The following is a 72089-nucleotide window of genomic DNA, read 5'->3' as shown; positions in this document are numbered from 1 at the left end:
GTTTAAAAATGCTACGGAACTCTTCCATTGTTCTCGGAATTCTGCTGAAGTTTAAAAATGCTACGGAACTCTTCCATTGTTCTTCGGAATTCTGCTGAAGTTTAAAAATGCTACGGAACTTTTCCATTGTTCTTTGGAATTTGGATGAATTTTAAAAATGCTACGGAACTCTTCCATTGTTCTTCGGAATTCTGCTGAAGTTTAAAAATGCTACGGAACTCTTCCATTGTTCGTGGAATTCTGGTGAAGTTTAAAAATGCTACGGAACTCTTCCATTGTTCTCAGAATTCTTCTGAAGTTTATAAATTCTATGGTACTCTTCCATTGTTCTTGGGAATTCTGCTGAAGTTTAAAAATGTTACGGATCATTTCCATTGTTCTTCGGAATTCTGCTGAAGTTTAAAAATGCTACGGAACTCTTCCATTGTTTTTCGGAATTCTGCTGAAGTTTAAAAATGCTACGGAACTCTTCGATTGTTCTTCGGAATTCTGCTGAAGTTTAAAAATGCTACGGAACTCTTCCATTGTTTTGCAGAATTCTGCTGAAGTTTAAAAATGCTACGGAACTCTTCCATTGTTCTTCGGAAATCTGCTGAAGTTTAAAAATGCTACGGAACACTTTCTTTGTTCTTCGGAATTCTGCTGAAGTTTAAAAATGCTACGGAACTCTTCCATTGTTATTCTTAATTCTACTGAAGTTTAAAAATGCTACGGAACTCTTCCATTGTTCTTCGGAATTCTGCTGAAGTTTAAAAATGCTACGGAACTCTTCCATTGTTCTTCGGAAATCTGCTGAAGTTTAAAAATGCTACGGAACTTTTCCATTGTTCTTTGGAATTCTGATGAATTTTAAAAATGCTACGGAACTCTTCCATTGTTCTTCGGAATTCTGCTGAAGATTAAAAATGCTACGGAACTCTTCCATTGTTCTTTGGAATTCTGCAGAAGTTAAAAAATGCTACGGAACTCTTCCATTGTTCTCAGAATTCTTCTGAAGTTTATAAATTCTATGGTACTCTTCCATTTTTCTTGGGAATTCTGCTGAAGTTTAAAAATGTTACGGATCATTTCCATTGTTCTTCAGAATTCTGATGAAGTTTAAAAATGCTATGGAACACTTCCATTGTTCTTCGGAATTCTGCTGAAGTTTAAAAATGCTACGGAACTCTTCCATTGTTCTTTGGAATTCCGCTGAAGTTTAGAAAAGCTACGGAACTTTTCCATTGTTCTTCGGAATTCTGATGAAGTTTAAAAATGCTACGGAACTCTTCCATTGTTCTTTGGAATTCTGCTGAAGTTTAAAAATGCTACGGAACTCTTCCATTGTTATCGGAATTCTGTTGAAGTTTAAAAATGCTACGGAACTCTTCCATTGTTCTCGTAATTCTGGTGAAGTTTAAAAATGCTACGGAACTCTTCCATTGTTCTCGGAATTCTGCTGAAGTTTAAAAATGCTACGGAACTTTTCCATTGTTCTTCGGAATTCTGATGAAGTTTAAAAATGCTACGGAACTCTTCCATTGTTCTTCGGAATTCTGCTGAAGTTTAAAAATGCTACGGAACTCTTCCATTGTTCTCGGAATTCTGTTGAAGTTTAAAAATGCTACGGAACTCTTCCATTGTTCTCGTAATTCTGGTGAAGTTTAAAAATGCTACGGAACTCTTCCATTGTTCTTCGGAATTCTGCTGAAGTTTAAAAATGCTACGGAACTCTTCCATTGTTCTCGTAATTCTGGTGAAGTTTAAAAATGCTACGGAACTCTTCCATTGTTCTCGGAATTCTGCTGAAGTTTAAAAATGCTACGGAACTCTTCCATTGTTCTTCGGAATTCTGCTGAAGTTTAAAAATGCTACGGAACTTTTCCATTGTTCTTTGGAATTTGGATGAATTTTAAAAATGCTACGGAACTCTTCCATTGTTCTTCGGAATTCTGCTGAAGTTTAAAAATGCTACGGAACTCTTCCATTGTTCGTGGAATTCTGGTGAAGTTTAAAAATGCTACGGAACTCTTCCATTGTTCTCAGAATTCTTCTGAAGTTTATAAATTCTATGGTACTCTTCCATTGTTCTTGGGAATTCTGCTGAAGTTTAAAAATGTTACGGATCATTTCCATTGTTCTTCGGAATTCTGCTGAAGTTTAAAAATGCTACTGAACTCTTCCATTGTTTTTCGGAATTCTGCTGAAGTTTAAAAATGCTACGGAACTCTTCGATTGTTCTTCGGAATTCTGCTGAAGATTAAAAATGCTACGGAACTCTTACATTGTTTTGCAGAATTCTGCTGAAGTTTAAAAATGCTACGGAACTCTTCCATTGTTCTTCGGAAATCTGCTGAAGTTTAAAAATGCTACGGAACACTTTCTTTGTTCTTCGGAATTCTGCTGAAGTTTAAAAATGCTACGGAACTTTTCCATTGTTATTCTTAATTCTACTGAAGTTTAAAAATGCTACGGAACTCTTCCATTGTTCTTCGGAATTCTGCTGAAGTTTAAAAATGCTACGGAACTCTTCCATTGTTCTTCGGAAATCTGCTGAAGTTTAAAAATGCTACGGAACACTTTCTTTGTTCTTCGGAATTCTGGTGAAGTTTAAAAATGCTACGGAACTCTTCCATTGTTATTCTTAATTCTACTGAAGTTTAAAAATGCTACGGAACTCTTCCATTGTTCTTCGGAATTCTGCTGAAGTTTAAAAATGCTACGGAACACTTCCATTGTTCTCGGAATTCTGGTGAAGTTTAAAAATGCTACGGAACTCTTCCATTGTTCTCGGAATTCTGGTGAAGCTTAAAAATGGTACGGAACTCTTCCATTGTTCTCGGAATTCTGGTGAAGTTTAAAACTGCTGCGGAACTCTTCCATTGTTCTCGGATTTCTGCTGAAGTTTAAAAATGCTACGGAACTCTTCCATTGTTCTTGGAATTCTGTTGAAGTTTAAAATGCTACGGAACTCTTCCATTGTTCTCAGAATTCTGCTGAAGTTTATAAATGCTACGGTACTCTTCCATTGTTCTTGGGTATTCTGCTGAAGTTTAAAAATGTTACGGATCACTTCCATTGTTCTTCAGAATTCTGATGAAGTTTAAAAATGCTATGGAACACTTCCATTGTTCTTCGCAATTCTGCTGAAGTTTAAAAATGCTATGGAACTCTTCCATTGTTCTTCAGAATTCTGCTGAAGTTTAAAAATGCTACGGAACTCTTCCATTGTTCTGGGAATTCTGGTGAAGTTTAAAAATGGTACGGAACTCTTCCATTGTTCTCGGAATTCTGGTGAAGTTTAAAAATGGTACGGAACTCTTCCATTGTTCTCGGAATTCTGGTGAAGTTTAAAACTGCTGCGGAACTCTTCCATTGTTCTCGGATTTCTGCTGAAGTTTAAAAATGCTACGGAACTCTTCCATTGTTCTTGGAATTCTGTTGAAGTTTAAAATGCTACGGAACTCTTCCATTGTTCTCAGAATTCTGCTGAAGTTTATAAATGCTACGCTACTCTTCCATTGTTCTTGGGTATTCTGCTGAAGTTTAAAAATGTTACGGATCACTTCCATTGTTCTTCAGAATTCTGATGAAGTTTAAAAATGCTATGGAACACTTCCATTGTTCTTCGGAATTCTGCTGAAGTTTAAAAATGCTACGGAACTCTTCCATTGTTCTTCGGAATTCTGCTGAAGTTTAAAAATACTACGGAACTTTTCCATTGTTCTTCGGAATTCTGATGAAGTTTAAAAATGCTACGGAACTCTTCCATTGTTCTTCGGAATTCTGCTGAAGTTTAAAAATGCTACGGAACTCTTCCATTGTTCTCGGAATTCTGTTGAAGTTTAAAAATGCTACGGAACTCTTCCATTGTTCTCGTAATTCTGGTGAAGTTTAAAAATGCTACGGAACTCTTCCATTGTTCTTCGGAATTCTGCTGAAGTTTAAAAATGCTACGGAACTCTTCCATTGTTCTCGGAATTCTGTTGAAGTTTAAAAATGCTACGGAACTCTTCCATTGTTCTCGGAATTCTGGTGAAGCTTAAAAATGGTACGGAACTCTTCCATTGTTCTCGGAATTCTGGTGAAGTTTAAAACTGCTGCGGAACTCTTCCATTGTTCTCGGATTTCTGCTGAAGTTTAAAAATGCTACGGAACTCTTCCATTGTTCTTGGAATTCTGTTGAAGTTTAAAATGCTACGGAACTTTTCCATTGTTCTCAGAATTCTGCTGAAGTTTATAATTGCTACGGTACTCTTCCATTGTTCTTGGGTATTCTGCTGAAGTTTAAAAATGTTACGGATCACTTCCATTGTTCTTCAGAGTTCTGATGAAGTTTAAAAATGCTATGGAACACTTCCATTGTTCTTCACAATTCTGCTGAAGTTTAAAAATGCTACGGAACTCTTCCATTGTTCTTCAGAATTCTGTTGAAGTTTAAAAATGCTACGGAACTCTTCCATTGTTCTCGTAATTCTGGTGAAGTTTAAAAATGCTACGGAACTCTTCCATTGTTCTTCGGAATTCTGCTGAAGTTTAAAAATGCTACGGAACTCTTCCATTGTTCTCGTAATTCTGGTGAAGTTTAAAAATGCTACGGAACTCTTCCATTGTTCTCGGAATTCTGCTGAAGTTTAAAAATGCTACGGAACTCTTCCATTGTTCTTCGGAATTCTGCTGAAGTTTAAAAATGCTACGGAACTTTTCCATTGTTCTTTGGAATTTGGATGAATTTTAAAAATGCTACGGAACTCTTCCATTGTTCTTCGGAATTCTGCTGAAGTTTAAAAATGCTACGGAACTCTTCCATTGTTCGTGGAATTCTGGTGAAGTTTAAAAATGCTACGGAACTCTTCCATTGTTCTCAGAATTCTTCTGAAGTTTATAAATTCTATGGTACTCTTCCATTGTTCTTGGGAATTCTGCTGAAGTTTAAAAATGTTACGGATCATTTCCATTGTTCTTCGGAATTCTGCTGAAGTTTAAAAATGCTACTGAACTCTTCCATTGTTTTTCGGAATTCTGCTGAAGTTTAAAAATGCTACGGAACTCTTCGATTGTTCTTCGGAATTCTGCTGAAGATTAAAAATGCTACGGAACTCTTACATTGTTTTGCAGAATTCTGCTGAAGTTTAAAAATGCTACGGAACTCTTCCATTGTTCTTCGGAAATCTGCTGAAGTTTAAAAATGCTACGGAACACTTTCTTTGTTCTTCGGAATTCTGCTGAAGTTTAAAAATGCTACGGAACTTTTCCATTGTTATTCTTAATTCTACTGAAGTTTAAAAATGCTACGGAACTCTTCCATTGTTCTTCGGAATTCTGCTGAAGTTTAAAAATGCTTCGGAACTCTTCCATTGTTCTTCGGAAATCTGCTGAAGTTTAAAAATGCTACGGAACACTTTCTTTGTTCTTCGGAATTCTGGTGAAGTTTAAAAATGCTACGGAACTCTTCCATTGTTATTCTTAATTCTACTGAAGTTTAAAAATGCTACGGAACTCTTCCATTGTTCTTCGGAATTCTGCTGAAGTTTAAAAATGCTACGGAACACTTCCATTGTTCTCGGAATTCTGGTGAAGTTTAAAAATGCTACGGAACTCTTCCATTGTTCTCGGAATTCTGGTGAAGCTTAAAAATGGTACGGAACTCTTCCATTGTTCTCGGAATTCTGGTGAAGTTTAAAACTGCTGCGGAACTCTTCCATTGTTCTCGGATTTCTGCTGAAGTTTAAAAATGCTACGGAACTCTTCCATTGTTCTTGGAATTCTGTTGAAGTTTAAAATGCTACGGAACTCTTCCATTGTTCTCAGAATTCTGCTGAAGTTTATAAATGCTACGGTACTCTTCCATTGTTCTTGGGTATTCTGCTGAAGTTTAAAAATGTTACGGATCACTTCCATTGTTCTTCAGAATTCTGATGAAGTTTAAAAATGCTATGGAACACTTCCATTGTTCTTCGCAATTCTGCTGAAGTTTAAAAATGCTATGGAACTCTTCCATTGTTCTTCAGAATTCTGCTGAAGTTTAAAAATGCTACGGAACTCTTCCATTGTTCTGGGAATTCTGGTGAAGTTTAAAAATGGTACGGAACTCTTCCATTGTTCTCGGAATTCTGGTGAAGTTTAAAAATGGTGCGGAACTCTTCCATTGTTCTCGGAATTATGGTGAAGTTTAAAACTGCTGCGGAACTCTTCCATTGTTCTCGGACTTCTGCTGAAGTTTAAAAATGCTACGGAACTCTTCCATTGTTCTTGGAATTCTGTTGAAGTTTAAAATGCTACGGAACTCTTCCATTGTTCTCAGAATTCTGCTGAAGTTTATAAATGCTACGCTACTCTTCCATTGTTCTTGGGTATTCTGCTGAAGTTTAAAAATGTTACGGATCACTTCCATTGTTCTTCAGAATTCTGATGAAGTTTAAAAATGCTATGGAACACTTCCATTGTTCTTCGGAATTCTGCTGAAGTTTAAAAATGCTACGGAACTCTTCCATTGTTCTTCGGAATTCTGCTGAAGTTTAAAAATACTACGGAACTTTTCCATTGTTCTTCGGAATTCTGATGAAGTTTAAAAATGCTACGGAACCCTTCCATTGTTCTTCGGAATTCTGCTGAAGTTTAAAAATGCTACGGAACTCTTCCATTGTTCTCGGAATTCTGTTGAAGTTTAAAAATGCTACGGAACTCTTCCATTGTTCTCGTAATTCTGGTGAAGTTTAAAAATGCTACGGAACTCTTCCATTGTTCTTCGGAATTCTGCTGAAGTTTAAAAATGCTACGGAACTCTTCCATTGTTCTCGGAATTCTGTTGAAGTTTAAAAATGCTACGGAACTCTTCCATTGTTCTCGGAATTCTGGTGAAGCTTAAAAATGGTACGGAACTCTTCCATTGTTCTCGGAATTCTGGTGAAGTTTAAAACTGCTGCGGAACTCTTCCATTGTTCTCGGATTTCTGCTGAAGTTTAAAAATGCTACGGAACTCTTCCATTGTTCTTGGAATTCTGTTGAAGTTTAAAATGCTACGGAACTTTTCCATTGTTCTCAGAATTCTGCTGAAGTTTATAAATGCTACGGTACTCTTCCATTGTTCTTGGGTATTCTGCTGAAGTTTAAAAATGTTACGGATCACTTCCATTGTTCTTCAGAGTTCTGATGAAGTTTAAAAATGCTATGGAACACTTCCATTGTTCTTCACAATTCTGCTGAAGTTTAAAAATGCTACGGAACTCTTCCATTGTTCTTCAGAATTCTGCTGAAGTTTAAAAATGCTACGGAACTCTTCCATTGTTCTGGGAATTCTGGTGAAGTTTAAAAATGGTACGGAACTCTTCCATTGTTCTCGGAATTCTGGTGAAGTTTAAAAATGGTACGGAACTCTTCCATTGTTCTCGGAATTCTGGTGAAGTTTAAAACTGCTGCGGAACTCTTCCATTGTTCTCGGATTTCTGCTGAAGTTTAAAAATGCTACGGAACTCTTCCATTGTTCTTGGAATTCTGTTGAAGTTTAAAATGCTACGGAACTCTTCCATTGTTCTCAGAATTCTGCTGAAGTTTATAAATGCTACGGTACTCTTCCATTGTTCTTGGGTATTCTGCTGAAGTTTAAAAATGTTACGGATCACTTCCATTGTTCTTCAGAATTCTGATGAAGTTTAAAAATGCTATGGAACACTTCCATTGTTCTTGGAATTCTGCTGAAGTTTAAAAATGCTACGGAACTCTTCCATTGTTCTTCGGAATTCTGCTGAAGTTTAAAAATGCTACGGAACTTTTCCATTGTTCTTCGGAATTCTGATGAAGTTTAAAAATGCTACGGAACTCTTCCATTGTTCTTCGGAATTCTGCTGAAGTTTAAAAATGCTACGGAACTCTTCCATTGTTCTCGGAATTCTGTTGAAGTTTAAAAATGCTACGGAACTCTTCCATTGTTCTCGTAATTCTGGTGAAGTTTAAAAATGCTACGGAACTCTTCCATTGTTCTTCGGAATTCTGCTGAAGTTTAAAAATGCTACGGAACTCTTCCATTGTTCTCGGAATTCTGTTGAAGTTTAAAAATGCTACGGAACTCTTCCATTGTTCTCGGAATTCTGGTGAAGCTTAAAAATGGTACGGAACTCTTCCATTGTTCTCGGAATTCTGGTGAAGTTTAAAACTGCTGCGGAACTCTTCCATTGTTCTCGGATTTCTGCTGAAGTTTAAAAATGCTACGGAACTCTTCCATTGTTCTTGGAATTCTGTTGAAGTTTAAAATGCTACGGAACTCTTCCATTGTTCTCAGAATTCTGCTGAAGTTTATAAATGCTACGGTACTCTTCCATTGTTCTTGGGTATTCTGCTGAAGTTTAAAAATGTTACGGATCACTTCCATTGTTCTTCAGAATTCTGATGAAGTTTAAAAATGCTATGGAACACTTCCATTGTTCTTCGCAATTCTGCTGAAGTTTAAAAATGCTACGGAACTCTTCCATTGTTCTTCAGAATTCTGCTGAAGTTTAAAAATGCTACTGAACTCTTCCATTGTTCTGGGAATTCTGGTGAAGTTTAAAAATGGTACGGAACTCTTCCATTGTTCTCGGAATTCTGGTGAAGTTTAAAAATGGTACAGAACTCTTCCATTGTTCTCGGAATTCTGGTGAAGTTTAAAACTGCTGCGGAACTCTTCCATTGTTCTCGGATTTCTGCTGAAGTTTAAAAATGCTGCGGAACTCTTCCATTGTTCGTGGAATTCTGTTGAAGTTTAAAATGCTACGGAACTCTTCCATTGTTCTCAGAATTCTGCTGAAGTTTATAAATGCTACAGTACTCTTCCATTGTTCTTGGGTATTCTGCTGAAGTTTAAAAATGTTACGGATCACTTCCATTGTTCTTCAGAATTCTGATGAAGTTTAAAAATGCTATGGAACACTTCCATTGTTCTTCGGAATTCTGCTGAAGTTTAAAAATGCTACGGAACTCTTCCATTGTTCTTCGGAATTCTGCTGAAGTTTAAAAATGATACGGAACTTTTCCATTGTTCTTCGGAATTCTGATGAAGTTTAAAAATGCTACGGAACTCTTCCATTGTTCTTCGGAATTCTGCTGAAGTTTAAAAATGCTACGGAACTCTTCCATTGTTCTCGGAATTCTGTTGAAGTTTAAAAATGCTACAGAACTTTTCCATTGTTCTCGTAATTCTGGTGAAGTTTAAAAATGCTACGGAACTCTTCCATTGTTCTCGGAATTCTGTTGAAGTTTAAAAATGCTACGGAACTTTTCCATTGTTCTTCGGAATTCTGATGAAGTTTAAAAATGCTACGGAACTCTTCCATTGTTCTTCGGAATTCTGCTGAAGTTTAAAAATGCTACGGAACTCTTCCACTGTTCTCGGAATTCTGTTGAAGTTTAAAAATGCTACGGAACTCTTCCATTGTTCTAGTAATTCTGGTGAAGTTTAAAAATGCTACGGAACTCTTCCATTGTTCTCGGAATTCTGCTGAAGTTTAAAAATGCTACGGAACTCTTCCATTGTTCTTCGGAATTCTGCTGAAGTTTAAAAATGCTACGGAACTTTTCCATTGTTCTTTGGAATTCTGATGAATTTTAAAAATGCTACGGAACTCTTCCATTGTTCTTCGGAATTCTGCTGAAGTTTAAAAATGCTACGGAACTCTTCCATTGTTCTTCGGAATTCTGCAGAAGTTAAAAAATGCTACGGAACTCTTCCATTGTTCGTGGAATTCTTGTGAAGTTTAAAAATGCTACGGAACTCTTCCATTGTTCTCAGAATTCTTCTGAAGTTTATAAATTCTATGGTACTCTTCCATTGTTCTTGGGAATTCTGCTGAAGTTTAAAAATGTTACGGATCATTTCCATTGTTCTTCGGAATTCTGCTGAAGTTTAAAAATGCTACGGAACTCCTCCATTGTTCTTCGGAATTCTGCTGAAGTTTAAAAATGCTACGGAACTCTACGATTTTTCTTCGGAATTCTGCTGAAGTTTAAAAATGCTACGGAACTCTTCCATTGCTTTGCAGAATTCTGCTGAAGTTTAAAAATGCTACGGAACACTTCCATTGTTATTCTTAATTCTACTGAAGTTTAAAAAGGCTACGGAACTCTTCCATTGTTCTTCGGAATTCTGCTGAAGTTTAAAAATGCTACGGAACTCTTCCATTGTTCTTCTGAGTTCTGCTGAAGTTTAAAAATGCTACGGAACTCTTCCATTGTTCTTCGGAATTCTGATGAAGTTTAAAACTGCAACGGAACTCTTCCATTGTTCTTCGGAATTCTGCTGAAGTTTAAAAATGCTACGGAACTCTTCCATTGTTCTTCGGAAAAATGCTGAAGTTTAAAAATGCTACGGAACTCTTACATTGTTCTTCTGAATTCTGCTGAAGTTTAAAAATGCTACGGAACTCTTCCATTGTTCTTCGGAATTCTGATGAAGCCTAAAACTGCAACGCAACTCTTCCATTGTTCTTCGGAATTCTGCTGAAGTTTAAAAATGCTACGGAACTCTTCCATTGTTCTTCGGAATTCTGCTGAAGTTTAAAAATGCTACGGAACTTTTCCATTGTTCTTTGGAATTCTGATGAATTTTAAAAATGCTACGGAACTCTTCCATTGTTCTTCGGAATTCTGATGAAGTTTAAAACTGCAACGGAACTCTTCCATTGTTCTTCGGAATTCTGCTGAAGTTTAAAAATGCTACGGAACTCTTCCATTGTTCTTCGGAAAAATGCTGAAGTTTAAAAATGCTACGGAACTCTTACATTGTTCTTCTGAATTCTGCTGAAGTTTAAAAATGCTACGGAACTCTTCCATTGTTCTTCGGAATTCTGATGAAGCCTAAAACTGCAACGCAACTCTTCCATTGTTCTTCGGAATTCTGCTGAAGTTTAAAAATGCTACGGAACTCTTCCATTGTTCTTCGGAATTCTGCTGAAGTTTAAAAATGCTACGGAACTTTTCCATTGTTCTTTGGAATTCTGATGAATTTTAAAAATGCTACGGAACTCTTCCATTGTTCTTCGGAATTCTGCTGAAGTTTAAAAATGCTACGGAACTCTTCCATTGTTCTTCGGAATTCTGCAGAAGTTAAAAAATGCTACGGAACTCTTCCATTGTTCTCAGAATTCTTCTGAAGTTTATAAATTCTATGGTACTCTTCCATTGTTCTTGGGAATTCTGCTGAAGTTTAAAAATGTTACGGATCATTTCCATTGTTCTTCAGAATTCTGATGAAGTTTAAAAATGCTATGGAACACTTCCATTGTTCTTCGGAATTCTGCTGAAGTTTAAAAATGCTACGGAACTCTTCCATTGTTCTTCGGAATTCTGATGAAGTTTAAAAATGCTACGGAACTTTTCCATTGTTCTTCGGAATTCTGATGAAGTTTAAAAATGCTATGGAACTCTTACATTGTTCTTCTGAATTCTGCTGAAGTTTAAAAATGCTACGGAACTCTTCCATTGTTCTTCGGAATTCTGATGAAGCCTAAAACTGCAACGGAACTCTTCCATTGTTCTTCGGAATTCTGCTGAAGTTTAAAAATGCTTCGGAACTCTTCTATTGTTCTTCGGAATTCTGCTGAAGTTTAAAAATGCTACGGAACTCTTCCATTGTTCTCGGAATTCTGCTGAAGTTTAAAAATGCTACGGAACTCTTCCATTGTTCTCGGAATTCTGGTGAAGTTTAAAAATGCTACGGAACTCTTTCATTGTTCTCGGAATTCTGGTGAAGTTTAAAAATGGTACGGAACTCTTCTATTGTTCTCGGAATTCTGGTGAAGTTTAAAACTGCTGCGGAACTCTTCCATTGTTCTTGGATTTCTGCTGAAGTTTAAAAATGCTACGGAACTCTTCCATTGTTCTTGGAATTCTGCGGAAGTTTATAAATGCTACGGTACTCTTCCATTGTTCTTGGGTATTCTGCTGAAGTTTAAAAATGTTACGGATCACTTCCATTGTTCTTCAGAATTCTGATGAAGTTTAAAAATGCTATGGAACACTTCCATTGTTCTTCGGAATTCTGCTGAAGTTTAAAAATGCTACGGAACTCTTCCATTGTTCTTCGGAATTCTGCTGAAGTTTAAAAATGCTACGGAACTTTTCCATTGTTCTTCGGAATTTTGATGAAGTTTAAAAATGCTACGGAACTCTTCCATTGTTCTTCGGAATTCTGCTGAAGTTTAAAAATGCTACGGAACTCTTCCATTGTTCTCGGAATTCTGTTGAAGTTTAAAAATGCTACGGAACTCTTCCATTGTTCTCGTAATTCTGGTGAAGTTTAAAAATGCTACGGAACTCTTCCATTGTTCTCGGAATTCTGCTGAAGTTTAAAAATGCTACGGAACTCTTCCATTGTTCTTCGGAATTCTGCTGAAGTTTAAAAATGCTACGGAACTTTTCCATTGTTCTTTGGAATTCTGATGAATTTTAAAAATGCTACGGAACTCTTCCATTGTTCTTCGGAATTCTGCAGAAGTTAAAAAATGCTACGGAACTCTTCCATTGTTCTCAGAATTCTTCTGAAGTTTATAAATTCTATGGTACTCCTCCATTGTTCTTCGGAATTCTGCTGAAGTTTAAAAATGCTACGGAACTCTACGATTTTTCTTCGGAATTCTGCTGAAGTTTAAAAATGCTACGGAACTCTTCCATTGCTTTGCAGAATTCTGCTGAAGTTTAAAAATGCTACGGAACACTTCCATTGTTATTCTTAATTCTACTGAAGTTTAAAAAGGCTACGGAACTCTTCCATTGTTCTTCGGAATTCTGCTGAAGTTTAAAAATGCTACGGAACTCTTCCATTGTTCTTCTGAGTTCTGCTGAAGTTTAAAAATGCTACGGAACTCTTCCATTGTTCTTCGGAATTCTGATGAAGTTTAAAACTGCAACGGAACTCTTCCATTGTTCTTCGGAATTCTGCTGAAGTTTAAAAATGCTACGGAACTCTTCCATTGTTCTTCGGAAAAATGCTGAAGTTTAAAAATGCTACGGAACTCTTACATTGTTCTTCTGAATTCTGCTGAAGTTTAAAAATGCTACGGAACTCTTCCATTGTTCTTCGGAATTCTGATGAAGCCTAAAACTGCAACGCAACTCTTCCATTGTTCTTCGGAATTCTGCTGAAGTTTAAAAATGCTACGGAACTCTTCCATTGTTCTTCGGAATTCTGCTGAAGTTTAAAAATGCTACGGAACTTTTCCATTGTTCTTTGGAATTCTGATGAATTTTAAAAATGCTACGGAACTCTTCCATTGTTCTTCGGAATTCTGATGAAGTTTAAAACTGCAACGGAACTCTTCCATTGTTCTTCGGAATTCTGCTGAAGTTTAAAAATGCTACGGAACTCTTCCATTGTTCTTCGGAAAAATGCTGAAGTTTAAAAATGCTACGGAACTCTTACATTGTTCTTCTGAATTCTGCTGAAGTTTAAAAATGCTACGGAACTCTTCCATTGTTCTTCGGAATTCTGATGAAGCCTAAAACTGCAACGCAACTCTTCCATTGTTCTTCGGAATTCTGCTGAAGTTTAAAAATGCTACGGAACTCTTCCATTGTTCTTCGGAATTCTGCTGAAGTTTAAAAATGCTACGGAACTTTTCCATTGTTCTTTGGAATTCTGATGAATTTTAAAAATGCTACGGAACTCTTCCATTGTTCTTCGGAATTCTGCTGAAGTTTAAAAATGCTACGGAACTCTTCCATTGTTCTTCGGAATTCTGCAGAAGTTAAAAAATGCTACGGAACTCTTCCATTGTTCTCAGAATTCTTCTGAAGTTTATAAATTCTATGGTACTCTTCCATTGTTCTTGGGAATTCTGCTGAAGTTTAAAAATGTTACGGATCATTTCCATTGTTCTTCAGAATTCTGATGAAGTTTAAAAATGCTATGGAACACTTCCATTGTTCTTCGGAATTCTGCTGAAGTTTAAAAATGCTACGGAACTCTTCCATTGTTCTTCGGAATTCTGATGAAGTTTAAAAATGCTACGGAACTTTTCCATTGTTCTTCGGAATTCTGATGAAGTTTAAAAATGCTATGGAACTCTTACATTGTTCTTCTGAATTCTGCTGAAGTTTAAAAATGCTACGGAACTCTTCCATTGTTCTTCGGAATTCTGATGAAGCCTAAAACTGCAACGGAACTCTTCCATTGTTCTTCGGAATTCTGCTGAAGTTTAAAAATGCTTCGGAACTCTTCTATTGTTCTTCGGAATTCTGCTGAAGTTTAAAAATGCTACGGAACTCTTCCATTGTTCTCGGAATTCTGCTGAAGTTTAAAAATGCTACGGAACTCTTCCATTGTTCTCGGAATTCTGGTGAAGTTTAAAAATGCTACGGAACTCTTTCATTGTTCTCGGAATTCTGGTGAAGTTTAAAAATGGTACGGAACTCTTCTATTGTTCTCGGAATTCTGGTGAAGTTTAAAACTGCTGCGGAACTCTTCCATTGTTCTCGGATTTCTGCTGAAGTTTAAAAATGCTACGGAACTCTTCCATTGTTCTTGGAATTCTGCGGAAGTTTATAAATGCTACGGTACTCTTCCATTGTTCTTGGGTATTCTGCTGAAGTTTAAAAATGTTACGGATCACTTCCATTGTTCTTCAGAATTCTGATGAAGTTTAAAAATGCTATGGAACACTTCCATTGTTCTTCGGAATTCTGCTGAAGTTTAAAAATGCTACGGAACTCTTCCATTGTTCTTCGGAATTCTGCTGAAGTTTAAAAATGCTACGGAACTTTTCCATTGTTCTTCGGAATTTTGATGAAGTTTAAAAATGCTACGGAACTCTTCCATTGTTCTTCGGAATTCTGCTGAAGTTTAAAAATGCTACGGAACTCTTCCATTGTTCTCGGAATTCTGTTGAAGTTTAAAAATGCTACGGAACTCTTCCATTGTTCTCGTAATTCTGGTGAAGTTTAAAAATGCTACGGAACTCTTCCATTGTTCTCGGAATTCTGCTGAAGTTTAAAAATGCTACGGAACTCTTCCATTGTTCTTCGGAATTCTGCTGAAGTTTAAAAATGCTACGGAACTTTTCCATTGTTCTTTGGAATTCTGATGAATTTTAAAAATGCTACGGAACTCTTCCATTGTTCTTCGGAATTCTGCAGAAGTTAAAAAATGCTACGGAACTCTTCCATTGTTCTCAGAATTCTTCTGAAGTTTATAAATTCTATGGTACTCTTCCATTGTTCTTGGGAATTCTGCTGAAGTTTAAAAATGTTACGGATCATTTCCATTGTTCTTCAGACATCTGATGAAGTTTAAAAATGCTATGGAACACTTCCATTGTTCTTCGGAATTCTGCTGAAGTTTAAAAATGCTACGGAACTCTTCCATTGTTCTTTGGAATTCTGCTGAAGTTTAAAAATGCTACGGAACTTTTCCATTGTTCTTCGGAATTCTGATGAAGTTTAAAAATGCTACGGAACTCTTACATTGTTCTTCTGAATTCTGCTGAAGTTTAAAAATGCTACGGAACTCTTCCATTTTTTTTCGGAATTCTGATGAAGCCTAAAACTGCACCGGAACTCTTCCATTGTTCTTCGGAATTCTGCTGAAGTTTAAAAATGCTTCGGAACTCTTCCATTGTTCTTCGGAATTCTGCTGAAGTTTAAAAATGCTACGGAACTCTTCCATTGTTCTCAGAATTCTGCTGAAGTTTAAAAATGCTACGGAACTCTTCCATTGTTCTCGGAATTCTGGTGAAGTTTAAAAATGCTACGGAACTCTTCCATTGTTCTCGGAATTCTGCTGAAGTTTAAAAATGCTACGGAACTCTTCCATTGTTCTTCGGAATTCTGCTGAAGTTTAAAAATGCTACGGAACTCTTCCATTGTTCTTCGGAATTCTGCTGAAGTTTAAAAATGCTATGGAACTCTTCCATTGTTCTCGGAATTCTGCTGAAGTATAAAAATGTTACGGAACTTTTCCATTGTTCTTCGGAATTCTGACGAAGTTTAAATAGGCTACGGAACTCTTCCATTGTTCTTCAGAATTCTGCTGAAGTTTAAAAATGCTACGGAACTCTTCCATTGTTCTTCGGAATTCTGCAGAAGTTTAAAAATGCTACGGATCTCTTCGATTGTTCTTCGGAATTCTGCTGAAGTTTAAAAATGCTACGGAACTCTTCCATTGTTCTTCGGAAATCTGCTGAAGTTTAGAAATGCTACGGAACACTTTCTTTGTTCTTCGGAATTCTGCTGAAGTTTAAAAATGCTACGGTACTCTTCCATTGTTCACGGAATTCTGGTGAAGTTTAAAAATGCTACGGAACTCTTCCATTGTTATTCTTAATTCTACTGAAGTTTAAAAATGCTACGGAACTCTTCCATTGTTCTTCAGAATTCTGCTGAAGTTTAAAAATGCTACGGAACTCTTCCATTGTTCTTCGGAATTCTGCTGAAGTTTAAAAATGCTACGGAACACTTCCATTGTTCTTCGGAATTCTGATGAAGTTTAAAAATGCTACGGAACTCTTCCATTGTTCTTCGGAATTCTGCTGAAGTTTAAAAATGCTACGGAACTCTTCCATTGTTCTCGGAATTCTGTTGAAGTTTAAAAATGCTACGGAACTCTTCCATTGTTCTCGTAATTCTAGTGAAGCTTAAAAATGGTACGGAACTCTTCCATTGTTCTCGGAATTCTGGTGAAGTTTAAAACTGCTGCGGAACTCTTCCATTGTTCTCGGATTTCTGCTGAAGTTTAAAAATGCTACGGAACTCTTCCATTGTTCTTGGAATTCTGTTGAAGTTTAAAATGCTACGGAACTCTTCCATTGTTCTCAGAATTCTGCTGAAGTTTATAAATGCTACGGTACTCTTCCATTGTTCTTGGGTATTCTGCTGAAGTTTAAAAATGTTACGGATCACTTCCATTGTTCTTCAGAATTCTGATGAAGTTTAAAAATGCTATGGAACACTTCCATTGTTCTTCACAATTCTGCTGAAGTTTAAAAATGCTACGGAACTCTTCCATTGTTCTTCAGAATTCTGCTGAAGTTTAAAAATGCTACGGAACTCCTCCATTGTTCTTCGGAATTCTGCTGAAGTTTAAAAATGCTACGGAACTCTTCGATTTTTCTTCGGAATTCTGCTGAAGTTTAAAAATGCTACGGAACTCTTCCATTGCTTTGCAGAATTCTGCTGAAGTTTAAAAATGCTACGGAACTCTTCCATTGTTATTCTTAATTCTACTGAAGTTTAAAAATGCTACGGAACTCTTCCATTGTTCTTCGGAATTCTGCTGAAGTTTAAAAATGCTACGGAACTCTTCCATTGTTCTTCTGAGTTCTGCTGAAGTTTAAAAATGCTACGGAACTCTTCCATTGTTCTTCGGAATTCTGATGAAGTTTAAAACTGCAACGGAACTCTTCTATTGTTCTTCGGAATTCTGCTGAAGTTTAAAAATGCTACGGAACTCTTCCATTGTTCTTCGGAATTCTGCTGAAGTTTAAAAATGCTACGGAACTCTTACATTGTTCTTCTGAATTCTGCTGAAGTTTAAAAATGCTACGGAACTCTTCCATTGTTCTTCGGAATTCTGATGAAGCCTAAAACTGCAACGCAACTCTTCCATTGTTCTTCGGAATTCTGCTGAAGTTTAAAAATGCTACGGAACTCTTCCATTGTTCTTCGGAATTCTGCTGAAGTTTAAAAATGCTACGGAACTTTTCCATTGTTCTTTGGAATTCTGATGAATTTTAAAAATGCTACGGAACTCTTCCATTGTTCTTCGGAATTCTGCTGAAGTTTAAAAATGCTACGGAACTCTTCCATTGTTCTTCGGAATTCTGCAGAAGTTAAAAAATGCTACGGAACTCTTCCATTGTTCTCAGAATTCTTCTGAAGTTTATAAATTCTATGGTACTCTTCCATTGTTCTTGGGAATTCTGCTGAAGTTTAAAAATGTTACGGATCATTTCCATTGTTCTTCAGAATTCTGATGAAGTTTAAAAATGCTATGGAACACTTCCATTGTTCTTCGGAATTCTGCTGAAGTTTAAAAATGCTACGGAACTCTTCCATTGTTCTTCGGAATTCTGATGAAGTTTAAAAATGCTACGGAACTTTTCCATTGTTCTTCGGAATTCTGATGAAGTTTAAAAATGCTATGGAACTCTTACATTGTTCTTCTGAATTCTGCTGAAGTTTAAAAATGCTACGGAACTCTTCCATTGTTCTTCGGAATTTTGATGAAGCCTAAAACTGCAACGGAACTCTTCCATTGTTCTTCGGAATTCTGCTGAAGTTTAAAAATGCTTCGGAACTCTTCTATTGTTCTTCGGAATTCTGCTGAAGCTTAAAAATGCTACGGAACTCTTCCATTGTTCTCGGAATTCTGCTGAAGTTTAAAAATGCTACGGAACTCTTCCATTGTTCTCGGAATTCTGGTGAAGTTTAAAAATGGTACGGAACTCTTCCATTGTTCTCGGAATTCTGGTGAAGTTTAAAAATGGTACGGAACTCTTCCATTGTTCTCGGAATTCTGGTGAAGTTTAAAACTGCTGCGGAACTCTTCCATTGTTCTCGGATTTCTGCTGAAGTTTAAAAATGCTGCGGAACTCTTCCATTGTTCGTGGAATTCTGTTGAAGTTTAAAATGCTACGGAACTCTTCCATTGTTCTCAGAATTCTGCTGAAGTTTATAAATGCTACGGTACTCTTCCATTGTTCTTTGGTATTCTGCTGAAGTTTAAAAATGTTACGGATCACTTCCATTGTTCTTCAGAATTCTGATGAAGTTTAAAAATGCTATGGAACACTTCCATTGTTCTTCGGAATTCTGCTGAAGTTTAAAAATGCTACGGAACTCTTCCATTGTTCTTCGGAATTCTGCTGAAGTTTAAAAATGATACGGAACTTTTCCATTGTTCTTCGGAATTCTGATGAAGTTTAAAAATGCTACGGAACTCTTCCATTGTTCTTCGGAATTCTGCTGAAGTTTAAAAATGCTACGGAACTCTTCCATTGTTCTCGGAATTCTGTTGAAGTTTAAAAATGCTACAGAACTCTTCCATTGTTCTCGTAATTCTGGTGAAGTTTAAAAATACTACGGAACTCTTCCATTGTTCTCGGAATTCTGGTGAAGTTTAAAAATGCTACGGAACTTTTCCATTGTTCTTCGGAATTCTGATGAAGTTTAAAAATGCTACGGAACTCTTCCATTGTTCTTCGGAATTCTGCTGAAGTTTAAAAATGCTACGGAACTCTTCCATTGTTCTCGGAATTCTGTTGAAGTTTAAAAATGCTACGGAACTCTTCCATTGTTCTAGTAATTCTGGTGAAGTTTAAAAATGCTACGGAACTCTTCCATTGTTCTCGGAATTCTGCTGAAGTTTAAAAATGCTACGGAACTCTTCCATTGTTCTTCGGAATTCTGCTGAAGTTTAAAAATGCTACGGAACTTTTCCATTGTTCTTTGGAATTCTGATGAATTTTAAAAATGCTACGGAACTCTTCCATTGTTCTTCGGAATTCTGCTGAAGTTTAAAAATGCTACGGAACTCTTCCATTGTTCTTCGGAATTCTGCAGAAGTTAAAAAATGCTACGGAACTCTTCCATTGTTCGTGGAATTCTTGTGAAGTTTAAAAATGCTACGGAACTCTTCCATTGTTCTCAGAATTCTTCTGAAGTTTATAAATTCTATGGTACTCTTCCATTGTTCTTGGGAATTCTGCTGAAGTTTAAAAATGTTACGGATCATTTCCATTGTTCTTCGGAATTCTGCTGAAGTTTAAAAATGCTACGGAACTCCTCCATTGTTCTTCGGAATTCTGCTGAAGTTTAAAAATGCTACGGAACTCTTCGATTTTTCTTCGGAATTCTGCTGAAGTTTAAAAATGCTACGGAACTCTTCCATTGCTTTGCAGAATTCTGCTGAAGTTTAAAAATGCTACGGAACTCTTCCATTGTTATTCTTAATTCTACTGAAGTTTAAAAATGCTACGGAACTCTTCCATTGTTCTTCGGAATTCTGCTGAAGTTTAAAAATGCTACGGAACTCTTCCATTGTTCTTCTGAGTTCTGCTGAAGTTTAAAAATGCTACGGAACTCTTCCATTGTTCTTCGGAATTCTGATGAAGTTTAAAACTGCAACGGAACTCTTCTATTGTTCTTCGGAATTCTGCTGAAGTTTAAAAATGCTACGGAACTCTTCCATTGTTCTTCGGAATTCTGCTGAAGTTTAAAAATGCTACGGAACTCTTACATTGTTCTTCTGAATTCTGCTGAAGTTTAAAAATGCTACGGAACTCTTCCATTGTTCTTCGGAATTCTGATGAAGCCTAAAACTGCAACGCAACTCTTCCATTGTTCTTCGGAATTCTGCTGAAGTTTAAAAATGCTACGGAACTCTTCCATTGTTCTTCGGAATTCTGCTGAAGTTTAAAAATGCTACGGAACTTTTCCATTGTTCTTTGGAATTCTGATGAATTTTAAAAATGCTACGGAACTCTTCCATTGTTCTTCGGAATTCTGCTGAAGTTTAAAAATGCTACGGAACTCTTCCATTGTTCTTCGGAATTCTGCAGAAGTTAAAAAATGCTACGGAACTCTTCCATTGTTCTCAGAATTCTTCTGAAGTTTATAAATTCTATGGTACTCTTCCATTGTTCTTGGGAATTCTGCTGAAGTTTAAAAATGTTACGGATCATTTCCATTGTTCTTCAGAATTCTGATGAAGTTTAAAAATGCTATGGAACACTTCCATTGTTCTTCGGAATTCTGCTGAAGTTTAAAAATGCTACGGAACTCTTCCATTGTTCTTCGGAATTCTGATGAAGTTTAAAAATGCTACGGAACTTTTCCATTGTTCTTCGGAATTCTGATGAAGTTTAAAAATGCTATGGAACTCTTACATTGTTCTTCTGAATTCTGCTGAAGTTTAAAAATGCTACGGAACTCTTCCATTGTTCTTCGGAATTCTGATGAAGCCTAAAACTGCAACGGAACTCTTCCATTGTTCTTCAGAATTCTGCTGAAGTTTAAAAATGCTTCGGAACTCTTCTATTGTTCTTCGGAATTCTGCTGAAGCTTAAAAATGCTACGGAACTCTTCCATTGTTCTCGGAATTCTGCTGAAGTTTAAAAATGCTACGGAACTCTTCCATTGTTCTCGGAATTCTGGTGAAGTTTAAAAATGCTACGGAACTCTTTCATTGTTCTCGGAATTCTGGTGAAGTTTAAAAATGGTACGGAACTCTTCTATTGTTCTCGGAATTCTGGTGAAGTTTAAAACTGCTGCGGAACTCTTCCATTGTTCTCGGATTTCTGCTGAAGTTTAAAAATGCTACGGAACTCTTCCATTGTTCTTCGGAATTCTGCTGAAGTTTAAAAATGCTTCGGAACTCTTCCATTGTTCTTCGGAATTCTGCTGAAGTTTAAAAATGCTACGGAACTCTTCCATTGTTCTCAGAATTCTGCTGAAGTTTAAAAATGCTACGGAACTCTTCCATTGTTCTCGGAATTCTGCTGAAGTTTAAAAATGCTACGGAACTCTTCCATTGTTCTCGGAATTCTGCTGAAGTTTAAAAATGCTACGGAACTCTTCCATTGTTCTTCGGAATTCTGCTGAAGTTTAAAAATGCTATGGAACTCTTCCATTGTTCTCGGAATTCTGCTGAAGTATAAAAATGTTACGGAACTTTTCCATTGTTCTTCGGAATTCTGACGAAGTTTAAAAAGGCTACGGAACTCTTCCATTGTTCTTCAGAATTCTGCTGAAGTTTAAAAATGCTACGGAACTCTTCCATTGTTCTTCGGAATTCTGCAGAAGTTTAAAAATGCTACGGATCTCTTCGATTGTTCTTCGGAATTCTGCTGAAGTTTAAAAATGCTACGGAACTCTTCCATTGCTTTGCAGAATTCTGCTGAAGTTTAAAAATGCTACGGAACTCTTCCATTGTTCTTCGGAAATCTGCTGAAGTTTAAAAATGCTACGGAACACTTTCTTTGTTCTTCGGAATTCTGCTGAAGTTTAAAAATGCTACGGTACTCTTCCATTGTTCACGGAATTCTGGTGAAGTTTAAAAATGCTACGGAACTCTTCCATTGTTATTCTTAATTCTACTGAAGTTTAAAAATGCTACGGAACTCTTCCATTGTTCTTCAGAATTCTGCTGAAGTTTAAAAATGCTACGGAACTCTTCCATTGTTCTTCGGAATTCTGCTGAAGTTTAAAAATGCTACGGAACACTTCCATTGTTCTCGGAATTCTGGTGAAGTTTAAAAATGCTACGGAACTCTTCCATTGTTCTCGGAATTCTGGTGAAGCTTAAAAATGGTACGGAACTCTTCCATTGTTCTCGGAATTCTGGTGAAGTTTAAAACTGCTGCGGAACTCTTCCATTGTTCTCGGATTTCTGCTGAAGTTTAAAAATGCTACGGAACTCTTCCATTGTTCTTGGAATTCTGTTGAAGTTTAAAATGCTACGGAACTCTTCCATTGTTCTCAGAATTCTGCTGAAGTTTATAAATGCTACGGTACTCTTCCATTGTTCTTGGGTATTCTGCTGAAGTTTAAAAATGTTACGGATCACTTCCATTGTTCTTCAGAATTCTGATGAAGTTTAAAAATGCTATGGAACACTTCCATTGTTCTTCGCAATTCTGCTGAAGTTTAAAAATGCTACGGAACTCTTCCATTGTTCTTCAGAATTCTGCTGAAGTTTAAAAATGCTACGGAACTCTTCCATTGTTCTGGGAATTCTGGTGAAGTTTAAAAATGGTACGGAACTCTTCCATTGTTCTCGGAATTCTGGTGAAGTTTAAAAATGGTACGGAACTCTTCCATTGTTCTCGGAATTCTGGTGAAGTTTAAAACTGCTGCGGAACTCTTCCATTGTTCTCGGATTTCTGCTGAAGTTTAAAAATGCTACGGAACTCTTCCATTGTTCTTGGAATTCTGTTGAAGTTTAAAATGCTACGGAACTCTTCCATTGTTCTCAGAATTCTGCTGAAGTTTATAAATGCTACGGTACTCTTCCATTGTTCTTGGGTATTCTGCTGAAGTTTAAAAATGTTACGGATCACTTCCATTGTTCTTCAGAATTCTGATGAAGTTTAAAAATGCTATGTAACACTTCCATTGTTCTTCGGAATTCTGCTGAAGTTTAAAAATGCTACGGAACTCTTCCATTGTTCTTCGGAATTCTGCTGAAGTTTAAAAATGCTACGGAACTTTTCCATTGTTCTTCAGAATTCTGATGAAGTTTAAAAATGCTACGGAACTCTTCCATTGTTCTTCGGAATTCTGCTGAAGTTTAAAAATGCTACGGAACTCTTCCATTGTTCTCGGAATTCTGTTGAAGTTTAAAAATGCTACGGAACTCTTCCATTGTTCTCGTAATTCTGGTGAAGTTTAAAAATGCTACGGAACTCTTCCATTGTTCTTCGGAATTCTGCTGAAGTTTAAAAATGCTACGGAACTCTTCCATTGTTCTCGGAATTCTGTTGAAGTTTAAAAATGCTACGGAACTCTTCCATTGTTCTCGGAATTCTGGTGAAGCTTAAAAATGGTACGGAACTCTTCCATTGTTCTCGGAATTCTGGTGAAGTTTAAAACTGCTGCGGAACTCTTCCATTGTTCTCGGATTTCTGCTGAAGTTTAAAAATGCTACGGAACTCTTCCATTGTTCTTGGAATTCTGTTGAAGTTTAAAATGCTACGGAACTTTTCCATTGTTCTCAGAATTCTGCTGAAGTTTATAAATGCTACGGTACTCTTCCATTGTTCTTGGGTATTCTGCTGAAGTTTAAAAATGTTACGGATCACTTCCATTGTTCTTCAGAATTCTGATGAAGTTTAAAAATGCTATGGAACACTTCCATTGTTCTTCACAATTCTGCTGAAGTTTAAAAATGCTACGGAACTCTTCCATTGTTCTTCAGAATTCTGCTGAAGTTTAAAAATGCTACGGAACTCTTCCATTGTTCTGGGAATTCTGGTGAAGTTTAAAAATGGTACGGAACTCTTCCATTGTTCTCGGAATTCTGGTGAAGTTTAAAAATGGTACGGAACTCTTCCATTGTTCTCGGAATTCTGGTGAAGTTTAAAACTGCTGCGGAACTCTTCCATTGTACTCGGATTTCTGCTGAAGTTTAAAAATGCTACGGAACTCTTCCATTGTTCTTGGAATTCTGTTGAAGTTTAAAATGCTACGGAACTCTTCCATTGTTCTCAGAATTCTGCTGAAGTTTATAAATGCTACGGTACTCTTCCATTGTTCTTGGGTATTCTGCTGAAGTTTAAAAATGTTACGGATCACTTCCATTGTTCTTCAGAATTCTGATGAAGTTTAAAAATGCTATGGAACACTTCCATTGTTCTTGGAATTCTGCTGAAGTTTAAAAATGCTACGGAACTCTTCCATTGTTCTTCGGAATTCTGCTGAAGTTTAAAAATGCTACGGAACTTTTCCATTGTTCTTCGGAATTCTGATGAAGTTTAAAAATGCTACGGAACTCTTCCATTGTTCTTCGGAATTCTGCTGAAGTTTAAAAATGCTACGGAACTCTTCCATTGTTCTCGGAATTCTGTTGAAGTTTAAAAATGCTACGGAACTCTTCCATTGTTCTCGTAATTCTGGTGAAGTTTAAAAATGCTACGGAACTCTTCCATTGTTCTTCGGAATTCTGCTGAAGTTTAAAAATGCTACGGAACTCTTCCATTGTTCTCGGAATTCTGTTGAAGTTTAAAAATGCTACGGAACTCTTCCATTGTTCTCGGAATTCTGGTGAAGCTTAAAAATGGTACGGAACTCTTCCATTGTTCTCGGAATTCTGGTGAAGTTTAAAACTGCTGCGGAACTCTTCCATTGTTCTCGGATTTCTGCTGAAGTTTAAAAATGCTACGGAACTCTTCCATTGTTCTTGGAATTCTGTTGAAGTTTAAAATGCTACGGAACTCTTCCATTGTTCTCAGAATTCTGCTGAAGTTTATAAATGCTACGGTACTCTTCCATTGTTCTTGGGTATTCTGCTGAAGTTTAAAAATGTTACGGATCACTTCCATTGTTCTTCAGAATTCTGATGAAGTTTAAAAATGCTATGGAACACTTCCATTGTTCTTCGCAATTCTGCTGAAGTTTAAAAATGCTACGGAACTCTTCCATTGTTCTTCAGAATTCTGCTGAAGTTTAAAAATGCTACGGAACTCTTCCATTGTTCTGGGAATTCTGGTGAAGTTTAAAAATGGTACGGAACTCTTCCATTGTTCTCGGAATTCTGGTGAAGTTTAAAAATGGTACGGAACTCTTCCATTGTTCTCGGAATTCTGGTGAAGTTTAAAACTGCTGCGGAACTCTTCCATTGTTCTCGGATTTCTGCTGAAGTTTAAAAATGCTGCGGAACTCTTCCATTGTTCGTGGAATTCTGTTGAAGTTTAAAATGCTACGGAACTCTTCCATTGTTCTCAGAATTCTGCTGAAGTTTATAAATGCTACGGTACTCTTCCATTGTTCTTTGGTATTCTGCTGAAGTTTAAAAATGTTACGGATCACTTCTATTGTTCTTCAGAATTCTGATGAAGTTTAAAAATGCTATGGAACACTTCCATTGTTCTTCGGAATTCTGCTGAAGTTTAAAAATGCTACGGAACTCTTCCATTGTTCTTCGGAATTCTGCTGAAGTTTAAAAATGATACGGAACTTTTCCATTGTTCTTCGGAATTCTGATGAAGTTTAAAAATGCTACGGAACTCTTCCATTGTTCTTCGGAATTCTGCTGAAGTTTAAAAATGCTACGGAACTCTTCCATTGTTCTCGGAATTCTGTTGAAGTTTAAAAATGCTACAGAACTCTTCCATTGTTCTCGTAATTCTGGTGAAGTTTAAAAATGCTACGGAACTCTTCCATTGTTCTCGGAATTCTGGTGAAGTTTAAAAATGCTACGGAACTTTTCCATTGTTCTTCGGAATTCTGATGAAGTTTAAAAATGCTACGGAACTCTTCCATTGTTCTTCGGAATTCTGCTGAAGTTTAAAAATGCTACGGAACTCTTCCATTGTTCTCGGAATTCTGTTGAAGTTTAAAAATGCTACGGAACTCTTCCATTGTTCTAGTAATTCTGGTGAAGTTTAAAAATGCTACGGAACTCTTCCATTGTTCTCGGAATTCTGCTGAAGTTTAAAAATGCTACGGAACTCTTCCATTGTTCTTCGGAATTCTGCTGAAGTTTAAAAATGCTACGGAACTTTTCCATTGTTCTTTGGAATTCTGATGAATTTTAAAAATGCTACGGAACTCTTCCATTGTTCTTCGGAATTCTACTGAAGTTTAAAAATGCTACGGAACTCTTCCATTGTTCTTCGGAATTCTGCAGAAGTTAAAAAATGCTACGGAACTCTTCCATTGTTCGTGGAATTCTTGTGAAGTTTAAAAATGCTACGGAACTCTTCCATTGTTCTCAGAATTCTTCTGAAGTTTATAAATTCTTTGGTACTCTTCCATTGTTCTTGGGAATTCTGCTGAAGTTTAAAAATGTTACGGATCATTTCCATTGTTCTTCGGAATTCTGCTGAAGTTTAAAAATGCTACGGAACTCCTCCATTGTTCTTCGGAATTCTGCTGAAGTTTAAAAATGCTACGGAACTCTTCGATTTTTCTTCGGAATTCTGCTGAAGTTTAAAAATGCTACGGAACTCTTCCATTGCTTTGCAGAATTCTGCTGAAGTTTAAAAATGCTACGGAACTCTTCCATTGTTATTCTTAATTCTACTGAAGTTTAAAAATGCTACGGAACTCTTCCATTGTTCTTCGGAATTCTGCTGAAGTTTAAAAATGCTACGGAACTCTTCCATTGTTCTTCTGAGTTCTGCTGAAGTTTAAAAATGCTACGGAACTCTTCCATTGTTCTTCGGAATTCTGATGAAGTTTAAAACTGCAACGGAACTCTTCCATTGTTCTTCGGAATTCTGCTGAAGTTTAAAAATGCTACGGAACTCTTCCATTGTTCTTCGGAATTCTGCTGAAGTTTAAAAATGCTACGGAACTCTTACATTGTTCTTCTGAATTCTGCTGAAGTTTAAAAATGCTACGGAACTCTTCCATTGTTCTTCGGAATTCTCATGAAGCCTAAAACTGCAACGCAACTCTTCCATTGTTCTTCGGAATTCTGCTGAAGTTTAAAAATGCTACGGAACTCTTCCATTGTTCTTCGGAATTCTGCTGAAGTTTAAAAATGCTACGGAACTTTTCCATTGTTCTTTGGAATTCTGATGAATTTTAAAAATGCTACGGAACTCTTCCATTGTTCTTCGGAATTCTGCTGAAGTTTAAAAATGCTACGGAACTCTTCCATTGTTCTTCGGAATTCTGCAGAAGTTAAAAAATGCTACGGAACTCTTCCATTGTTCTCAGAATTCTTCTGAAGTTTATAAATTCTATGGTACTCTTCCATTGTTCTTGGGAATTCTGCTGAAGTTTAAAAATGTTACGGATCATTTCCATTGTTCTTCAGAATTCTGATGAAGTTTAAAAATGCTATGGAACACTTCCATTGTTCTTCGGAATTCTGCTGAAGTTTAAAAATGCTACAGAACTCTTCCATTGTTCTTCGGAATTCTGATGAAGTTTAAAAATGCTACGGAACTTTTCCATTGTTCTTCGGAATTCTGATGAAGTTTAAAAATGCTATGGAACTCTTACATTGTTCTTCTGAATTCTGCTGAAGTTTAAAAATGCTACGAAACTCTTCCATTGTTCTTCGGAATTCTGATGAAGCCTAAAACTGCAACGGAACTCTTCCATTGTTCTTCGGAATTCTGCTGAAGTTTAAAAATGCTTCGGAACTCTTCTATTGTTCTTCGGAATTCTGCTGAAGTTTAAAAATGCTACGGAACTCTTCCATTGTTCTCGGAATTCTGCTGAAGTTTAAAAATGCTACGGAACTCTTCCATTGTTCTCGGAATTCTGGTGAAGTTTAAAAATGCTACGGAACTCTTTCATTGTTCTCGGAATTCTGGTGAAGTTTAAAAATGGTACGGAACTCTTCTATTGTTCTCGGAATTCTGGTGAAGTTTAAAACTGCTGCGGAACTCTTCCATTGTTCTCGGATTTCTGCTGAAGTTTAAAAATGCTACGGAACTCTTCCATTGTTCTTGGAATTCTGAGGAAGTTTATAAATGCTACGGTACTCTTCCATTGTTCTTGGGTATTCTGCTGAAGTTTAAAAATGTTACGGATCACTTCCATTGTTCTTCAGAATTCTGATGAAGTTTAAAAATGCTATGGAACACTTCCATTGTTCTTCGGAATTCTGCTGAAGTTTAAAAATGCTACGGAACTCTTCCATTGTTCTTCGGAATTCTGCTGAAGTTTAAAAATGCTACGGAACTTTTCCATTGTTCTTCGGAATTTTGATGAAGTTTAAAAATGCTACGGAACTCTTCCATTGTTCTTCGGAATTCTGCTGAAGTTTAAAAATGCTACGGAACTCTTCCATTGTTCTCGGAATTCTGTTGAAGTTTAAAAATGCTACGGAACTCTTCCATTGTTCTCGTAATTCTGGTGAAGTTTAAAAATGCTACGGAACTCTTCCATTGTTCTCGGAATTCTGCTGAAGTTTAAAAATGCTACGGAACTCTTCCATTGTTCTTCGGAATTCTGCTGAAGTTTAAAAATGCTACGGAACTTTTCCATTGTTCTTTGGAATTCTGATGAATTTTAAAAATGCTACGGAACTCTTCCATTGTTCTTCGGAATTCTGCAGAAGTTAAAAAATGCTACGGAACTCTTCCATTGTTCTCAGAATTCTTCTGAAGTTTATAAATTCTATGGTACTCTTCCATTGTTCTTGGGAATTCTGCTGAAGTTTAAAAATGTTACGGATCATTTCCATTGTTCTTCAGAATTCTGATGAAGTTTAAAAATGCTATGGAACACTTCCATTGTTCTTCGGAATTCTGCTGAAGTTTAAAAATGCTACGGAACTCTTCCATTGTTCTTCGGAATTCTGCTGAAGTTTCAAAATGCTACGGAACTTTTCCATTGTTCTTCGGAATTCTGATGAAGTTTAAAAATGCTACGGAACTCTTACATTGTTCTTCTGAATTCTGCTGAAGTTTAAAAATGCTACGGAACTCTTCCATTTTTCTTCGGAATTCTGATGAAGCCTAAAACTGCACCGGAACTCTTCCATTGTTCTTCAGAATTCTGATGAAGTTTAAAAATGCTTCGGAACTCTTCCATTGTTCTTCGGAATTCTGCTGAAGTTTAAAAATGCTACGGAACTCTTCCATTGTTCTCAGAATTCTGCTGAAGTTTAAAAATGCTACGGAACTATTCCATTGTTCTCGGAATTCTGGTGAAGTTTAAAAATGCTACGGAACTCTTCCATTGTTCTCGGAATTCTGCTGAAGTTTAAAAATGCTACGGAACTCTTCCATTGTTCTTCGGAATTCTGCTGAAGTTTAAAAATGCTACGGAACTCTTCCATTGTTCTTCGGAATTCTGCTGAAGTTTAAAAATGCTATGGAACTCTTCCATTGTTCTCGGAATTCTGCTGAAGTATAAAAATGTTACGGAACTTTTCCATTGTTCTTCGGAATTCTGACGAAGTTTAAAAAGGCTACGGAACTCTTCCATTGTTCTTCGGAATTCTGCTGAAGTTTAAAAATGCTACGGAACTCTTCCATTGTTCTTCGGAATTCTGCAGAAGTTTAAAAATGCTACGGATCTCTTCGATTGTTCTTCGGAATTCTGCTGATGTTTAAAAATGCTACGGATCTCTTCCATTGCTTTGCAGAATTCTGCTGAAGTTTAAAAATGCTACGGAACTCTTCCATTGTTCTTCGGAAATCTGCTGAAGTTTAAAAATGCTACGGAACACTTTCTTTGTTCGTCGGAATTCTGCTGAAGTTTAAAAATGCTACGGAACTCTTCCATTGTTCACGGAATTCTGGTGAAGTTTAAAAATGCTACGGAACTCTTCCATTGTTATTCTTAATTCTACTGAAGTTTAAAAATGCTACGGAACTCTTCCATTGTTCTTCAGAATTCTGCTGAAGTTTAAAAATGCTACGGAACTCTTCCATTGTTCTCGGAATTCTGGTGAAGTTTAAAAATGGTACGGAACTCTTCCATTGTTCTCGGAATTCTGGTGAAGTTTAAAACTGCTGCGGAACTCTTCCATTGTTCTCGGATTTCTGCTGAAGTTTAAAAATGCTACGGAACTCTTCCATTGTTCTTGGAATTCTGCTGAAGTTTATAAATGCTACAGTACTCTTCCATTGTTCTTGGGTATTCTGCTGAAGTTTAAAAATGTTACGGATCACTTCCATTGTTCTTCAGAATTCTGATGAAGTTTAAAAATGCTATGGAACACTTCCATTGTTCTTCGGAATTCTGCTGAAGTTTAAAAATGCTACGGAACTCTTCCATTGTTCTTCGGAAATCTGCTGAAGTTTAAAAATGCTACGGAACTTTTCCATTGTTCTTCGGAATTTTGATGAAGTTTAAAAATGCTACGGAACTCTTCCATTGTTCTCGTAATTCTGTTGAAGTTTAAAAATGCTACGGAACTCTTCCATTGTTCTCGGAATTCTGGTGAAGTTTAAAAATGCTACGGAACTCTTTCATTGTTCTCGGAATTCTGGTGAAGTTTAAAAATGGTACGGAACTCTTCTATTGTTCTCGGAATTCTGGTGAAGTTTAAAACTGCTGCGGAACTCTTCCATTGTTCTCGGATTTCTGCTGAAGTTTAAAAATGCTACGGAACTCTTCCATTGTTCTTGGAATTCTGCGGAAGTTTATAAATGCTACGGTACTCTTCCATTGTTCTTGGGTATTCTGCTGAAGTTTAAAAATGTTACGGATCACTTCCATTGTTCTTCAGAATTAAGATGAAGTTTAAAAATGCTATGGAACACTTCCATTGTTCTTCGGAATTCTGCTGAAGTTTAAAAATGCTACGGAACTCTTCCATTGTTCTTCGGAATTCTGCTGAAGTTTAAAAATGCTACGGAACTTTTCCATTGTTCTTCGGAATTCTGATGAAGTTTAAAAATGCTACGGAACTCTTACATTGTTCTTCTGAATTCTGCTGAAGTTTAAAAATGCTACGGAACTCTTCCATTGTTCTTCGGAATTCTGATGAAGCCTAAAACTGCACCGGAACTCTTCCATTGTTCTTCGGAATTCTGCTGAAGTTTAAAAATGCTTCGGAACTCTTCCGTTGTTCTTCGGAATTCTGCTGAAGTTTAAAAATGCTACGGAACTCTTCCATTGTTCTCAGAATTCTGCTGAAGTTTAAAAATGCTACGGAACTCTTCCATTGTTCTCGGAATTCTGGTGAAGTTTAAAAATGCTACGGAACTCTTCCATTGTTCTCGGAATTCGGCTGAAGTTTAAAAATGCTACGGAACTCTTCTATTGTTCTTCGGAATTCTGCTGAAGTTTAAAAATGCTACGGAACTCTTCCATTGTTCTTCGGAATTCTGCTGAAGTTTAAAAATGCTATGGAACTCTTCCATTGTTCTCGGAATTCTGCTGAAGTATAAAAATGTTACGGAACCTTTCCATTGTTCTTCGGAATTCTGACGAAGTTTAAAAAGGCTACGGAACTCTTCCATTGTTCTTCGGAATTCTGCTGAAGTTTAAAAATGCTACGGAACTCTTCCATTGTTCTTCGGAATTCTGCAGAAGTTTAAAAATGCTACGGAACTCTTCGATTGTTCTTCGGAATTCTGCTGAAGTTTAAAAATGCTACGGAACTTTTCCATTGCTTTGCAGAATTCTGCTGAAGTTTAAAAATGCTACGGAACTCTTCCATTGTTCTTCGGAAATCTGCTGAAGTTTAAAAATGCTACGGAACACTTTCTTTGTTCTTCGGAATTCTGCTGAAGTTTAAAAATGCTACGGAACTCTTCCATTGTTCACGGAATTCTGGTGAAGTTTAAAAATGCTACGGAACTCTTCCATTGTTATTCTTAATTCTACTGAAGTTTAAAAATGCTACGGAACTCTTCCATTGTTCTTCAGAATTCTGCTGAAGTTTAAAAATGCTACGGAACTCTTCCATTGTTCTCGGAATTCTGGTGAAGTTTAAAAATGGTACGGAACTCTTCCATTGTTCTCGGAATTCTGGTGAAGTTTAAAACTGCTGCGGAACTCTTCCATTGTTCTCGGATTTCTGCTGAAGTTTAAAAATGCTACGGAACTCTTCCATTGTTCTTGGAATTCTGCTGAAGTTTATAAATGCTACGGTACTCTTCCATTGTTCTTGGGTATTCTGCTGAAGTTTAAAAATGCTACGGATCACTTCCATTGTTCTTCAGAATTCTGATGAAGTTTAAAAATGCTATGGAACACTTCCATTGTTCTTCGGAATTCTGCTGAAGTTTAAAAATGCTACGGAACTCTTTCATTGTTCTTCGGAATTCTGCTGAAGTTTAAAAATGCTACGGAACTTTTCCATTGTTCTTCGGAATTTTGATGAAGTTTAAAAATGCTACGGAACTCTTCCATTGTTCTCGTAATTCTGTTGAAGTTTAAAAATGCTACGGAACTCTTCCATTGTTCTCGTAATTCTGGTGAAGTTTAAAAATGCTAAGGAACTCTTCCATTGTTCTCGTAATTCTGGTGAAGTTTAAAAATGCTACGGAACTCTTCTATTGTTCTCGGAATTCTGCTGAAGTTTAAAAATGCTACGGAACTCTTCCATTGTTCTTCGGAATTCTGCTGAAGTTTAAAAATGCTACGGAACTTTTCCATTGTTCTTTGGAATTCTGATGAATTTTAAAAATGCTACGGAACTCTTCCATTGTTCTTCGGAATTCTGCTGAAGTTTAAAAATGCTACGGAACTCTTCCATTGTTCTTCGGAATTCTGCAGAAGTTAAAAAATGCTACGGAAGTCTTCCATTGTTCTCAGAATTCTTCTGAAGTTTATAAATTCTATGGTACTCTTCCATTGTTCTTCGGAATTCTGCTGAAGTATAAAAATGCTACGGAACTTTTCCATTGTTCTTCGGAATTCTGATGAAGTTTAAAAATGCTACGGAACTCTTCCATTGTTCTTCGGAATTCTGCTGAAGTTTAAAAATGCTACGGAATTCTTCCATTGTTCTCGGAATTCTGTTGAAGTTTAAAAATGCTACGGAACTCTTCCATTGTTCTCGTAATTCTGGTGAAGTTTAAAAATGCTACGGAACTCTTCCATTGTTCTCGGAATTCTGCTGAAGTTTAAAAATGCTACGGAACTCTTCCATTGTTCTTCGGAATTCTGCTGAAGTTTAAAAATGCTACGGAACTTTTCCATTGTTCTTTGGAATTCTGATGAATTTTAAAAATGCTACGGAACTCTTCCATTGTTCTTCGGAATTCTGCTGAAGTTTAAACATGCTACGGAACTCTTCCATTGTTCTTCGGAATTCTGCAGAAGTTAAAAAATGCTACCGAACCCTTCCATTGTTCGTGGAATTCTGGTGAAGTTTAAAAATGCTACGGAACTCTTCAATTGTTCTCAGAATTCTTCTGAAGTTTATAAATTCTATGGTACTCTTCCATTGTTCTTGGGAATTCTGCTGAAGTTTAAAAATGTTACGGATCATTTCCATTGTTCTTCGGAATTCTGCTGAAGTTTAAAAATGCTACGGAACTCTTCCATTGTTTTTCGGAATTCTGCTGAAGTTTAAAAATGCTACGGAACTCTTCGATTGTTCTTCGGAATTCTGCTGAAGTTTAAAAATGCTACGGAACTCTTCCATTGTTTTGCAGAATTCTGCTGAAGTTTAAAAATGCTACGGAACTCTTCCATTGTTCTTCGGAAATCTGCTGAAGTTTAAAAATGCTACGGAACACTTTCTTTGTTCTTCGGAATTCTGCTGAAGTTTAAAAATGCTACGGAACTCTTCCATTGTTCACGGAATTCTGGTGAAGTTTAAAAATGCTACGGAACTCTTCCATTGTTCTCGGAATTCTGGTGAAGCTTAAAAATGGTACGGAACTCTTCCATTGTTATTCTTAATTCTACTGAAGTTTAAAAATGCTACGGAACTCTTCCATTGTTCTCGGAATTCTGGTGAAGTTTAAAAATGCTACGGAACTCTTCCATTGTTCTCGGAATTCTGGTGAAGCTTAAAAATGGTACGGAACTCTTCCATTGTTCTCGGAATTCTGGTGAAGTTTAAAACTGCTGCGGAACTCTTCCATTGTTCTCGGATTTCTGCTGAAGTTTAAAAATGCTACGGAACTCTTCCATTGTTCTTGGAATTCTGTTGAAGTTTAAAATACTACGGAGCTCTTCCATTGTTCTCAGAATTCTGCTGAAGTTTATAAATGCTACGGAACTCTTCCATTGTTCTTGGAATTCTGCTGAAGTTTATAAATGCTACGGTACTCTTCCATTGTTCTTGGGTATTCTGCTGAAGTTTAAAAATGTTACGGATCACTTCCATTGTTCTTCAGAATTCTGATGAAGTTTAAAAATGCTATGGAACACTTCCATTGTTCTTCGGAATTCTGCTGAAGTTTAAAAATGCTACGGAACTCTTCCATTGTTCTTCGGAATTCTGCTGAAGTTTAAAAATGCTACGGAACTTTTCCATTGTTCTTCGGAATTTTGATGAAGTTTAAAAATGCTACGGAACTCTTCCATTGTTCTTCGGAATTCTGCTGAAGTTTAAAAATGCTACGGAACTCTTCCATTGTTCTCGGAATTCTGTTGAAGTTTAAAAATGCTACGGAACTCTTCCATTGTTCTCGTAATTCTGGTGAAGTTTAAAAATGCTACGGAACTCTTCCATTGTTCTCGGAATTCTGCTGAAGTTTAAAAATGCTACGGAACTCTTCCATTGTTCTTCGGAATTCTGCTGAAGTTTAAAAATGCTACGGAACTTTTCCATTGTTCTTTGGAATTCTGATGAATTTTAAAAATGCTACGGAACTCTTCCATTGTTCTTCGGAATTCTGCAGAAGTTAAAAAATGCTACGGAACTCTTCCATTGTTCTCAGAATTCTTCTGAAGTTTATAAATTCTATGGTACTCTTCCATTGTTCTTGGGAATTCTGCTGAAGTTTAAAAATGTTACGGATCATTTCCATTGTTCTTCAGAATTCTGATGAAGTTTAAAAATGCTATGGAACACTTCCATTGTTCTTCGGAATTCTGCTGAAGTTTAAAAATGCTACGGAACTCTTCCATTGTTCTTCAGAATTCTGCTGAAGTTTAAAAATGCTACGGAACTTTTCCATTGTTCTTCGGAATTCTGATGAAGTTTAAAAATGCTACGGAACTCTTCCATTGTTCTTCGGAATTCTGCTGAAGTTTAAAAATGCTACGGAACTCTTCCATTGTTATCGGAATTCTGTTGAAGTTTAAAAATGCTACGGAACTCTTCCATTGTTCTCGTAATTCTGGTGAAGTTTAAAAATGCTACGGAACTCTTCCATTGTTCTCGGAATTCTGCTGAAGTTTAAAAATGCTACAGAACTTTTCCATTGTTCTTTGGAATTTGGATGAATTTTAAAAATGCTACGGAACTCTTCCATTGTTCTTCGGAATTCTGCTGAAGTTTAAAAATGCTACGGAACTCTTCCATTGTTTTTTGGAATTCTGCAGAAGTTAAAAAATGCTACGGAACTCTTCCATTGTTCGTGGAATTCTGGTGAAGTTTAAAAATGCTACGGAACTTTTCCATTGTTCTTTGGAATTTGGATGAATTTTAAAAATGCTACGGAACTCTTCCATTGTTCTTCGGAATTCTGCTGAAGTTTAAAAATGCTACGGAACTCTTCCATTGTTTTTTGGAATTCTGCAGAAGTTAAAAAATGCTACGGAACTCTTCCATTGTTCGTGGAATTCTGGTGAAGTTTAAAAATGCTACGGAACTCTTCCATTGTTCTCAGAATTCTTCTGAAGTTTATAAATTCTATGGTACTCTTCCATTGTTCTTGTGAATTCTGCTGAAGTTTAAAAATGTTACGGATCATTTCCATTGTTCTTCGGAATTCTCCTGAAGTTTAAAAATGCTACGGAACTCTTCCATTGTTTTTCGGAATTCTGCTGAAGTTTAAAAATGCTACGGAACTCTTCGATTGTTCTTTGGAATTCTGCTGAAGTTTAAAAATGCTACGGAACTCTTCCATTGTTTTGCAGAATTCTGCTGAAGTTTAAAAATGCTACTGAACTCTTCCATTGTTCTTCGGAAATCTGCTGAAGTTTAAAAATGCTACGGAACACTTTCTTTGTTCTTCGGAATTCTGCTGAAGTTTAAAAATGCTACGGAACTCTTCCATTGTTATTCTTAATTCTACTGAAGTTTAAAAATGCTACGGAACTCTTCCATTGTTCTTCGGAATTCTGCTGAAGTTTAAAAATGCTACGGAACTCTTCCATTGTTCTTCGGAAATCTGCTGAAGTTTAAAAATGCTACGGAACACTTTCTTTGTTCTTCGGAATTCTGGTGAAGTTTAAAAATGCTACGGAACTCTTCCATTGTTATTCTTAATTCTACTGAAGTTTAAAAATGCTACGGAACTCTTCCATTGTTCTTCGGAATTCTGCTAAAGTTTAAAAATGCTACGGAACTCTTCCATTGTTCTCGGAATTCTGGTGAAGTTTAAAAATGCTACGGAACTCTTCCATTGTTCTCGGAATTCTGGTGAAGCTTAAAAATGGTACGGAACTCTTCCATTGTTCTCGGAATTCTGGTGAAGTTTAAAACTGCTGCGGAACTCTTCCATTGTTCTCGGATTTCTGCTGAAGTTTAAAAATGCTACGGAACTCTTCCATTGTTCTTGGAATTCTGTTGAAGTTTAAAATGCTACGGAACTCTTCCATTGTTCTCAGAATTCTGCTGAAGTTTATAAATGCTACGGTACTCTTCCATTGTTCTTGGGTATTCTGCTGAAGTTTAAAAATGTTACGGATCACTTCCATTGTTCTTCAGAATTCTGATGAAGTTTAAAAATGCTATGGAACACTTCCATTGTTCTTCGCAATTCTGCTGAAGTTTAAAAATGCTACGGAACTCTTCCATTGTTCTTCAGAATTCTGCTGAAGTTTAAAAATGCTACGGAACTCTTCCATTGTTCTGGGAATTCTGGTGAAGTTTAAAAATGGTACGGAACTCTTCCATTGTTCTCGGAATTCTGGTGAAGTTTAAAACTGCTGCGGAACTCTTCCATTGTTCTCGGATTTCTGCTGAAGTTTAAAAATGCTATGGAACTCTTCCATTGTTCTTGGAATTCTGTTGAAGTTTAAAATGCTACGGAACTCTTCCATTGTTCTCAGAATTCTGCTGAAGTTTATAAATGCTAGGGTACTCTTCCATTGTTCTTGGGTATTCTGCTGAAGTTTAAAAATGTTACGGATCACTTCCATTGTTCTTCAGAATTCAGATGAAGTTTAAAAATGCTATGGAACACTTCCATTGTTCTTCGGAATTCTGCTGAAGTTTAAAAATGCTACGGAACTCTTCCATTGTTCTTCGGAATTCTGCTGAAGTTTAAAAATGCTACGGAACTTTTCCATTGTTCTTCGGAATTCTGATGAAGTTTAAAAATGCTACGGAACTCTTCCATTGTTCTTCGGAATTCTGCTGAAGTTTAAAAATGCTACGGAACTCTTCCATTGTTCTCGGAATTCTGTTGAAGTTTAAAAATGCTACGGAACTCTTCCATTGTTCTCGTAATTCTGGTGAAGTTTAAAAATGCTACGGAACTCTTCCATTGTTCTTCGGAATTCTGCTGAAGTTTAAAAATGCTACGGAACTCTTCCATTGTTCTCGGAATTCTGTTGAAGTTTAAAAATGCTACGGAACTCTTCCATTGTTCTCGGAATTCTGGTGAAGCTTAAAAATGGTACGGAACTCTTCCATTGTTCTCGGAATTCTGGTGAAGTTTAAAAATGCTGCGGAACTCTTCCATTGTTCTCGGATTTCTGCTGAAGTTTAAAAATGCTACGGAACTCTTCCATTGTTCTTGGAATTCTGTTGAAGTTTAAAATGCTACGGAACTCTTCCATTGTTCTCAGAATTCTGCTGAAGTTTATAAATGCTACGGTACTCTTCCATTGTTCTTGGGTATTCTGCTGAAGTTTAAAAATGTTACGGATCACTTCCATTGTTCTTCAGAATTCTGATGAAGTTTAAAAATGCTATGGAACACTTCCATTGTTCTTCGCAATTCTGCTGAAGTTTAAAAATGCTACGGAACTCTTCCATTGTTCTTCAGAATTCTGCTGAAGTTTAAAAATGCTACGGAACTCTTCCATTGTTCTGGGAATTCTGGTGAAGTTTAAAAATGGTACGGAACTCTTCCATTGTTCTCGGAATTCTGGTGAAGTTTAAAAATGGTACGGAACTCTTCCATTGTTCTCGGAATTCTGGTGAAGTTTAAAACTGCTGCGGAACTCTTCCATTGTTCTCGGATTTCTGCTGAAGTTTAAAAATGCTGCGGAACTCTTCCATTGTTCTTGGAATTCTGTTGAAGTTTAAAATGCTACGGAACTCTTCCATTGTTCTCAGAATTCTGCTGAAGTTTATAAATGCTACGGTACTCTTCCATTGTTCTTGGGTATTCTGCTGAAGTTTAAAAATGTTACGGATCACTTCCATTGTTCTTCAGAATTCTGATGAAGTTTAAAAATGCTATGGAACACTTCCATTGTTCTTCACAATTCTGCTGAAGTTTAAAAATGCTACGGAACTCTTCCATTGTTCTTCAGAATTCTGCTGAAGTTTAAAAATGCTACGGAACTCTTCCATTGTTCTGGGAATTCTGGTGAAGTTTAAAAATGGTACGGAACTCTTCCATTGTTCTCGGAATTCTGGTGAAGTTTAAAAATGGTACGGAACTCTTCCATTGTTCTCGGAATTCTGGTGAAGTTTAAAACTGCTGCGGAACTCTTCCATTGTTCTCGGATTTCTGCTGAAGTTTAAAAATGCTACGGAACTCTTCCATTGTTCTTGGAATTCTGTTGAAGTTTAAAATGCTACGGAACTCTTCCATTGTTCTCAGAATTCTGCTGAAGTTTATAAATGCTACGGTACTCTTCCATTGTTCTTGGGTATCCTGCTGAAGTTTAAAAATGTTACGGATCACTTCCATTGTTCTTCAGAATTCTGATGAAGTTTAAAAATGCTATGGAACACTTCCATTGTTCTTCGGAATTCTGCTGAAGTTTAAAAATGCTACGGAACTCTTCCATTGTTCTTCGGAATTCTGCTGAAGTTTAAAAATGCTACGGAACTTTTCCATTGTTCTTCGGAATTCTGATGAAGTTTAAAAATGCTACGGAACTCTTCCATTGTTCTTCGGAATTCTGCTGAAGTTTAAAAATGCTACGGAACTCTTCCATTGTTCTCGGAATTCTGTTGAAGTTTAAAAATGCTACGGAACTCTTCCATTGTTCTCGTAATTCTGGTGAAGTTTAAAAATGCTACGGAACTCTTCCATTGTTCTTCGGAATTCTGCTGAAGTTTAAAAATGCTACGGAACTCTTCCATTGTTCTCGGAATTCTGTTGAAGTTTAAAAATGCTACGGAACTCTTCCATTGTTCTCGGAATTCTGGTGAAGCTTAAAAATGGTACGGAACTTTTCCATTGTTCTCGGAATTCTGGTGAAGTTTAAAACTGCTGCGGAACTCTTCCATTGTTCTCGGATTTCTGCTGAAGTTTAAAAATGCTACGGAACTCTTCCATTGTTCTTGGAATTCTGTTGAAGTTTAAAATGCTACGGAACTCTTCCATTGTTCTTGGAATTCTGTTGAAGTTTAAAATGCTACGGAACTCTTCCATTGTTCTCAGAATTCTGCTGAAGTTTATAAATGCTACGGAACTCTTCCATTGTTCTCGTAATTCTGGTGAAGTTTAAAAATGCTACGGAACTCTTCCATTGTTCTCGGAATTCTGCTGAAGTTTAAAAATGCTACGGAACTCTTCCATTGTTCTTCGGAATTCTGCTGAAGTTTAAAAATGCTACGGAACTTTTCCATTGTTCTTTGGATTTCTGATGAATTTTAAAAATGCTACGGAACTCTTCCATTGTTCTTCGGAATTCTGCTGAAGTTTAAAAATGCTACGGAACTCTTCCATTGTTCTTCGGAATTCTGCAGAAGTTAAAAAATGCTACGGAACTCTTCCATTGTTCGTGGAATTCTGGTGAAGTTTAAAAATGCTACGGAACTCTTCCATTGTTCTCAGAATTCTTCTGAAGTTTATAAATTCTATGTTACTCTTCCATTGTTCTTGGGAATTCTGCTGAAGTTTAAAAATGTTACGGATCATTTCCATTGTTCTTCGGAATTCTGCTGAAGATTAAAAATGCTACGGAACTCTTCCATTGTTCTTCGGAATTCTGCTGAAGTTTAAAAATGCTACGGAACTCTTCGATTTTTCTTCGGAATTCTGTTGAAGTTTAAAAATGCTACGGAACTCTTCCATTGTTTTGCAGAATTCTGCTGAAGTTTAAAAATGCTACGGAACTCTTCCATTGTTATTCTTAATTCTACTGAAGTTTAAAAATGCTACGGAACTCTTCCATTGTTCTTCGGAATTCTGCTGAAGTTTAAAAATGCTACGGAACTCTTCCATTGTTCTTCTGAGTTCTGCTGAAGTTTAAAAATGCTACGGAACTCTTACATTGTTCTTCGGAATTCTGATGAAGTTTAAAACTGCAACGGAACTCTTCCATTGTTCTTCGGAATTCTGCTGAAGTTTAAAAATGCTACGGAACTCTTCCATTGTTCTTCGGAATTCTGCTGAAGTTTAAAAATGCTACGGAACTCTTACATTGTTCTTTTGAATTCTGCTGAAGTTTAAAAATGCTACGGAACTCTTCCATTGTTCTTCGGAATTCTGATGAAGCCTAAAACTGCAACGCAACTCTTCGATTGTTCTTCGGAATTCTGCTGAAGTTTAAAAATGCTTCGGAACTCTTCCATTGTTCTTCGGAATTCTGCTGCAGTTTAAAAATGCTACGGAACTCTTCCATTGTTCTCGGAATTCTGCTGAAGTTTAAAAATCCTACGGAACTCTTCCATTGTTCTCGGAATTCTGGTGAAGTTTAAAAATGCTACGGAACCTTCCAATGTTCTCGGAATTCTGCTGAAGTTTAAAAATGCTACGGAACTCTTCCATTGTTCTTCGGAATTCTGCTGAAGTTTAAAAATGCTACGGAACTCTTCCATTGTTCTTCGGAATTCTGCTGAAGTTTAAAAATACTATGGAACTCTTCCATTGTTCTCGGAATTCTGCTGAAGTATAAAAATGGTACGGAACTTTTCCATTGTTCTTCGGAATTCTGACGAAGTTTAAAAAGGCTACGGAACTCTTCCATTGTTCTTCGGAATTCTGCTGAAGTTTAAAAATGCTACGGAACTCTTCCATTGTTCTTCGGAATTCTGCAGAAGTTTAAAAATGCTACGGAACTCTTCGATTGTTCTTCGGAATTCTGCTGAAGTTTAAAAATGTTACGGAACTCTTCCATTGCTTTGCAGAATTCTGCTTAAGTTTAAAAATGCTACGGAACTCTTCCATTGTTCTTCGGAAATCTGCTGAAGTTTAAAAATGCTACGGAACACTTTCTTTGTTCTTCGGAATTCTGCTGAAGTTTAAAAATGCTACGGAACTCTTCCATTGTTCACGGAATTCTGGTGAAGTTTAAAAATGCTACGGAACTCTTCCATTGTTATTCATAATTCTACTGAAGTTTAAAAATGCTACGGAACTCTTCCATTGTTCTTCGGAATTCTGCTGAAGTTTAAAAATGCTACGGAACTCTTCCATTGTTCTTCTGAGTTCTGCTGAAGTATAAAAATGCTACGGAACTCTTCCATTGTTCTTCGGAATTCTGATGAAGTTTAAAACTGCAACGAAACTCTTCCATTGTTCTTCGGAATTCTGCTGAAGTTTAAAAATGCAACGGAACTCTTCCATTGTTCTTCGGAATTCTGCTGAAGTTTAAAAATGCTATGGAACTCTTCCATTGTTCTTCTGAATTCTGCTGAAGTTTAAAAATGCTACGGAACTCTTCCATTGTTCTTCGGAATTCTGATGAAGCCTAAAACTGCTACGGAACTCTTCCTTTGTTCTTCGGAATTCTGCAGAAGTTTAAAAATGCTACGGAACTCTTCCATTGTTCTTGGAATTCTGGTGAAGTTTAAAAATGCTACGGAACTCTTCCATTGTTCTCAGAATTCTGCTGAAGCTTATAATTTCTACGGTGCTCTTCCATTGTTCTTGGGAATTCTGCTGAAGTTTAAAAATGTTACGGATCAATTCCATTGTTCTTCGGAATTCTGCTGAAGTTTAAAAATGCTATGGAACTCTTCCATTGTTCTTCGGAATTCTGCTGAAGTTTAAAAATGCTACGGAACTCTTGTTCTTCGGAATTCTGCTGAAGTTCAAAAATGTTACGGATCATTTCCATTTTTCTTCAGAATTCTGCTGAAGTTTAAAACTGCAACGGAACTCTTCCATTGTTCTCGGAATTCTGGTGAAGTTTAAAAATGGTACGGAACTCTTCCATTGTTCTCGGAATTCTGGTGAAGTTTAAAACTGCTGCGGAACTCTTCCATTGTTCTCGGATTTGTGCTGAAGTTTAAAAATGCTACGGAACTCTTCCATTGTTCGTGGAATTCTGTTGAAGTTTAAAATGCTACGGAACTCTTCCATTGTTCTCAGAATTCTGCTGAAGTTTATAAATGCTACGGTACTCTTCCATTGTTCTTCGGTATTCTGCTGAAGTTTAAAAATGTTACGGATCACTTCCATTGTTCTTCAGAATTCTGATGAAGTTTAAAAATGCTATGGAACTCTTCCATTGTTCTCGGAATTCTGGTGAAGTTTAAAAATGCTACGGAACTCTTCCATTGTTCTCGGAATTCTGGTGAAGTTTAAAAATGCTACTGAACTCATCCATTGTTCTCGGAATTCTGCTGAAGTTTATAAATGCTACGGAACTCTTCCATTGTTCTTCGGAATTCTGCTGAAGTATAAAAATGGTACGGAACTTTTCCATTGTTCTTCGGAATTCTGACAAAGTTTAAAAAGGCTACGGAACTCTTCCATTGTTCTTCGGAATTCTGCTGAAGTTTAAAAATGCTACGGAACTCTTACATTGTTCTTCGGAATTCTGCAGAAGTTTAAAAATGCTACGGAACACTTCCATTGTTCTTGGAATTCTGGTGAAGTTTAAAAATGCTACGGAACTCTTCCATTGTTCTCAGAATTCTGCTGAAGCTTATAAATTCTACGGTGCTCTTCCATTGCTTTTGGGAATTCTGCTGAAGTTTAAAAATGTTACGGATCAATTCCATTGTTCTTCGGAATTCTGCTGAAGTTTAAAAATGCAACGGAACTCTTCCATTGTTCTTCGGAATTCTGATGAAGTTTAAAAATGCTACGGAACTCTTCCATTGTTCTTCGGAATTCTGCTGAAGTTTAAAGATGTTACGGATCATTTCCATTGTTCTTCAGAATTGTGCTGAAGTTTCAATATGCTACGGAACTCATCCATTGTTCTTCGGAATTCTGCTGAAGTTTAAAAATGCTACGGAACTCTTCGATTGTTCTTCGGAATTCTGCTGAAGTTTAAAAATCCTACGGAACTCTTCCATTTTTCTTCTGAGTTCTGCTGAAGTTTAAAAATGCTGCGGAACTCTTCCTTTGTTCTTCGGAATTCTGATGAAGTTTAAAACTGCAACGGAACTCTTCCATTGTTCTCGGAATTCTGGTGAAGTTTAAAAATGGTACGGAACTCTTCCATTGTTCTCGGAATTCTGGTGAAGTTTAAAACTGCTGCGGAACTCTTCCATTGTTCTCGGATTTCTGCTGAAGTTTAAAAATGCTACGGAAATCTTCCATTGTTCTTGGAATTCTGTTGAAGTTTAAAATGCTACGGAACTCTTCCATTGTTCTCAGAATTCTGCTGAAGTTTATAAATGCTACGGTACTCTTCCATTGTTCTTGGGTATTCTGCTGAAGTTTAAAAATGTTACGGATCACTTCCATTGTTCTTCAGAATTCTGATGAAGTTTAAAAATGCTATGGAACTCTTCCATTGTTCTCGGAATTCTGGTGAAGTTTAAAAATGCTACGGAACTCTTCCATTGTTCTCGGAATTCTGGTGAAGTTTAAAACTGCTGCGGAACTCTTCCATTGTTCTCGGATTTCTGCTGAAGTTTAAAAATGCTACGGAACTCTTCCATTTTTCTTGGAATTCTGTTGAAATTTAAAATGCTACGGAACTCTTCCATTGTTCTCAGAATTCTGCTGAAGTTTATAAATGCTACGGTACTCTTCCATTGTTCTTGGGTATTCTGCTGAAGTTTAAAAATGTTACGGATCACTTCCATTGTTCTTCAGAATTCTGATGAAGTTTAAAAATGCTATGGAACTCTTCCATTGTTCTCGGAATTTTGGTGAAGTTTAAAAATGCTACGGAACTCTTCCATTGTTCTCGGAATTCTGGTGAAGTTTAAAAATGCTACTGAACTCATCCATTGTTCTCGGAATTCTGCTGAAGTTTAAAAATGCTACGGAACTCTTCCATTGTTCTTCGGAATTCTGCTGAAGTATAAAAATGGTACGGAACTTTTCCATTGTTCTTCGGAATTCTGACAAAGTTTAAAAAGGCTACGGAACTCTTCCATTGTTCTTCGGAATTCTGCTGAAGTTTAAAAATGCTACGGAACTCTTCCATTGTTCTTCGGAATTCTCCAGAAGTTTAAAAATGCTACGGAACTCTTCCATTGTTCTTGGAATTCTGGTGAAGTTTAAAAATGCTACGGAACACTTTCATTGTTCTCGGAATTCTGCTGAAGTTTAAAAATGCTACGGAACTCTTCCATTGTTCTTCGGAATTCTGCTGAAGTTTAAAAATGCTACGGAACTCTTCCATTGTTCTTCAGAATTCTTCTGAAGTTTAAAAATGCTATGGAACTCTTCCATTGTTCTTGGAATTCTGGTGAAGTTTAAAAATGCTACGGAACTCTTCCATTGTTCTCGGAATTCTGGTGAAGTTTAAAAATGCTACGGAACTCATCCATTGTTCTCGGAATTCTGCTGAAGTTTAAAAATGCTACGGAACTCTTCCATTGTTCTTCGGAATTCTGCTGAAGTATAAAAATGGTACGGAACTTTTCCATTGTTCTTCGGAATTCTGACGAAGTTTAAAAAGGCTACGGAACTCTTCCATTGTTCTTCGGAATTCTGCTGAAGTTTAAAAATGCTACGGAACTCTTCCATTGTTCTTCGGAATTCTGACGAAGTTTAAAAAGGCTACGGAACTCTTCCATTGTTCTTCGGAATTCTGCTGAAGTTTAAAAATGCTACGGAACTCTTCCATTGTTCTTCGGAATTCTGCAGAAGTTTAAAAATGCTACGTAACTCTTCCATTGTTCTTGGAATTCTGGTGTAGTTTAAAAATGCTACGGAACTCTTCCATTGTTCTCAGAATTCTGCTGAAGCCTATAAATTCTACGGTGCTCTTCCATTGTTCTTGGGAATTCTGCTGAAGTTTAAAAATGTTACGGATCAATTCCATTGTTCTTCGGAATTCTGCTGAAGTTTAGAAATGCTACGGAACTCTTCCATTGTTCTTCGGAATTCTGCTGTAGTTTAAAAATGCTACGGAACTCTTCCATTGTTCTTCGGAATTCTGCTGAAGTTTAAAAATGTTACGGATCATTTCCATTGTTCTTCAGAATTCTGCTGAAGTTTAAATATGCTACGGAACTCTTCCATTGTTCTTCGGAATTCTGCTGAAGTTTAAAAATGCTACGGAACTCTTCGATTGTTCTTCGGAATTCTGCTGAAGTTTAAAAATGCTACGGAACTCTTCCATTGTTCTTCTGAGTTCTGCTGAAGTTTAAAAATGCTGCGGAACTCTTCCTTTGTTCTTCGGAATTCTGATGAAGTTTAAAACTGCTACGGAACTCTTCCATTGTTCTCGGAATTCTGGTGAAGTTTAAAAATGGTACGGAACTCTTCCATTGTTCTCGGAATTCTGGTGAAGTTTAAAACTGCTGCGGAACTCTTCCATTGTTTTCGGATTTCTGCTGAAGTTTAAAAATGATACGGAACTCTTCCATTGTTCTTGGAATTCTGCTGAAGTTTATAAATGCTACGGTACTCTTCCATTGTTCTTGGGTATTCTGCTGAAGTTTAAAAATGTTACGGATCACTTCCATTGTTCTTCAGAATTCTGATGTAGTTTAAAAATGCTATGGAACACTTCCATTGTTCTTCGGAATTCTGCTGAAGTTTAAAAATGCTACGGAACTCTTCCATTGTTCTTCGGAATTTTGCTGAAGTTTAAAAATGCTACGGAACTTTTCCATTGTTCTTTGGAATTCTGATGAATTTTAAAAATGCTACGGAACTCTTCCATTGTTCTTCGGAATTCTGCTGAAGTTTAAAAATGCTACAGAACTCTTCCATTGTTCTTCGAAATTCTGCAGAAGTTAAAAAATGCTACGGAACTCTTCCATTGTTCTTCGGAATTCTGCTGAAGTATAAAAATGGTACGGAACTTTTCCATTGTTCTTCGGAATTCTGACGAAGTTTAAAAAGGCTACGGAACTCTTCCATTGTTCTTCGGAATTCTGCTGAAGTTTAAAAATGCTACGGAACTCTTCCATTGTTCTTCGGAATTCTGACGAAGTTTAAAAAGGCTACGGAACTCTTCCATTGTTCTTCGGAATTCTGCTGAAGTTTAAAAATGCTACGGAACTCTTCCATTGTTCTTCGGAATTCTGCAGAAGTTTAAAAATGCTACGTAACTCTTCCATTGTTCTTGGAATTCTGGTGTAGTTTAAAAATGCTACGGAACTCTTCCATTGTTCTCAGAATTCTGCTGAAGCCTATAAATTCTACGGTGCTCTTCCATTGTTCTTGGGAATTCTGCTGAAGTTTAAAAATGTTACGGATCAATTCCATTGTTCTTCGGAATTCTGCTGAAGTTTAGAAATGCTACGGAACTCTTCCATTGTTCTTCGGAATTCTGCTGTAGTTTAAAAATGCTACGGAACTCTTCCATTGTTCTTCGGAATTCTGCTGAAGTTTAAAAATGTTACGGATCATTTCCATTGTTCTTCAGAATTCTGCTGAAGTTTAAATATGCTACGGAACTCTTCCATTGTTCTTCGGAATTCTGCTGAAGTTTAAAAATGCTACGGAACTCTTCGATTGTTCTTCGGAATTCTGCTGAAGTTTAAAAATGCTACGGAACTCTTCCATTGTTCTTCTGAGTTCTGCTGAAGTTTAAAAATGCTGCGGAACTCTTCCTTTGTTCTTCGGAATTCTGATGAAGTTTAAAACTGCTACGGAACTCTTCCATTGTTCTCGGAATTCTGGTGAACTTTAAAAATGGTACGGAACTCTTCCATTGTTCTCGGAATTCTGGTGAAGTTTAAAACTGCTGCGGAACTCTTCCATTGTTTTCGGATTTCTGCTGAAGTTTAAAAATGATACGGAACTCTTCCATTGTTCTTGGAATTCTGCTGAAGTTTATAAATGCTACGGTACTCTTCCATTGTTCTTGGGTATTCTGCTGAAGTTTAAAAATGTTACGGATCACTTCCATTGTTCTTCAGAATTCTGATGTAGTTTAAAAATGCTATGGAACACTTCCATTGTTCTTCGGAATTCTGCTGAAGTTTAAAAATGCTACGGAACTCTTCCATTGTTCTTCGGAATTTTGCTGAAGTTTAAAAATGCTACGGAACTTTTCCATTGTTCTTTGGAATTCTGATGAATTTTAAAAATGCTACGGAACTCTTCCATTGTTCTTCGGAATTCTGCTGAAGTTTAAAAATGCTACAGAACTCTTCCATTGTTCTTCGAAATTCTGCAGAAGTTAAAAAATGCTACGGAACTCTTCCATTGTTCTTGGAATTCTGGTGAAGTTTAAAAATGCTACGGAACTCTTCCATTGTTCTCAGAATTCTTCTGACGTTTATAAATTCTATGGTACTCTTCCATTGTTCTTGGGAATTCTGCTGAAGTTTAAAAATGTTACGGATCATTTCCATTGTTCTTTGGAATTCTGCTGAAGTTTAAATATGCTACGGAACTCTTCCATTGTTCTTCGGAATTCTGCTGAAGTTTAAAAATGCTACGGAACTCTTCCATTGTTCTTCGGAATTCTGCTGAAGTTTAAAAATGCTACGGAACTCTTCCATTGTTTTGCAGAAATCTGCTGAAGTTTAAAAATGCTACGGAACTCTTCCATTGTTCACGGAATTCTAGTGAAGTTTAAAAATGCTACGGAACTCTTCCATTGTCATACTTAATTCTACTGAAGCTTAAAAATGCTACGGAACTCTTCCATTGTTCTTCGGAATTCTGCTGAAGTTTAAAAATGCTACGGAACGCTTCCATTGTTCTCGGAATTCTGGTGAAGTTTAAAAATGCTACGGAACTCTTCCATTGTTCTCGGAATTCTGGTGAAGTTTAAAAATGGTACGGAACTCTTCCATTGTTCTCGGAATTCTGGTGAAGTTTAAAACTGCTGCGGAACTCTTCCATTGTTCTCAGATTTCTGCTGAAGTTTAAAAATGCTACGGAACTCTTCCATTGTTCTTGGAATTCTGTTGAAGTTTAAAATGCTACGGAACTCTTCCATTGTTCTAAGAATTCTGCTGAAGTTTATAAATGCTACGGTACTCTTCCATTGTTCTTGGGTATTCTGCTGAAGTTTAAAAATGTTACGGATCACTTCCATTGTTCTTCAGAATTCTGATGAAGTTTAAAAATGCTATGGAACACTTCCATTGTTCTTCGCAATTCTGCTGAAGTTTAAAAATGCTACGGAACTCTTCCATTTTTCTTCGGAATTCTGCTGAAGTTTAAAAATGCTACGGAACTCTTCCATTGTTCTTCGGAATTCTGATGAAGTTTAAAAATGCTACGGAACTCTTCCATTGTTCTTCGGAATTCTGCTGAAGTTTAAAAATGCTACGGAACTCTTCCATTGTTCTCGGAATTCTGTTGAAGTTTAAAAATGCTACGGAACTCTTCCATTGTTCTCGTAATTCTGGTGAAGTTTAAAAATGCTACGGAACTCTTCCATTGTTCTCGGAATTCTGCTGAAGTTTAAAAATGCTACGGAACTCTTCCATTGTTCTCGGAATTCTGGTGAAGTTTAAAAATGCTGCGGAACTCATCCATTGTTCTCGGAATTCTGCTGAAGTTTAAAAATGCTACGGAACTCTTCCATTGTTCTTCGGAATTCTGCTGTAATTTAAAAATGCTACGGAACTCTTCCATTGTTCTTCGGAATTCTGACGAAGTTTAAAAATGCTACGGAACTCTTCCATTGTTCTTCGGACTTCTGCTGAAGTTTAAAAATGCTACGGAACTCTTCCATTGTTTTTTGGAATTCTGTTGAAGTTTAAAAATGCTGTGGAACTCTTCCATTGTTCTCGGAATTCTTCTGAAGTTTGAAAATGCTACGGAACTCTTCCATTGTTCTTCAGAATACTGCTGAAGTTTAAAAATGCTACGGAACACTTCCTTTGTTCTTCGGAATTCTGCTGAAGTTTAAAAATGCTACGGAACTCTTCCATTGTTCACGGAATTCTGGTGAAGTTTAAAAATGCTACGGAACTCTTCCATTGTTATTCTTAATTCTGCTGAAGTTTAAAAATGCTACGGAACTCTTCCATTGTTCTTCGGAATTCTGCTGAAGTTTAAAAATGCTACGGAACTCTTCCATTGTTCTTCTGAATTCTGCTGAAGTTTAAAAATGCTACGAAACTCTTCCATTGTTCTTCGGAATTCTGATGAAGCCTAGAACTGCAAAGGAACTCTTCCATTGTTCTTCGGAATTCTGCTGAAGTTTAAAAATGCTACGGAACTCTTCCATTGTTCTTCAGAATTCTGCTGAAGTTTAAAAATGCTACGGAACTCTTCCATTGTTCTCGGAATTCTGTTGAAGTTTAAAAATGCTACGGAACTCTTCCATTGTTCTCGTAATTCTGGTGAAGTTTAAAAATGCTACGGAACTCTTCCATTGTTCTCGTTATTCTGCTGAAGTTTAAAAATGCTACGGACCTCTTCCATTGTTCTTCGGAATTCTGCTGAAGTTTAAAAATGCTACGGAACTTTTCCATTGTTCTTTGGAATTCTGATGAATTTTAAAAATGCTACGGAACTCTTCCATTGTTCTTCGGAATTCTGCTGAAGTTTAAAAATGCTACGGAACTCTTCCATTGTTCTTCGGAATTCTGCAGAAGTTAAAAAATGCTACAGAACTCTTCCATTGTTCGTGGAATTCTGGTGAAGTTTAAAAATGCTACGGAACTCTTCCATTGTTCTCAGAATTCTTCTGAAGTTTATAAATTCTATGGTACTCTTCCATTGTTCTTGGGAATTCTGCTGAAGTTTAAAAATGTTACGGATCATTTCCATTGTTCTTCGGAATTCTGCTGAAGTTTAAAAATGCCACGGAACTCTTCCATTGTTCTTCGGAATTCTGCTAAAGTTTAAAAATGCTACGGAACTCTTTGATTGTTCTTCGGAATTCTGCTGAAGTTTAAAAATGCTACGGAACTCTTCCATTGTTTTGCAGAATTCTGCTGAAGTTTAAAAATGCTACGGAACTCTTCCATTGTTCTTCGGAAATCTGCTGAAGTTTAAAAATTCTACGGAACACTTTCTTTGTTCTTCGGAATTCTGCTGAAGTTTAAAAATGCTACGGAACTCTTCCATTGTTCACGGAATTCTGGTGAAGTTTAAAAATGCTACGGAACTCTTCCATTGTTATTCTTAATTCTACTGAAGTTTAAAAATGCTACGGCACTCTTCCATTGTTCTTCGGAATTCTGCTGTAGTTTAAAAATGCTACGGAACTCTTCCATTGTTCTCGGAATTCTGGTAAAGTTTAAAAATGCTATGGAACTCTTCCATTGTTCTCGGAATTCTGGTGAAGTTTAAAAATGGTACGGAACTCTTCCATTGTTCTCGGAATTCTGGTGAAGTTTAAAACTGCTGCGGAACTCTTCCATTGTTCTCGGATTTCTGCTGAAGTTTAAAAATGCTACGGAACTCTTCCATTGTTCTTGGAATTCTGTTGAAGTTTAAAATGCTACGGAACTCTTCCATTGTTCTCAGAATTCTGCTGAAGTTTAAAAATGCTACGGAACTCTTCCATTGTTCTTCGGAATTCTCCAGAAGTTTAAAAATGCTACGGAACTCTTCCATTGTTCTTGGAATTCTGGTGAAGTTTAAAAATGCTACGGAACACTTTCATTGTTCTCGGAATTCTGCTGAAGTTTAAAAATGCTACGGAACTCTTCCATTGTTCTTCGGAATTCTGCTGAAGTTTAAAAATGCTACGGAACTCTTCCATTGTTCTTCAGAATTCTTCTGAAGTTTAAAAATGCTATGGAACTCTTCCATTGTTCTTGGAATTCTGGTGAAGTTTAAAAATGCTACGGAACTCTTCCATTGTTCTCGGAATTCTGGTGAAGTTTAAAAATGCTACGGAACTCATCCATTGTTCTCGGAATTCTGCTGAAGTTTAAAAATGCTACGGAACTCTTCCATTGTTCTTCGGAATTCTGCTGAAGTATAAAAATGGTACGGAACTTTTCCATTGTTCTTCGGAATTCTGACGAAGTTTAAAAAGGCTACGGAACTCTTCCATTGTTCTTCGGAATTCTGCTGAAGTTTAAAAATGCTACGGAACTCTTCCATTGTTCTTCGGAATTCTGACGAAGTTTAAAAAGGCTACGGAACTCTTCCATTGTTCTTCGGAATTCTGCTGAAGTTTAAAAATGCTACGGAACTCTTCCATTGTTCTTCGGAATTCTGCAGAAGTTTAAAAATGCTACGTAACTCTTCCATTGTTCTTGGAATTCTGGTGTAGTTTAAAAATGCTACGGAACTCTTCCATTGTTCTCAGAATTCTGCTGAAGCCTATAAATTCTACGGTGCTCTTCCATTGTTCTTGGGAATTCTGCTGAAGTTTAAAAATGTTACGGATCAATTCCATTGTTCTTCGGAATTCTGCTGAAGTTTAGAAATGCTACGGAACTCTTCCATTGTTCTTCGGAATTCTGCTGTAGTTTAAAAATGCTACGGAACTCTTCCATTGTTCTTCGGAATTCTGCTGAAGTTTAAAAATGTTACGGATCATTTCCATTGTTCTTCAGAATTCTGCTGAAGTTTAAATATGCTACGGAACTCTTCCATTGTTCTTCGGAATTCTGCTGAAGTTTAAAAATGCTACGGAACTCTTCGATTGTTCTTCGGAATTCTGCTGAAGTTTAAAAATGCTACGGAACTCTTCCATTGTTCTTCTGAGTTCTGCTGAAGTTTAAAAATGCTGCGGAACTCTTCCTTTGTTCTTCGGAATTCTGATGAAGTTTAAAACTGCTACGGAACTCTTCCATTGTTCTCGGAATTCTGGTGAAGTTTAAAAATGGTACGGAACTCTTCCATTGTTCTCGGAATTCTGGTGAAGTTTAAAACTGCTGCGGAACTCTTCCATTGTTTTCGGATTTCTGCTGAAGTTTAAAAATGATACGGAACTCTTCCATTGTTCTTGGAATTCTGCTGAAGTTTATAAATGCTACGGTACTCTTCCATTGTTCTTGGGTATTCTGCTGAAGTTTAAAAATGTTACGGATCACTTCCATTGTTCTTCAGAATTCTGATGTAGTTTAAAAATGCTATGGAACACTTCCATTGTTCTTCGGAATTCTGCTGAAGTTTAAAAATGCTACGGAACTCTTCCATTGTTCTTCGGAATTTTGCTGAAGTTTAAAAATGCTACGGAACTTTTCCATTGTTCTTTGGAATTCTGATGAATTTTAAAAATGCTACGGAACTCTTCCATTGTTCTTCGGAATTCTGCTGAAGTTTAAAAATGCTACAGAACTCTTCCATTGTTCTTCGAAATTCTGCAGAAGTTAAAAAATGCTACGGAACTCTTCCATTGTTCTTCGGAATTCTGCTGAAGTATAAAAATGGTACGGAACTTTTCCATTGTTCTTCGGAATTCTGACGAAGTTTAAAAAGGCTACGGAACTCTTCCATTGTTCTTCGGAATTCTGCTGAAGTTTAAAAATGCTACGGAACTCTTCCATTGTTCTTCGGAATTCTGACGAAGTTTAAAAAGGCTACGGAACTCTTCCATTGTTCTTCGGAATTCTGCTGAAGTTTAAAAATGCTACGGAACTCTTCCATTGTTCTTCGGAATTCTGCAGAAGTTTAAAAATGCTACGTAACTCTTCCATTGTTCTTGGAATTCTGGTGTAGTTTAAAAATGCTACGGAACTCTTCCATTGTTCTCAGAATTCTGCTGAAGCCTATAAATTCTACGGTGCTCTTCCATTGTTCTTGGGAATTCTGCTGAAGTTTAAAAATGTTACGGATCAATTCCATTGTTCTTCGGAATTCTGCTGAAGTTTAGAAATGCTACGGAACTCTTCCATTGTTCTTCGGAATTCTGCTGTAGTTTAAAAATGCTACGGAACTCTTCCATTGTTCTTCGGAATTCTGCTGAAGTTTAAAAATGTTACGGATCATTTCCATTGTTCTTCAGAATTCTGCTGAAGTTTAAATATGCTACGGAACTCTTCCATTGTTCTTCGGAATTCTGCTGAAGTTTAAAAATGCTACGGAACTCTTCGATTGTTCTTCGGAATTCTGCTGAAGTTTAAAAATGCTACGGAACTCTTCCATTGTTCTTCTGAGTTCTGCTGAAGTTTAAAAATGCTGCGGAACTCTTCCTTTGTTCTTCGGAATTCTGATGAAGTTTAAAACTGCTACGGAACTCTTCCATTGTTCTCGGAATTCTGGTGAACTTTAAAAATGGTACGGAACTCTTCCATTGTTCTCGGAATTCTGGTGAAGTTTAAAACTGCTGCGGAACTCTTCCATTGTTTTCGGATTTCTGCTGAAGTTTAAAAATGATACGGAACTCTTCCATTGTTCTTGGAATTCTGCTGAAGTTTATAAATGCTACGGTACTCTTCCATTGTTCTTGGGTATTCTGCTGAAGTTTAAAAATGTTACGGATCACTTCCATTGTTCTTCAGAATTCTGATGTAGTTTAAAAATGCTATGGAACACTTCCATTGTTCTTCGGAATTCTGCTGAAGTTTAAAAATGCTACGGAACTCTTCCATTGTTCTTCGGAATTTTGCTGAAGTTTAAAAATGCTACGGAACTTTTCCATTGTTCTTTGGAATTCTGATGAATTTTAAAAATGCTACGGAACTCTTCCATTGTTCTTCGGAATTCTGCTGAAGTTTAAAAATGCTACAGAACTCTTCCATTGTTCTTCGAAATTCTGCAGAAGTTAAAAAATGCTACGGAACTCTTCCATTGTTCTTGGAATTCTGGTGAAGTTTAAAAATGCTACGGAACTCTTCCATTGTTCTCAGAATTCTTCTGACGTTTATAAATTCTATGGTACTCTTCCATTGTTCTTGGGAATTCTGCTGAAGTTTAAAAATGTTACGGATCATTTCCATTGTTCTTTGGAATTCTGCTGAAGTTTAAATATGCTACGGAACTCTTCCATTGTTCTTCGGAATTCTGCTGAAGTTTAAAAATGCTACGGAACTCTTCCATTGTTCTTCGGAATTCTGCTGAAGTTTAAAAATGCTACGGAACTCTTCCATTGTTTTGCAGAAATCTGCTGAAGTTTAAAAATGCTACGGAACTCTTCCATTGTTCACGGAATTCTAGTGAAGTTTAAAAATGCTACGGAACTCTTCCATTGTCATACTTAATTCTACTGAAGCTTAAAAATGCTACGGAACTCTTCCATTGTTCTTCGGAATTCTGCTGAAGTTTAAAAATGCTACGGAACGCTTCCATTGTTCTCGGAATTCTGGTGAAGTTTAAAAATGCTACGGAACTCTTCCATTGTTCTCGGAATTCTGGTGAAGTTTAAAAATGGTACGGAACTCTTCCATTGTTCTCGGAATTCTGGTGAAGTTTAAAACTGCTGCGGAACTCTTCCATTGTTCTCAGATTTCTGCTGAAGTTTAAAAATGCTACGGAACTCTTCCATTGTTCTTGGAATTCTGTTGAAGTTTAAAATGCTACGGAACTCTTCCATTGTTCTAAGAATTCTGCTGAAGTTTATAAATGCTACGGTACTCTTCCATTGTTCTTGGGTATTCTGCTGAAGTTTAAAAATGTTACGGATCACTTCCATTGTTCTTCAGAATTCTGATGAAGTTTAAAAATGCTATGGAACACTTCCATTGTTCTTCGCAATTCTGCTGAAGTTTAAAAATGCTACGGAACTCTTCCATTTTTCTTCGGAATTCTGCTGAAGTTTAAAAATGCTACGGAACTCTTCCATTGTTCTTCGGAATTCTGATGAAGTTTAAAAATGCTACGGAACTCTTCCATTGTTCTTCGGAATTCTGCTGAAGTTTAAAAATGCTACGGAACTCTTCCATTGTTCTCGGAATTCTGTTGAAGTTTAAAAATGCTACGGAACTCTTCCATTGTTCTCGTAATTCTGGTGAAGTTTAAAAATGCTACGGAACTCTTCCATTGTTCTCGGAATTCTGCTGAAGTTTAAAAATGCTACGGAACTCTTCCATTGTTCTCGGAATTCTGGTGAAGTTTAAAAATGCTGCGGAACTCATCCATTGTTCTCGGAATTCTGCTGAAGTTTAAAAATGCTACGGAACTCTTCCATTGTTCTTCGGAATTCTGCTGTAATTTAAAAATGCTACGGAACTCTTCCATTGTTCTTCGGAATTCTGACGAAGTTTAAAAATGCTACGGAACTCTTCCATTGTTCTTCGGACTTCTGCTGAAGTTTAAAAATGCTACGGAACTCTTCCATTGTTTTTTGGAATTCTGTTGAAGTTTAAAAATGCTGTGGAACTCTTCCATTGTTCTCGGAATTCTTCTGAAGTTTGAAAATGCTACGGAACTCTTCCATTGTTCTTCAGAATACTGCTGAAGTTTAAAAATGCTACGGAACACTTCCTTTGTTCTTCGGAATTCTGCTGAAGTTTAAAAATGCTACGGAACTCTTCCATTGTTCACGGAATTCTGGTGAAGTTTAAAAATGCTACGGAACTCTTCCATTGTTATTCTTAATTCTGCTGAAGTTTAAAAATGCTACGGAACTCTTCCATTGTTCTTCGGAATTCTGCTGAAGTTTAAAAATGCTACGGAACTCTTCCATTGTTCTTCTGAATTCTGCTGAAGTTTAAAAATGCTACGAAACTCTTCCATTGTTCTTCGGAATTCTGATGAAGCCTAGAACTGCAAAGGAACTCTTCCATTGTTCTTCGGAATTCTGCTGAAGTTTAAAAATGCTACGGAACTCTTCCATTGTTCTTCAGAATTCTGCTGAAGTTTAAAAATGCTACGGAACTCTTCCATTGTTCTCGGAATTCTGTTGAAGTTTAAAAATGCTACGGAACTCTTCCATTGTTCTCGTAATTCTGGTGAAGTTTAAAAATGCTACGGAACTCTTCCATTGTTCTCGTTATTCTGCTGAAGTTTAAAAATGCTACGGACCTCTTCCATTGTTCTTCGGAATTCTGCTGAAGTTTAAAAATGCTACGGAACTTTTCCATTGTTCTTTGGAATTCTGATGAATTTTAAAAATGCTACGGAACTCTTCCATTGTTCTTCGGAATTCTGCTGAAGTTTAAAAATGCTACGGAACTCTTCCATTGTTCTTCGGAATTCTGCAGAAGTTAAAAAATGCTACAGAACTCTTCCATTGTTCGTGGAATTCTGGTGAAGTTTAAAAATGCTACGGAACTCTTCCATTGTTCTCAGAATTCTTCTGAAGTTTATAAATTCTATGGTACTCTTCCATTGTTCTTGGGAATTCTGCTGAAGTTTAAAAATGTTACGGATCATTTCCATTGTTCTTCGGAATTCTGCTGAAGTTTAAAAATGCCACGGAACTCTTCCATTGTTCTTCGGAATTCTGCTAAAGTTTAAAAATGCTACGGAACTCTTTGATTGTTCTTCGGAATTCTGCTGAAGTTTAAAAATGCTACGGAACTCTTCCATTGTTTTGCAGAATTCTGCTGAAGTTTAAAAATGCTACGGAACTCTTCCATTGTTCTTCGGAAATCTGCTGAAGTTTAAAAATTCTACGGAACACTTTCTTTGTTCTTCGGAATTCTGCTGAAGTTTAAAAATGCTACGGAACTCTTCCATTGTTCACGGAATTCTGGTGAAGTTTAAAAATGCTACGGAACTCTTCCATTGTTATTCTTAATTCTACTGAAGTTTAAAAATGCTACGGCACTCTTCCATTGTTCTTCGGAATTCTGCTGTAGTTTAAAAATGCTACGGAACTCTTCCATTGTTCTCGGAATTCTGGTAAAGTTTAAAAATGCTATGGAACTCTTCCATTGTTCTCGGAATTCTGGTGAAGTTTAAAAATGGTACGGAACTCTTCCATTGTTCTCGGAATTCTGGTGAAGTTTAAAACTGCTGCGGAACTCTTCCATTGTTCTCGGATTTCTGCTGAAGTTTAAAAATGCTACGGAACTCTTCCATTGTTCTTGGAATTCTGTTGAAGTTTAAAATGCTACGGAACTCTTCCATTGTTCTCAGAATTCTGCTGAAGTTTATAAATGCTACGGTACTCTTCCATTGTTCTTGGGTAATCTGCTGAAGTTTAAAAATGTTACGGATCACTTCCATTGTTCTTCAGAATTCTGATGAAGTTTAAAAATGCTATGGAACACTTCCATTCTTCTTCGTAATTCTGCTGAAGTTTAAAAATGCTACGGAACTCTTCCATTGTTCTTCGGAATTCTGCTGAAGTTTAAAAATGCTCTATGTGCAGACTCATATTGTATCTAAGTAACTATGTAGGGGCTCATACTGTATGTAGGTGGCAGTGTGTGGGCTCATACTGTATGTACAGGGCTATGCGGGGGCTCATACTGTATGTAGGTGGCAGTGTGTGGGCTCATACTGTATGTACAGGGCTATGTGGGGGCTCATACTGTATGTAGGTGGCAGTGTGTGGGCTCATACTGTATGTACAGGGCTCTCTGCGGGGGCTCATACTGTATCTAGACCGCTATGTGCGGGCTCATACTGTATATAGGGAGCTATGTGCGGGCTCATACTGTATATAGGGAGCTATGTGCGGGCTCATACTGTATATAGGGAGCTATGTGCGTGTTCACACTGTATATAGGGAGCTATGTGCGGGCTCATACTGTATATAGCGAGCTATGTGCGGGCTCATACTGTATATAGGGAGCTATGTGCGGGCTCATATTGTATATAAGGAGCTATGTGCGGGCTCATACTTTATATAGGGAGCTATGTGCGGGCTCATATTGTATATAGGAAGCTATGTGCGGGCTCATACTGTATATAGGGGCTATGTGCAGACTCATATTGTATCTAAGTAACTATGTAGGGGCTCATACTGTATGTAGGTGGCAGTGTGTGGGCTCATACTGTATGTACAGGGCTATGTGGGGGCTCATACTGTATGTAGGTGGCAGTGTGTGGGCTCATACTGTATGTACAGGGCTCTGCGGGGGCTCATACTGTATCTAGACCGCTATGTGCGGGCTCATACTGTATATAGGGAGCTATGTGCGGGCTCATACTGTATATAGGGAGCTATGTGCGGGCTCATACTGTATATAGGGAGCTATGTGCGGGCTCACACTGTATATAGGGAGCTATGTGCAGGCTCATATTGTATATAAGGAGCTATGTGCGGGCTCATACTGTATATAGGGGCTATGTGCAGACTCATTTTGTATCTAAATAACTATGTAGGGGCTCATACTGTATGTAGGTGGCAGTGTGTGGGCTCATACTGTATGTACAGGGCTATGTGGGGGCTCATACTGTATGTAGGGGGCTGTGTGGGGGCTCATACTATATGTACAGGGCTCTGCAGGGGCTCATACTGTATCTAGGGAGCTATGCGGGGCTCATACTGTATATAGGAGGCTATGTGGGGGCTCATACTGTATATAGAGGGGCTATGCGGGGGCTCATACTGTATCTAGGGAGCTATGCGGGCGCTCATACTGTATCTAGGGAGCTATGCGGGGGCTCATACTGTATATAGAGGGATGTCAGCATACTTAATTCTGCTCAATATTAAGTCATACAATTAATATAATTTTTTTAATTATTTTGTTAATATTAATATGGAGCAGAATTAATTTCAGCCTATTGGATCGGCCTCCATAACAGTCACGATCTCTCATGTGGCCCCTCCGGAAAATTAATCTGCCACCCTGATCTACTATATATAGTGCTATGTTATGGAAATTTTTTTTCCTCATTCTCTGTCTATAGATGTGATCAGAACATCTGTGTGTTGATCACATGACCAATCACATGATCTATCAAAGGGGATCATGTGACATGTCACGTGATACATCCGATACCTGGGGGGGGGGCCACACCTTTTAAACTGCCCGGGGCCCTGGCTACTCTTAATCCACCCCTGTGTATATACATCATATAGGATACGTTGGGGACAATGTATATACATCACATAGGATACATTGGGGACGATGTATATACATCACATGGGATACGTTGGGGACGATGTATATACATCATATAGGATACGTTGGGAACAATGTATATACATCACATAGGATACGTTGGGGACGATGTATATACATCATATAGCATACGTTGGGAACAATGTATATACATCACATAGGATACGTTGGGGACGATGTATATACATCACATGGGATACACTGGGGCCGATGTATATATAGGTGCATCTCACTAAATTATAATATCATCAAGAAGTTAATTTATTTCAGTTCTTCAATACAAAAAGTGAAACTCATATATTATATAGAGTCATTAATATAATTTTCTTATCCCGTCTGTCTATCTGTCTGTCCTTCTGTCCAGGAAATCCTGCGTCGCTGATTGGTCCGGCGCGGCCAATCAGCGACGCGGCATTTCAGAAAAAGATGGCGGCCGTTAGCAGCTCATCTGCCGCACGGAGGTCAGCGGCGATGCAGCCGGGAGATGCAGCCGGCTGCTCGCAGCATAAGTCCCCCGACCGGAGGCGCCGCTGACCTCCATGCGGCTACCGTCGGGAGATCAGCGGCTACGGCCGCTTATCTCCCGACGACAAGTGTGACACCCCCCTCCCCTCTCCTCTCCTCCCCTCCCCCCACTTGCTCAGGGCCCCGGCACCCGGCGCCATACTTACCCCACCCTGTGCCTCCGCAGCAGCTCCTGTGTCTTCCACTGCTGCTCTGTGACGTCTCAGGTCAGAGGGCTTGGTGACGTCTTTACACTGCACTCTCTCCTGAGCGGTCACAGCGCGCAGCGGGAAGATGCCGGCTACGCTGGAGTCCGGAGCAGCAGCTGAGAATTGAGGTGAGTATAGGATTTTTTTCTTTATTGTATGGGGGCATAGGGCATTAAATGGTGGGGTGGGGGTTTGTGACATCGTGGAGGGGCCATTATAAGCGAGGGGGGATGTGACTTCCTGCATGGGGCATTCTATAGGAGGGATGTGACTTCCTGCATGGTGCATTATAAGGGAAGGGGGGATGTGACATCCTGCATGGGGCATTATAAGGAAGGGGGGGATGTGACATCCTACATGGGGCATTATAAGGGAGGGGGGATGTGACATCCTGCATGGGCCATTATATGGGGGGGATGTGACATCCTTCTTGGGGCATTATAAGGGAGGGGGGATGTGACATCCTGCATGGGGCATTATAAAGGAGGGGGGATGTGACATCCTGCATGGGGCATTATATGGGGGGGAGTGACATCCTGCATGGGGCATTATAAGGGAGGGGGGGTGACATCCTGCATGGGGCATTATATGGGGGAGGGGGAAGTGACAACCTGCATGGGGCATTATAAGGCAGGTGGATGATCCCCGGTCCTCACTAACACGGTTCGCTGATTGGTCACAGCAACCGGCCGCGACCAATCAGCTATTTCAGCGCCAAATTTAAACCCCGCTCTGCTGATTGCTCGCGGCCGCCCATGGCGACCAATCTGCGATTGTGGCGCCAAATTTAAACACGGTCTCCGGCCAATTGGCGGCAGATTTAATATAAGTACGCCACCGTCGGGAGACATATTCTAGAATACCCGATGCGTTAGAATCGGGCCACCATCTAGTATATTATATAGAGTCATTACAAACAGAGTGATCTATTTCACGTGTTTATTTCTGTTAATGTTGATGATTATGGCTTACAGCCAATGAAAACACAAAAGCCATTATCTCAGTGAATTAAAATAATTAACAAAAAAACACATGCAAAGGCTTCCTAAGCATTTAAAAGGTCCCTTAGTCTGTTTCAGAAGGCTCCACAATCATAGGGAAAATTGCTGACATGACAGATGTCCAGAAGGCAGTCATTGACACACTCCACAAGGTCCCAGAGTTCCAATTTTCATTTGGAAATCATGGTCCCAGAGTCTCGAGGAAGAGTGGAGAGGCCACAATCCAAGCTGCTTGCGGTCTAGTGTGAAGTCTCCACAATCGGTGATGGTTTGGGGAGCCATGTCATCTGCTGGTGTAGGTCCACTGCGTTTTATCAAGACCAAAGTCAGCGCAGCCTTCTACCAGGACATTTTACAGCACTTCATGCTTCCCTCTGCCGACAAGCTTTTTGGAGATGGAAATTTCATTCTCCAGCAGGACTTGACACTAGTGTTGAGCGAATATGTTCTATTAACCCTTTCGCCGACTATGCTCGGGCCGAGCTCCGAGTATTTACAGCTGCTCGGTGATAAGGTTAAATCGCTCCTGTGTGCATGATTTGCAACTGTTTGACAGCTTTATTACATGTGAGGAATGTCTATTTCTTACACATTCCTCACATTAGAAAAAAGATTAGAACCGAAAAATAAATTACCAAACAAATATATAAAGGAGATAACAAGTATCTCCATATTGGAAACTATTCAGAGGACTATGTATATAGGGCCATTCGTATAAATAGCATATATCACGAAGTGCCTAAGCAAGAAACAATACGAATATAAGGCCAAAAAATATAATAAAAAGTATCTTTATTATTTAATGTTTTATTATTCTCATCAAGAGAATGCCAGGAGTGTGCAAAGCAGTCATCAAAGCAAAAGGTGGCTACTTTGAAGGACCTAGAATATAAGACATATTTTCAGTTGTTTCACACTTTTTTGTTAAGTATATAATTCCACATGTGTTAATTCATAGTTTTGATGCCTTCAGTGTGAATGTACAATTTTCATAGTCAAGAAAATACAGAAAAATCTTTAAATGAGAAGGTGTGTCCAAACTTTTGGTCTGTACTGTACGTCATGTAGGATACACTGGTGATGATGTACATACATTACATAGGATATGCTGGAGACTATGTATATACATCATATAGGATACGCTTGTGCCAGTGTATATGCATCATATAGGATACCTTGGGAGCGATGTACATAGATCATATAGGATACGCTGGGGCCGATATATATATATCATATAGAATACACTGGGGCTGTGTCATGGTGTGACTGTGGGATAGCAAGTGTGCTCCTATTCTGACCCTCAGGCTCGGGGTCCCTAGCTATTTCTGTTCCCAGGATTACTCCTGAATGTGGAGATGCCCGAGCCTCGTTCCTTACTATGCTCCTAAGCAGCACTAGTTTGTAAAGTGTATGGGGGGAATACAAAACAAGATAGGACAGAACTGAAGCACAGTCACACAACACGCTCTCAGGGAAATACACAAAGGAATATAAAGTCTAAAACCCGAGAGGCAACAAAGTAATATAAAGACACCTAGGGAAAAAGGAAAGGGTTACCAAACAACGCTTGCAACAACTTTAGCAATAACCACTAAACCAGTATGGGTTCACCTTTCCAGAACAGGATAGAGAAAAACTATACTGGCATTGCCAGCAAAGCACAGCCGGCTTAAATGGAGAAACAGCAGACACGACTGGTTCTCCTCTAGCATGTGATCAAAGGCAGTCAACAACCTCAGCCCAGCAAAGACTAACTTTTGCTCACCTGCCAAGGAGCTGCAGCTCTAAGAGTCGATGCCCTAGTCACCCTGCACTGACCATAGCTATCAATGGAGTTACAAGGAGCAGTATATGAATCTGTGGAATCCACAGACTTGGACGCCGCCATCACAGTTTGTGATGTTAGAGAAAACCTCCTTGTGACATGCTGATGTACAAACATCATATAGGATACACTAGGGCTGATGTATATATAGTACATCTTAAAGGATATACGGGTGCTAAAGTAGAGTATATACATCATATAGGATACACTGGGGCTGATGTATATACATCGTATAGGATACACTAGGGCTGATGTATATATATCATATAAGAGATACTGGAGCTAATGTACAGTATATACATCGTATAGGATACACTAGGGCTGACGTATATATATCATATAAGAGATACTGGTGCTAATGTACAGTATATACATCGTATAGGATACACTGGGGCTGATGTATATACATCATATAGATATACAGGTGCTGATGTACAGTATGTACATCACATAGGATATACTGGGGCTGATGTATATACATCGTATAGGATACACTAGGGCTGATGTATATATATCATATAAGAGATACTGGTGCTAATGTACAGTGTATACATCGTATAGGATACACTGGGGCTGATGTATATACATCATATAGGATATACAGGTGCTGATGTACAGTATGTACATCACATAGGATACACTGGGGCTGATGTATATACATCGTATAGGATACACTAGGGCTGATGTATATACATCATATAGGATACACTAGGGCTGATGTATATACATCATATAGGATATACAGGTGCTGATGTACAGTATGTACATCACATAGGATACACTGGGGCTGATGTATACACATCATATACAGTAGGATACACTAGGGCTGATGTACATACATTACATGGCCTCAGCTTGTTAACTCATCCATAGCCTGGAGATGAATCAGTGTAGCATGCAGCCCTCCCAGAGCTTGAAGATGAGCCTGCAGGAAAGTAAGGAGCCGGCGCGCAGAGAGCGGTAGCCCCTCCTACCAAGAACATCCTGATAACACTATCTGGCACTAGGCCTGACAAAGAGTACGCCACTGCGGTGTACTGAACGCTGTGCGTGTGCGTCGTGCATGGGCGCGCATGGGCGGGTACACACGACATGGACATGAAAAAATATTAAAAGGCCAGCAGCTGCAAAACCACGGCCGATGGCCCACAATGTAGGTGAGGGCTGCAGCCCAGTGAGCATGTGCCTGTTGGGCTTGTAGTAGTGGCATGGTTCTAGAGGTCAATATATCTTTGAACATAAGTATGAGATATACAACCAATACCATTTTAATGGCAACTCTCGTATATATATATAGACAGTGTCGGACTGGGGTGTCTGGGGCCCACAGGAGGAATTGATCCTCAGGGCCCACCCTACAGCTATATGTAAATACCTGATAGCCGATATCCCTGTTATAGTGGAGCGTCTGCTGTAAATCACAGGCGGCTCCTGCACATCTACTGTGCACATGCTATAACTAGGATGTACAATTACGGTAGTTTGCAGTAAAGGGGTTCTTTGGTTAAAACAAGTTATCACCGATCCAAGGGCTCCACGGGATAGGTGATAACTGACTGATCGTTTGGGTCCGAACATTGGAAACCGCACCGATCAGAAGAATGGGGAAGTTTTATCCCTGTCAGGACACTTATCCCTATTTTAAAATGCAGCGGTAGGTGGGACATCTGACTGCAGCTCCCTTCATTCTCTTTGGGGTTTCCAGAAAAAAAACAAGAACAGCCACTGAGGGAATGAATGGATCAGTGGTCAAGTCGCACATGAGCTCCAGTCTAATGGGGATAAAAGCTCCACATTCTACCAATCGGTGCAGGTCCCAGCATTCAGACCCCCACTAATCAATAACTTATCACTTATCCTGTGGAGAGGTGATTACTTGGTTTCATCGGAGAACCCCTGTAAGTGCATCTTGTTCCAAGTATTTAATTAATCACTAATGGAAACAAAGAATCTTCTCCTAATTAATATCAGAGAGAACAGATGACTGCCATACACAACACAATCCACTGTACCAACACAAACAGTACCACATACAAGGGAGAAATACTGCCACACCATGACTGGACTACATATTACCACCACATAGTGACCGAATAATACTATATACAAGGGAGAAATACCACCACACCATGACCAGACCACATATTACACCACATAGTGACCGAATAATAACACATACAAGGGAGAAATACCACTAAACCATGACCAGACCACATATTACCACCACATAGTGACCGAATAATACTACATACAAGGTAGAAATATCACCACACCTTGACCAGACCAGATATTACCACCCCATAGTAACCGAATATTACTACATACAAGGGAGAAATACCACCATGCCATGACCAGACCAGATATTAACAGCAAATAGCGACCAAATAATTCCTCATCATTTCTCTCTCCTACCTCCATAATTGCTCTTCCCCATCCATATCATAGCTCTCCCCAACCTTCTCCAACATTGTCATATCTCCCCCACCTTCTCCATCATTGCCATATCTCCCCCCACCACCTCCATCATCATTGCCATATCTCCCCCCACCACCTCCATCATTGCCATATCTCCCCCATCTGCTCCGTCATCATCATTGCCATATCTCCCCCCACCTACTCCATCATCATTGCCATTTCTCCCCACACCTGCTCCATCACTAATGCCATGTCATATCTCCCCCTACTTCCTCCATCACCATGCCATGCATATCTCCCCCCACCTCCCCCATTGCCATGCCATATATCCCCCACCATGTCATATCTCCACCCACCTCCTCAATCACCATTGCTCTCCCTAAAAAAAAAAAAAAACTTATCTCTCAGCGCGCTCCCCCGCAGCACTGTCCTCTGCTTCCTGCCCGGCATCTTTCTCCCTGACAGGCCCATGCTGTATGATGACGTCATCAAGCAGCGCGAGCCTGTGTGAGGGAGGAAACGCCGGGCAGAAAGCAGAGGTGAGGACGGATCCCTGCAGCTACGCTGCCATTTTCCTCCTGTCGGCAGTGGAGCTGGAGGGATCGCTCCTTGCCTGCCGCACAGGATGAGGGCAATCTGCCCATGGGACCGAGAAGCAGGTCCTTGCAGTGCGGAGCATGTTAACCAGGGGCACCCGTATGTCCTGCTCGGGAGCCCGCTGAGGACCCGGGCCCACCGGTGTCCCGGTGCCCCAGTCCGACCCTGTATATAGACACATTTACACATTGGTGTGTACATACAGTACATGTGCATGTGTGTGAGTATATACAGTATGTGTATATGTGTATAGTGGCGTTTCTTGAAGTTTACAGGCCCTGTAAGGCAGCGCTAGTCATCATGCTGGGGGACACTCGCTGCATCGGGTCAATTAAAGCACACCAGCCACGTTTTCCAGTATTTCACAATCCAGCAGTTTATTACACTTCACTACTGCTTATCACCGAGTCCAACTCAGTGGCTCGCCGACATACACATATAATGTCCAGGAGCCTTTCAAGTGGCAGACAGGCCCACTTGGCTCCAGTTACAGCCATCAGCAAAGTCACTTATATCAACGTCCATATAATGCAGTGCTTTACCTTTGCCGGGTTTTAGCTGCTTCAGTCAGATTTGTTCTGCCACCACTGTGGCTTTACAGCGGCCCAGATGGGGGTCTCCAGCCCTCGTTCCTTCAAAGGCTACTGGTATGTTTTCTCACCTAACATCCAGCCTCTGCCTTCCAGGACTCTTGCCTTCCAAGCCTCTGGCCCTCCAAGGCTACTGGTATCGCTTACACGTAAGGATCCAGCCTCTGCCTTTCAGGCTTCACTAGGCCTCACTAAGCCTCTCCAGGCTAACGGTGTCCCACACACGGGAACAGGCCTCACGCCTTTCACACCTGTCTCAAATCTACCAGGGTTTATATATCCTCTAGTGCACACACAGGACCTGTGCTGATGTCACAGTCATGTGATCAGACCTTCTGTATGCACAGGACCTGTGCGATGTCACAGTCATGTGATCAGTCACCTCGGGAGGTACATGGTCGGCCAAAACACACCCTGGACCATTACAGTAATGCCGCAAGCCGCTGCATTACAGCCCCAGTGAAAAATTTCCAACATGGCCCCCAACCATTACAGATCTTTAATAGTACTGGTGTTCTCTTATGGGCCAAAAGGATATTTTGGCCCCATAGGCTCCAGGGCTAAGTGCGACTGCAACACATGTACCTACTATACTTATGTCTCTATGTTTGTATCTGGACAATCAGACAGGCATTTACCATGTAGCCTATAGTTATTCTGTCCTATTCTGTAGTAGATGTGTAGGTACTGTAATAATCTGGCAATTCACCTATATCTCTGCTCTGTACAACAGCTGCATTTGCTCCTTGGTCTGGAATACGTGAGCTGCGGGGACTTTTACAGCTACTTACTGATGAAGGGGCAGCTTGACATCCCCAGTGCAAGGTAAAGTTTTATTTTTATGTAATTATACACGAATAGAAATATACAGTATATATAAACAGCAGTTCTGTCATCAGTATTGATTGCTCTTTGATGGCAATATGGATTAGACTAAAGCAATATATTAGTCATCAGAACCTGGACAGAATCCTGACCGGCCACTTTATTACACTATGGATAGGGCAGGATTTCTTGTATTTCTGTAGACAGTCACTAATTTCTTGTCTCTCTGTCAGATTCTATGCCGCTGAACTCGTCTGTGGAATCCAACATCTCCACTCAAAGGGCGTCATCCACAGAGACCTCAAGCCCGAGAACATCTTGGTGGCTGAAACGGGCCATATTAAGATCACAGATTTCGGTCTCTCAATTGACAACATGCATGGAGACCAAACAGCCACTGGATACGCTGGAACTGCCGGTTACATGGCTCCTGAGGTGAGAAGAACAAGGATTTTCTCTTTTTTTCATACTATAATTGTATGTCTGCCTGGATCACACACATAATCCAACAAATGTTCATTACAGTAAATGGGACATTCTGACATTGACATCTGGCATGCCATGCACATTAGATAGGCAGCTTGCCTCAGCTGAGTGTACATGCGTTCTGAATGGGAGGGGGGAGTATGACCATGCCAGACACAAAGGATCGGGCACTGAAATTCAGCATCCAGTGTTTGAGCTGAATTGGGATGTCTCCATACACAATAGATGATCTCTCCGGAATCTGTGAGTCCGGCCACAATACATGATCATGCTATATGTTTTGCCAGCATTAGAGACCCAAAGAGTTACAAGTCAGCCAACAAAGGTTCTGGAGCTCAGAAGAGCAGCATGGCTCCTTTCAGTCATTAGTGTAGTAATCATAATATTCAAGTGATGCCACAACCAGAGGAATCATCCACTCTCACTATATTACATAGTCTTACAATTATTATGCTGAGAACTTTGTTACACTGAAGATATGGAACTTTTTGACCAACTCTTTATCTATTTTCTTCTTCTTTATGTAGATTTTGGCTGGGAAGGAGTATAACGCCGGAGTAGACTGGTATTCTTTTGGTGTCATCTTAAAAGAAATGGTTACCGATGAGTGCGCCTACCATCAGACACTCAACGATAAATCCTCCGGCATCAGGAACATCATTAAACAGGTCAGTTGTCTTAACAGTCATTAGTACTATGATGTATACAATGTTATAGTTGTAGAGATGAGCAAACCTTTTGAAATTCAAATTAACCAGCTTGTTCCAATTTTTTCCCAAAAATGTTAAAATTGCAAGTACTCAACATAAATGGGTAAACTTGTGGTAACCGTTCTTTACTGCTGTGCTGTCACATACTATCTGTGCAGTCTTTTACTGTTTTATGTCTTTCTCTCTCAATCTCTACTGCTAAGCTGTGATGTGCTCTCCCTATCCAGATTCACCACAAAATGACTCCTACATTCATTGCTTTGGCTTTCATACAGGCTATGATAGTCCCTCCTGATTGTGCTATAACATGTGATGTGACACCTTAAAGCAGGGGTCTCAAACACGCGGCCCGCGGGCCGCATGCGGCCCCTGAGGCTGCTTTATGCGGCCCGCAGGCACAGACCCCTTGATGATCCCGACCTGGTCCAGGAGGAGCCGCCGACAGCAGCGCTGAATTGCCACACAGAGACTGTTTCCCAGCACTGCATTTCCAATGCCAGCCGCTGGCCAATCAGAGGCCAGCAGCTGATATCTGCGTGTCGGCGCAGCGTGTATGACGTCATTGCCATATGCAGATGTCAGCTGCTGGCCTCTGATTGGCCGGCGGCTGACATTGAAAATGCTGTGCTGGGAGACAGTCTCTGTGCGGCAATGCAGCGCTGCTGTCGGTGGCTCCTCCTGGACCAGGTCGGGATCGTCAAGGGGTCGGACTCTGTGCTGCCTGCGGGCCACATCTGCAGGAAGGCCGCCGAGGGAACGGAGGACAGGTGAGAATCATCTTTTTTTTTTCTATTTTATGTGTGTGAAGAACAGCACAGGGGGCACAGAGCCACAACATGGGGACCGGGATGGGGCACAGAGCCACAAGAGGGGACCTGGATGGGGCACATAGCCACAAGAGGGGACCTGGATGGGGCACATAGCCACAGGATGGGGACCTGGATGGGGCACATAGCCACAGGATGGGGACCTGGATGGGGCACAGAGCCTCAAGATGTGGACCTGGATGGGGCACAGAGCCTCAAGATGTGGACCTGGATGGGGCACATAGCCACAAGATGGGGACCTGGATGGGTCACAGAGCCACAAGATGGGGACCAGAGCCACAACATGGGGACCTGGATGGGTCACATAGCCACAAGATGGGGACCTGGATGGGGCACATAGCCACAAGATGGGGACCTGGATGGGGCACATAGCCACAGGATGGGGACCTGGATGGGGAACATTGCCACAGGATGGGGACCTGGATGGGGCACATAGCCCCAAGATGGGGACCTGGATGAGGCACATTAGTACAAGATGGGCGCCAGGATGGGGAACGTTGCCACAGGATGGGGACCTGGATGGGGCACATAGCCACAAGATGGGGACCTGGATGGGGCACAGAGCCACAAGATGGGGACCTGGATGGGGCACAGAGCCACAAGATGGGGCACAGAGCCACAAGATGGGGACCAGAGCCACAAGATGGGGACCAGGGCCACAAGATGGGGACCTGGATGGGGAACATTGCCACAGGATGGGGACCTGGATGGGGCACATAGCCCCAAGATGGGGACCTGGATGAGGCACATTAGTACAAGATGGGCGCCAGGATGGGGAACGTTGCCACAGGATGGGGACCTGGATGGGGCACAGAGCCACAAGATGGGGACCTGGATGGGGCACAGAGCCACAAGATGGGGCACAGAGCCACAAGATGGGGACCAGAGCCACAAGATGGGGACCAGGGCCACAAGATGGGGACCTGGATGGGGAACATTGCCACAGGATGGGGACCTGGATGGGGCACATAGCCCCAAGATGGGGACCTGGATGAGGCACATTAGTACAAGATGGGCGCCAGGATGGGGAACGTTGCCACAGGATGGGGACCTGGATGGGGCACATAGCCACAGGATGGGGACCTGGATGGGGCACATTAGTACAAGATGGGGACTTGGATGGGGAACATTACTACAAGATGTTTTCCATTATTACTATATGATGCTAATTGTAAGACAATATTACTGTATGTGGCCAATTGGGGGAAATAAAATTGTAAAAAAAATAAAAAATAAAATAAAGCATGAAAAAATATTGGGCACTAAAAATGCTGTTTTATATGTAAACTAAAGTAAACACAAAAAAGTGCACGTTTATTATCGCCACATCCATAACGACCCAAGCCATAAAAAAATAAACACGGCAAAAATGTTCAAAAGGTGTATACAAAAAAAATGGTATCACTAAAAATGTCACATTGAACAAAGAATGCGGCCCCCCAAATTCAAATTTTTTCCATGTGCGGCCCATATACCCAGCCGAGTTTGAGACCCCTGCCTTAAAGCATTATGGTGAAGCCTGGACGGCTTACATCAGAGGTCCTATAAGTCTTCTCTGGCTGATGTAATTTTTAGTAATACTGTATGAAAATTGGCTGCAATTATTTTAGGTGATTCCCAAGAAGCAAATCACAAATTGTTGAAATTCACCAGGTTCATCAGATTCACAAAAATTCAACACAAATTCAGTTTGCATCAAGTGGATTTGCTCATCTCTGCATAGTAGTCATCATTTTCTCTCCAGTTTACATTCATGGATTTTGGTTTTATCTTTAATAGCTCCTTCAGAAAGATCCTGCCAGTCGCTTAGGAGCCAACGGTAACATCAGAAAGCACAGGTTTTTTCAGCGTATCGACTGGGTTTCTGTGGAAGCCCTGAAACTGCCTCCACCATACGTCCCTGTAGTAAGTATATGAGCAGATATGGTTTATTAGTATTAAAATCTTTGTGTCTATTCTTTTACTAGTTTTCAATCAACACAACTTGTTTTTAACGGAGACTCTGATATAAAGTCATAATTTTAATGTTATAATTCTTTTCCTTTATAGCCATCTGAGCCTCCCCGTCGTCATAAACCATTCCATCTGGAGAAACTAGAAGCAGCAGAGGCCACAGAACTTATATCAACAAAGGACCAGGCATTGTTTGAGGGATTTTCATTTGTCAACTTGGAAACCCTTGAGCAGACCCCAGCTCTATAGTCATCAGAGCGAGCGGCCCACCTGAGCCTCCGGAAGACTGAAAATCAGAAGACTGGACATCACTGGAACAAACACTGCAAGAATGAAGGTGACCATGGAGACGTCGAGGGACCCCGAATGAAGACACAGAGAATGACGGAGCCAGCAGATCCACCTATGGGCTGGCGGTAAGAATAAGCGCCATAATATCTGCGCTTTATTCCAATCATAGGCATGTGCCAAACATTTTTCACTGACCAGTAATAGGATTTCCTCCTGCTCATTTTAGCTCCAATTTTTGGTGCTGTCTTGGGCAATGATGAAATACTGAGGTGCGTGATGGCCGGCTATTAAGGGGTGGCAGGAGGCCGGATTTTTTTTTTTAACAACATCTTGCACTTGTGTAGCACCCTGAGGATTCAGCTGCTACAGGGGTATTGCACCTCAAGCCAGAGGTGTGATATTCCACTCCCGGGTAAGGATGGAGTGTGGAACTGAGCTCA

The sequence above is a fragment of the Phyllobates terribilis genome, unplaced genomic scaffold, assembly GCF_046119375.1.
Source record: "Phyllobates terribilis strain yellow unplaced genomic scaffold, ASM4611937v1 Scaffold_79__1_contigs__length_6888602, whole genome shotgun sequence".
In the NCBI taxonomy this organism is placed as follows: domain Eukaryota; kingdom Metazoa; phylum Chordata; class Amphibia; order Anura; family Dendrobatidae; genus Phyllobates; species Phyllobates terribilis.
The sequence above is the reverse complement of the archived record's forward strand: the minus strand, read 5'-3'. Positions refer to the sequence as shown.